General features: G+C 43.7%; 3 protein-coding genes across 3 annotated transcripts in view; all 3 read right to left on the reverse strand.

Moving 5' to 3' along the window:
• Positions 1–2,695: 2,695 nt before the first annotated feature.
• trpm6 (transient receptor potential cation channel, subfamily M, member 6) lies at positions 2,696–51,790 on the reverse strand. The gene is made up of 41 exons (XM_083783695.1): positions 51,631–51,790; positions 49,327–49,406; positions 48,968–49,006; positions 48,363–48,555; positions 47,349–47,562; positions 44,758–44,882; positions 43,859–44,030; positions 43,234–43,408; positions 42,583–42,706; positions 41,273–41,345; positions 40,776–40,876; positions 39,055–39,189; positions 36,798–36,845; positions 36,477–36,617; positions 34,866–34,982; positions 34,071–34,330; positions 33,145–33,373; positions 32,542–32,694; positions 31,685–31,831; positions 30,925–31,053; positions 28,356–28,607; positions 27,461–27,635; positions 26,486–26,606; positions 25,108–25,316; positions 24,517–24,646; positions 21,872–22,138; positions 21,496–21,640; positions 20,261–20,383; positions 18,768–18,892; positions 16,939–17,234; positions 13,243–13,331; positions 12,307–12,371; positions 11,941–11,966; positions 11,745–11,795; positions 11,252–11,317; positions 10,490–10,809; positions 9,459–9,541; positions 8,823–9,028; positions 7,671–7,722; positions 6,041–6,162; positions 2,696–4,028 (listed from the first exon to the last, which is right to left on the reverse strand). The coding sequence occupies exons 1-41, from the start codon at positions 51,631–51,633 to the stop codon at positions 3,919–3,921; spliced, it is 5,691 nt and encodes a 1,896-aa protein (XP_083639821.1). The 5' UTR covers positions 51,634–51,790; the 3' UTR covers positions 2,696–3,918.
• An 11,976-nt stretch (positions 51,791–63,766) lies between these two features.
• Positions 63,767–67,922, reverse strand: LOC310871992 (uncharacterized protein). The gene is made up of 2 exons (XM_083783641.1): positions 67,361–67,922; positions 63,767–63,994 (listed from the first exon to the last, which is right to left on the reverse strand). Exons 1-2 carry the CDS (start codon positions 67,796–67,798, stop codon positions 63,824–63,826), a joined length of 609 nt encoding a protein of 202 aa, XP_083639767.1. The 5' UTR covers positions 67,799–67,922; the 3' UTR covers positions 63,767–63,823.
• A 1,769-nt stretch (positions 67,923–69,691) lies between these two features.
• Positions 69,692–72,089, reverse strand: part of carnmt1 (carnosine N-methyltransferase 1) — an 8,095-nt gene continuing 5,697 nt past the window's right edge. The window contains exons 5-8 of the mRNA XM_083783996.1: positions 71,979–72,089; positions 71,012–71,125; positions 70,758–70,861; positions 69,692–70,489 (exon numbers count right to left, since the gene is read on the reverse strand). The exon at positions 71,979–72,089 is cut by the window's right edge and continues 68 nt beyond it. Of these exons, the coding sequence (XP_083640122.1) occupies positions 70,295–70,489; positions 70,758–70,861; positions 71,012–71,125; positions 71,979–72,089 (524 nt within the window). The 3' untranslated portion in view covers positions 69,692–70,294. The remainder of the gene's footprint in view (positions 70,490–70,757; positions 70,862–71,011; positions 71,126–71,978) is intronic.

Here is a 72,089-nt window from a genome sequence, read left to right on the forward strand (position 1 = left end):
TGTGTATATGTGTTCTGCATACTTGGCTGCTGGGTCGCAAGACAAATTTCAGTGTGAACTGACAATAAAGTACTATATAATATCACATCATATCATATGCACAAGCAGTGTTCGGCAACAAAATAACAAGGTTCCTATCCAGAGAGACAGAGAAAGAAAGAAAGAAAGAAAGAAAGAAAGAAAGAAAGAAAGAAAGAAAGAAAGAAAGAAAGAAAGAAAGAAAACATGTTTCATTGCCACGCTGCAGTCATTGTGTCCCAAAATGAATCACATTAGTATACACTCACACAGCATGCAACACAAGCAGCAGCAAAACAAAAACAGACAGACAAGGTTCGTACCTTGAGCCATCTTCCACTTGACTTCATCAGTAGTGTAGAAGTGGCGGCCAGCCCAGGTTTAAACTTTGGAAACCCAGAGTAGAAGATAGAGCTCCCCTCTCTCGGATGAACCCTCCAGTCCAGCGGCATCTCCAGTCATCTCCATCCAATACATCAGGATAGTTTCGCCAGTCCTTTCCTCTCCTGCTGGGAGCTACCGGTGCATGGCAACGGCAGTGACAAAAAAAAAAAAAAAGAATAACAACGAAGAAACGAAAAGAAAGAAAAGGCCATTACTGCATCAAAAGTAATCAACAAACTATACTATAAAAGCTGGTCAAACATTGGCCAAATTGTCAAATAATATAGGCCTAGAATTCAAAGGAAAAAAAATAGCGGCTCTGATCTACAAGCTCACGAGGCGGTGTGAGCTTGTAGATTTGCTATTTTCATAATATTTATCTATGGAATAGATGGAGTCAAACTAAGTGAAATGGCTCAAAACTCCAGGACCAAGTGCTTGTCAGAGTAAGGGGGTCCCCAGTTCAAATATGTTTTTTTTGGGGAGGTGCCTATATTTCATATGTTGGGGAGGGGGTCCCCATTTCAAACATGAATATAGTATTTCTGACATGTTATGTTTGTATTACTGTAGCCTAAGAACTAACAACTTACAAAAGTAAATGATAATGTGGCTGCCTAGCCCTAGACTGTACTTGTTATAGCCTATAGACACAATGAGGGCAAAATAAAGATACAATATATGATTGCAGGCACAATAGCCTGCCCCATGCAGTGCCCTAGCCCAACATAGTTTTATGTTGGGTCCCTGGTCACTACTATATTTTCGTATGGAAATTCCAGTACGCGGATGTAGAAATTCTCTCTAAAATAGGATCTGCGCCAAGTGAAGGCATTATTTTCCTTGAGTTATTCTGAATTCGGTAACTTTAAGTAGCTATACATCCCGCTGCGAATATCTCCTGTGGCGCGGAAGCCGTTAAGTATTTTTAATCTTTGTTTGACCGATTTGGTCGCTTTATTTCTTCTTGTTTGTTTACCGTTTATTGTACCGCCTCCCGGTGTGCGGTTGGCTTGTGAGGCTACGTCCCTGCCTCTGATCTGCTGTGTCATAGCTATAGCGCCACTAGCTAGCCAGATAGGCGGTACAATGAGGTGTCAATAAACAAGGAAGGAAGAGAAGAATCCAAGCTTCCAAATCGGGCAAACATAGAGCGCGGGGAGCCGCTAAACATGGAGTAAATGTTTTAAAATGGGTGCGTCCCAGGTGGCATGGTAGTAGTGCAACAGGACCCAATGCACTGGGTCGAACAAATGTCAGAAACTTCAGTAGCATTTGGGTTCTGCTTGGAGGGCTAGCAGTGCCCTATAATGATTTGTCTTTCAATGGACAAGTGACAAGGGTTGTAAATATCTTGATTCTTCCAGCTCAGAAACATTGCTAATTGCAAGTCCTTCTATTTGTCATAATGTGCAGACTCCTTAAAAAGTTATGCTTTATTTATCAAATAAAACAAATACATAGTATAACAGTAAACTTTATCTTCCCTCCTATACACACATTGCATTATTATCTGTCTGCATTTCCAAAAACCATTATAAAAGAGCTACACCTAGAAATATTAGGGCAAGTATGAGGTTGAATACTACAAGGATATCTGGTGCTGTGACACCCCAACAAAATAGTGTGTAGGGTAGGCTATTTATTTATTTACTCCCATGCACACAAGCAGCACCTTTAATCTGTATCAGTATTTGCAGTTATGTTAAAGTTATGTTACATATTATCTTTATTCTGTAGGCTACACACATACACACGCACTCTAAAGCAGCTAATTTGTAGCTCAGGTAGCTAACTCACCTTTGGAAGACTTAAAACGTCCAAACGTCTTGAAGATAATTAACGTATAATTAAACAAACTGTCACATATTTTGTGACTTAATTGGACTTGGCAGTTTTCAACACCGACAAGTTACAACTCCACTCAACTTCCATGAGGTTGAACATACTTTGTTGTATGTTGCAAGTTGTTTACTTCTCACTAATAAGGAAGGATGTGTCAAACCAGACTCCAGAGGAGACCGGAGGGTTTTAAAGAGCCCGCGTGACGCCTGCTGCTTTTAAGAAAGCTGTCTACTGCTGCATTCACAGTAGGGGGCAGTGTTTCACGATTTTACGACAGGAATAAGCCATGTCTATGAAAACAAGCCCAAAAGAAGCGACACAAGCACAAAATACTCAGTTATTTGAAAATAGTCGATCTACAATCTGCTATTTAAAAAAAAACTGCTTTCATTTTATTTTGTGTGGAATATTTGTGAAACATTTTAACAAGAGGGTCTGTGCACACAAACTATAGGGGATTGGGGGTCCATACACAAATATATTAATGCGGAGGTCCTTGACCTGAAAATGTTTGAGAAAGTACTGATGTAGCATATGTTGCAATTTAGGAAACAAGCTGCAATACCCACAACAACATGTACAAGCTACTGTACTTTGATTGATGGAAATATTTATTAACAGTTTGTAGAATTACAGTACATTTCAAGCACAAACTCAATACAAAGACGGTTAACTGTGAGTGGACGACCCAATTAAGCATTACACTTGTTTACAACAGGGTCAGGTACAGCATAACAAGCCAAAGTTGCTTAGAATAAGTAGACATGACAACACTGCTATGGGAGTATTTGACAATCAGGGCCGTAGCCAGACCCCATAAAATACAGGGTGTGTTTACACGCACCCTCAAAGCTGGACATATGCCCCTCAAAAACGAAAAATAAAATCAAGGAAAAGTAATTGCATGAACGCTCTAACCACTTTCACTATCAAACTATCACTATCAAATAAAAACATCACACTCATGTGAAGTGAGCAGTGCCTTTCATCACAATGATGACATCGGATGACGTCAACAACATAATGTCCAACCATATATACCAAACCAAACCGGAGGTCATTTTAACGGACGGGAGCAGGGCGGTAAACGGAACAGCAGCCAGAGCCGGCGACGGTAACGGCAGACGGCATCAATGTTAAAATATTTAATCTTTCACCGTTCCGTGCCGTCCGGCAGGTTTTGCCTGATTCCATGCGAGTGCAACATTAGGAGGGCAAAAATAGTGAAAACAGCCGATCTACAAGCTGTGAGCTTGCCTTGTAATTTTCAGCTATTTTCACTACTTTTAAGTGACACAGGACATTAATGGATGAAAAAAAGATAAACAAGTTGACATATAGATAATAGAGATATGGCACAAGGATTCTTTCTGTCTGAGTGCAATGATATGGGACTGTCTGTACAGTATTTATGAATTATTATTGCACTGAAATGTAAGTCGGAATGGGAACTCTCACGAGGCAATATGTATGCATGCTGGGGTGGGGTGGGGAATAAATAAAATACACAATAAACAGCAAAATAAATACACAGAATAAACACCAATACCAACCTCCAGTTAAAATAATGTTATGTTATATTTTGGGCCTGTAGGCAAAGTATTTTCAAACAATTTGCAAAAGAAACATTGCATAACATTTTTTTAAATCTTCAAATTTCCAAAATGGAGGTCAGTTATGTCTCGCGTCCATCGCCTCTTTCGTCCTTGTCTTCTCATCATGTTCGTCCTCCTCCTCCTCCTGGCTGTGTTGGCTCCTCCTCTCTGCTCCTCCTCTCAGCTCTGACCAGCAGAAACACAGTTTGTCAAACTAATAATGACGTATTGTTATTTATTTGTCTCTGATTTGTGTGCCCTTTCAACATTTTCAAAATAGTGACCCAGGGTGCCCAATGTTAATTTTGACATTTTATTTCTTTGTTATAAAAATCACAAAACAAATGTTTTTTCCTTTTTTTCCCCTTTAAAAAAAAAGACGTCCACAGACATCCTGGGCACCACATAGCGGTAATTCCCAGGACGTCTGTGGACGATTTTTGGGCAAACACTTGAAATGTGGCTTTATCTCCCCCTTGTTTTTTTTTCAAAAGTGTTAAAGCTTAAAAAGTAGTCGATCCACAAAGGTCATATGCTTGTGGATGTTTTGAGCATAGATATAAGAAAATATATAGCTGCAAGCAGCGATAAGTCGGGACCAAGCAAGAAGGCAATTAATTAATCGAAAAAGTAACCAAGAGAGTAACATCTAGGAAAACAATCGATATTTGCATCCCTAAAAACACAACAGTCATAATTACCACTAGAAAGAGACTACACAGTGACAGGGCTGGGAGTAATGAATAATTTGGTTTGATTATGTTGGGATGGGGGAGGGGGAGGGGGAGGGGGGGTGTTCTTGGAGAGGACACAAGAACAGGAAGACGCAAACACAAAAGCACCTTTGAAATATCCAAACGTGTTTGTGTGTGTGCGCGCACGTGCGTGAGAGTGTGCATGCGAGCGTGTGTTTGTTTGTTTTGCGTTGTCCCCCCCCCCCCCCCCCCCGCACACACACACACGCCCCTAACCCTCCAGACTCCAGCACGCCGTCTTCCGAGAGACGTTAATTAATAGCTAATCAAAGCTAATGTCTCGCCGGCAAAAAGAAAACACACACACAAAAAAAAAGAAACACAAACCCACAATATTAATACGTAATCAAAGGATGTGCAGCAGCACACGAACGAACGAACGAATGAACGCACCAGGCAGACCCTCCCCCCCTCCTCCCCCATGCCCCCCCGGGCGCGATTCAAAACACCGCTGTTGTCATAGAAATAAACGAAGCGCTGGCGGCTTAATTAGCACGCCGTTTGTGAGCCGTGTCTTCATTTGAAGTTGATGTGAGGATTCATGTGTGAGCCAACCATGTTCTCCTGAGTGATGACACCGAGGTGACACACTCACACCAGCGTGCGTGCGTGCGTGCGTGCGTGCGTGCGTGCGTGCGTGCGTGCGTGCGTGCGAGAGAGAGAGATAGAAAGTGCACATATACGAATATTCTGTGAATATATTCTTAGTGAATCTCAACTCATGCACACACAGATAGTATGTGTGTACACACACACACACACACAGTATGCATTCTGATCCGGTCAGAGCTTTACGTCATCAGGTGGCCGGAAGAAGCCGTGCACCTCTAAAAGATTCCCCTAGTTTTGGTTTAAATTTGTATAATCCTTTTGTTTCTCTTGGTATAATCATCTTTTGGTATGTTCATCTTTCATTCTAACTCGCAGCGTGACTAGCGCGACTAAAGTAAGTGATTCTCAAAAAGTCTGGTGACGCGATCTTACTACTTTGCTATAATTCCCCCCCCCCCACTGGTGGTGGCAGTGAAGGGTTAACAGCTACAGTTCAAGGAGGAGTTTCTCAGTGATGCAAATCTAGTGAAAGGAAAGTAAACAGTGTGACAGTATAGTTTGGTGGCAGCGCGCACACTCTCTAACTAAAACCTTCTTTCAGCACGTTTACTCACATGCTGAGAACTTATTTATCATCATCCATTAACAGAGAATAATAGTTTACATTCAAATGTGTCTGTGGACTGCATGACCTTGCCCTATTTTCATACTGAAAACAGCGCTTCTGTGCCTAAGATAAGATGTATATTTACGTCCTATGGTCTTCATAGTGGTTTATGACAGATCGCGGTCGTAACGCAACATACATTAGCATTGAGGGCCGGTGCGTGCGTGTGTGCGTACGTGCGTGCGTGCGTGCGTGCGTGCGTCGCGTGGCGTGCATGTTCTTACCCGTGAGGCCCAGTCTGTGGCAGCAGGAGTTGCAGGAGTGTTTGTTGAGGAATGCACTAATGGCTGTGTGTCCCAGGTTGTCAGGGCCGAACAGCATCTCTACACCGCCACTGCTACTGCTGCTAGTGATGATGGAGAGACACCACTGTGACATGTAACCACATTAACCCATTTTGGACTGAGGTCGATTAAAAAAAAGGCTTCTAAATCCTAAAAAGAAATCTGAAAAACCCATGTTTATGTCAGTGGTGCTCAACCTTTTGCATGTCAAGGAACCCCAGAATAATCTCTATTGGGCCACGGGCCCCCATCTCAAAATATGTAGTTCCAGGGACCCCCCAGAAGCAAATATTTTAGTTAAAAATGTTCGCTCTGAAATATATATTCAATGATTTGCGCCACATTTTAACGATTTTTCTAAAACGGCAGACCTACAGTACAAGCTACAGTACAAAATAGCAGATCTACAAGCTCGTAGATCTGCTATTTTTCAATAGCTAAATCATAACAATGTTTAAAACACCAAAAGGTGTTCACGCCCAAAATGGATTAAATCCTCTATGTAGTTCTCAAACGTCTTTGTGGAAAGCAACCACAAATTGAAATGTATTTGGCCGCGGACCCCTCATCATGTCCCCGGTACCACCAGAAGAGAATATTCTAAAATATTCAAGTTTTTTCAAATACTTTCAGAGCAGATGTACAAGCTCGTATGCTGTATCTGCATTGTTTAAATAGCCATGGTAACACATTTTTCTGGGGACCCCCTGGAACCCCTCCAAGGCCCCCTCGGGCAGAACCAATGCTTTGTACTTAGTAAACTGGACATGAGTTGGTTCAGTACTTGGACCGCTTTTTTCCCTCTACACCAAATGTCTTTTCCACTAGATCAAGCTTGTATAGGCTAGATACAGTAGCTCGCTTGTAGATGTAGGCCTACTGTATGCACAAATGTCACTCACTAGACTATGTTCTCTATGATTTTAGTTCATTTTAGTTGCTTTTATGTACGGGGGTTTGGAAGGTCCCTGATACAGTAGTAGGGGATGCAGTTTGCCTAAAAGCAGATATATTCATCGCCAAACCATAATAAATGCATTGCTTCATCATTATGTTTTGCAGATTTTGTATTCATTAAAACATATTTGAATCCATTTTGTTCTGACTGAACTAAAATGTTTTTTTGTTGTACAATTTTAGGTAACGTTATTATTTTGTAAGTTTTATTGAATGCAGCACTATGGAACTTTCCTGTTCTACCCCAGATTTGAACCCAGTTTCCTGCTTAAGTGCTGACATTATTACCATTGCCTGGCTGGGGATAAATTGAATCTTGACCATTGTGTCAGATCCTTTGTCTAGTCAGACGAGTGTGTGTCCAGTGGAAACCTCGTATGAATCTGATCTCAGGTCAGAATGGGCTAGGTGAGAACACAATCTAAATGACTCAATAGAAGAGCACAGAGACAAAATAACCGCCCCAATTGTATACGTTAAGATTGCATTATCATGCTCTAACATACAGATTGGACAAAATTACATTACCCACACAAAACCGTTACATAGTGAGGCTTAAACTATTATTCATAATAAACCCGTACAGTACAATAGGTCAGAGAGGGATTCAAACCTTTGGTCTTCTGCCCTGATGACGGACGGGTCAGTTAGCTCCGCCCCCACTCCTGTCAACAACATAATGAAATAATCATAATTGATCCCGTCGGTATATCACATGACTGTACATACAGTATGTTCCTGTCAGGTATGAATTAATGAATTAATTTATTTGGTGATAAAAAAAAGAAGTTCACATCAGGTCTTCCACAACATAGGCTACATCATCATATCCCCTGGCATATGTCTACCGCACGCACGCACGCACGCACTACAGTATATGTGAGAGGGAGGATGACTGATTTAAGCAGTCACACCTGGCCTGAGTCAAACTAGAACTGGACTCAGAGCTGGGTGTGGCTGCGCACCTGTTGTGCATGGACTTGATCAAGGCACAACAGGTTCAATCAGTCATCTCCACAAACACTCAGGAGAGAGCCTCTGTCCGGACAGTAGAGAGCCATCTGCTCTCCTGTGTAAAGTATTATTATTTTTTAACTATTTTTCATCCCACGATTTTGTAACCCATTTTTCACCCCTGTGTCAATCATCTAATGTGATTCTGGGCTCTACACACCCTCCACCAACCTAGTCCCCATATATGGGGGGGACATGGGGAGAGTAACGGACTTGAACTCATGCTTCCTTCATGCCTGAGTGTCCAAGTTGCTCCTTTACACCTGACAGGGGGGAGTTTCCCTGGTTGGACGTAGCGCGTGGAAGGAACACGTTATTCCAACCAGTTCCTTTCCCCTCCATCAGGCGCCCCGGCTGGCCAGGGGGAGGCAGTTTAGTGACCAGGATTACTGCATGTTTTTTGTGAGGGTACCTACCCTAGGGGACACGGGGAGAACATGCAAACTCCACACAGAAAGACCATTTCGCCAACCCCGCCTTCGGGTATGGGCACTGATGACGCGGAGGAGGAAACACACCGCCAGCATCCACAGCGTCCCGAGCGGGAATCAAACCCAGGACCTTCTAGCTGTGAGGCGACAGCACTACCAACTGTGCCACCGTGCCCCTTGTGTAAAGTATTATTGTGATGCTTTCAAATGGTTATGCCCTGGCTTAAGCGGAATAAAACAGCCTACTTGAGAACAACTGCCTGTGTCGTGTCCTTCCGTGCCCTGGGTTGTGACCCACTTGGTCACACATATACAAACACCTTGTATGTCCAGCACCAGTAGCTCTCTGCAGGAGTACTCATAGGTCCAGTGAGAGAAGGCCAGCAGCGTTTCCTCCAGTGAGCAGCAGGGGGCGATCTCCTCTCCCGTGTTGTTGTTGTACTTCCTGAAGTCCCCTTCCATGTCCCTCTCGATGGTCAGCCAGTGGCCGTCTGCGTGCCACAGGACCAGAGCGACGTCCAGGAACCTGGAGGACGCACGCACGCATGCACGCACACGCACATTGACATTTTAGGATGTCGATTTTATGAATGCCATTGCAGTTTTTAAACCCTGCCTAATCCTACAAGCCATAATTTGGGGTGCCACGTTGTGAGCTTGTAGATGGGCTGTTCGCACTAGTTTTGGTCCCGGGCAACGTCTAATATCTCTTTTGGGTCACAGGCTAACACGTTTGGGGAACCACTGGTATAGAGGGTGGCTAAACTGAATTGATGTTGATAAAAACGTACTTATTCTTGATGGCTATTTCTATGTATTTGATTTACAGTATATTGATGTATTACCATGTGTTGTTCTTGCATACTGTAAATCGCTCTGGATTAAGAGCATCTGCTAAATGCCTAAATTGTAATACACGTACACGCACGCACGCACGCACGCACGCACGCACCCACCTTGGGGCATGGTGTATGTCCTCAGGCTTGAGCTGGTTGAAGACCTGCATCATCCTCTGAGCAGCTCTCTGCTGCTGGATCTCCTTTAGAGACGACACATACAGTACAATGCATTAAGGTACACGACGTGCAACACAGTTCATTAAACTACACATACAGTACAACACAGTGCATTCATTAAATCCCTGCTACTCAGACCTTTTCAAGTGTGTATGACGTATAAGTGTAAATGTGTAATTGACTGAACACCCCCATCTGAAAATATTCTGTGCCAGCGGGACCTCAATACAACATGAACGTATAGCTGATCTACAGGCTCACAGTGCATTGTATTCAAAGGTTGTGAGCCTGTAGATCGGCTATCTTCAAATAGCTGATTATAGGGAGATTTGATGTACAAGGAAAAAGGAGCACATCAAGTACAGTGCCACTGTGTGTGTGTGTGTGTGTGTGTGTGTGTGTGTGTGTGTGTGTGTGTGTGTGTGTGTGTGTGTGTGTGTGTGTGTGTGTGTGTGTGTGTGTGTGTGTGTGTGTGTGTGTGTGTGTGTGTGTGTACATACTAAGTGTATAGGGTCTATTTTGTGAAGTATTTGAAATTAATTAGAATCGTTTTACACAAATAATCTCTTCTGGCGGTCCCAGGCACTAACATACTCTACTACAGAATGGTTAAAATAATGTTTTATTCAGATAAATATATCTCTCTCGAGATATTGATACAGATATGCACAGTATATAATCTGTATAGACAGAAAGATACAGTACAGTATATCATACAGTAGGCCTATGTGCATAGACACTTTATTTCATCTCTGTCGGGTGGAAATATCTCATGTCCAAAACGTTACGTTTTGAGCTTGCAGAGCTGCTACTTTTGATGCCTTTGTGTGACGCTGTAGTATGATCAAGTAGAGGCGCCAATTTACGAAAAAACTAACGATTATTCCTGCAAGGCGTGTATGTTTGTTTGTGTGTGTGTGTGTGTGTGTGTGTGTGTGTGTGTGTGTGTGTGTGTGTGTGCGTGTTTTCACCCTCAGGCAGAGCTGCAGGGCCGCGCTGCCGTGGAAGTGCCTCTGCCAGGCGCGGACCACCTCCGGCCGGAAGGCCTTGGCCACGTAGACCAGGCCCGGCCGCAGCACCTCTCCCTCGGCCCAGGTGCACAGCACCCGGCTGCCTCGTCGCAGGCCCCCGTCCATGGAGCCCTCCTCCTCGCCGGGGAGGGGCCGCAGCAGGGCCGACAGGCCCCGCGGCGACCACCACGACGCCGACGCCGTGGGCCCGCCGCCGGCGCCGGGGTCACAGGGGACCGCTGCCTCTTCCAGGGTGTACACGCTCACCTCCTCCCCTCCTCCTGCCGAGACATACATTAAATGTATATAGGGCATATCAGTGGCAGCCATTTTGTGGTGCCACGGATAGAAAACACATTCGTTTTTCCCAATTGAGGTTTCTGAAAATATGTATAACAACAGTTGTTTTCAGCCTGGAACCAAGCCATCCAGGCTTGTGTATATGATTGTAATCCCTATGGGAAAAATGAATGGGCGTTCTATCTGTGACGCCACAAAGTGGTGGCCACCACCGCTATGTTATTTAATTGGCATGTTAGACAGACATCTTGTTTAGAAACCAACAGCAAATGCCTGGGTAGATACCAAGGCTAAGACGGATGGAAGGTGCCATATGGGGGTCATTGTGTATACATGGTATGTATCCTAGTTTCTTTGAGGCACATTTTGTACTCTCTGCACTCTCTACGCATGTGATCATCAAGACCAACAGGAGGAGCTCACCCAGCAATGACACGGGGGTGAAGGGGATGGTATGAGCCAGCCTCATCAGATTGTTTCTCTCCATGGCTGTCACGCGCACGCACACGCACACGCACACGCACACACGCACACACACACACACACACAGAGAAATAAATACACAATGGATTAAAATACATTTGTCATGCTCTAGTATAGGGCTGCAACTATCGCATATTTTCGTAGAGATTACTCTTTGTACCTCGGTCTATTTTTTTTAAATAAAGAGGAAAAGATTACGTGAAAAAATATGGGTTTGTCGACTAAATCTGTCGACTAAATCTGTCTGATTAACCACGCTTTTATACTTTGTTGTACGATCATGTTGTGCAAAATTAGCACTCAACGCTCAGTCAGCAGGACATCGTGGCACTGCGCTGTGAAATGGGAGTAAGACAGTGTGGTTACAAAGTACTTCACAGCAATATTATATAATGCAACGCTAAAGACAGAAAACGGGTAACCAGGTAAATACCTGAATAGTGAGGGTACAGATCATCTGTGGAGGCGAACGAGGAGCTCTTGGCTAAAACAGAGGCGACGAGAGGAGATTCACATTATGTACCCGATAACCCCATGATGAACCAATCAACTGGATTTAAAAAAAAATTGCATCATATATTTAGAAGGGTAATGTTTGAGCTGTTTTGACATAGCCTACTGTACAGTACCTTCTGGGACCATGCCACTCTGCAATCTGCAAGAACGCAAGGAAGAGGTTTTGTCATTTATATGGTCAGTAGAACTTCAATAGAAGTAGAACTTCAATTCCCAGAATTCAGTTTCGGGGGGAAAAAAATACAAAAAGTACAGCTTCCGTGGATTTACCGTTACACAGTATGACTTTATTTACATTAAAACTCAACATTTAATTGTGTTTTAAGAAAGATAATTTAAGTCTTCTTCAAGACATAAATCTGTGCTGTAGTCTGTGACAGAGAGATGGAAATACACTTAGACAGTCAGAGAGACAAACATACAAGGACCTATGGCTGAAAGACAGACAGACAGACAGACAGACAGACAGACAGACTTACGAGGACCTACGACTGGGCGACCTGGCCCAACTGCTCCATGCTGATTGGCTGGGGCTCCAGGAGTCCTGTACGCCCAGGAGGTGGAAGAAAATGAGGGAAAATAAAATGTATAAAACCTTTAATGATATAACGTCGGGCAGAAACATCTTATCTCCATGTTTTAACGTTTCAACGCTAATGTCCTACTTGATCTATATACTACAGTGTCACACAAATCAAAAGTATAGCAGATCTGCAAGCTGGAAGCGTGGCGCGAAGCAACACAATTCGAGCTTGTAGATCTGCTACCTTTGAACAGTTTCAGAGGTTTCTGCCCGACAGATAAGTGTTGAAGATGCAGCGTATCACTGAAGCTTCACAGAATCATTCATAATCAGTAACATGAGATTCAGCTCCGTATATTGGAGCAATCATATTTAACCACTTCATTTCCCCTCAGAAATGGGAAGTTCAGGGTGAGAAGTTCAGTTACACGAGAGAGACTCGGAGTAGAACCGCTGCTCCTTCGCCTGGAAAGGAGCCAGCTTAGGTGGTTCGGGCATCTAGTTAGGATGCCTCTCGGCCTATAGGGAGGTCCTCGACGCATGTCGAGGACGCACGTCCCACTGGGAGGAGACCCCCCGGGGGCAGACCAAGGCGCAGTTGGAGGAAATACATTGACCAACTGGCCTTGGAACGTCTCGGGATCCCCCCAGGAGGAAGTCACCAATGTTGCTAGAGAGGGGAGTCTGGTGCACTCTGGTGGAGCTGTTGCCCCCGGCGACCCGACTACAGATAAGCGGTTGAAGATGGATGGATGGATTTTCCCTCAGAGCTCTAGATCCCTCCTGTTTTTACTCTACGTGAAAATATCTTCACCGAAAGTAGCCGATCTACACGTGTGTAGATCGACTATTTTCACCAAATGTCCGCCCCCTAGAATAGTGTGTCTCTCACCACATCGAGGTCCTGCTCCTGGATCTTCACTGTTTTCTTGTATAGGTTGCTCCGCCTGCCGCCCAGGAAGTCAGACGACTTGGACCATTCTATACAGAACAATAACAAAATGTACACGTCACATTACGTTCTGCACAAACGACACCATGTGGAGCGTTTACAAACTGTATAACGTACAATTCATTCTACGAGCTGTTACACGTCACATTACATTCATTCTACTGTACAAACTGCCACATAGTCACATAATCATTCAGGTACAGGGAAGTTCAGAGGAAAGACGATCCCTGCCTCCGCACCCATCTCCTAGCTGGTGTGCATATGTCTTTGTGGTTTTATATACTAGACGGTGCCTGGCTGTATAGAGCGTCGCAGTCCCTCCCCCTTTCAGAACAACGAGTGGCCCAGGAAATCAATCCCAATGCATTTTTCACATAGGCATTTCTTATTTTTTTTATTTAAAGACCTTTTAAGCGTCGTACGAAGCCAACTCTTGTCGTGACAAATCATGACAACAAACACAATTTTCCGGGCCAAACAAAGAATTAGAAATTAGAAAGGAAAAAACGGCAGTTTACAACCCTTTTTTTCTTTGTAATTATTTGTTTGGTCCAATATATTGTGTGTGTTGTCATGATTTGTCACGACAAGAGTTGGCTTCGTACAACGCTTAAAAGGTCTTAAAAATAAATAATAAAAAAAATGCATTGGGATTGGGAATGCACTTCCCATTGCAGTCAGAACTGCAGCATCACTCCCAATCTTCCGCCGTAGCCTGAAAACCCACCTTTTCAGACTCCATCATGGCCCATAGCACTTACCCTACCCCCTTAGATAGCATTTATGTTGCCTTAGATAGCATTTGATACAGACTTATAGCATGTTATGTAGACAGCACTATAATTGTATTGTATTTAGTCATAGCACGCCATAGTACATATGTATAGCATAGTAGTAAATATGTATAGTTTATATGTATATATAGTATTATATGTATAGTGTATGTATAGTTTCATTATATGTATGTATAGTTTCATTATATAGATATTCCACTGTTACTTTCTTAGCTTACGCATGTTTCATGATAAATGCTTTTATGTGATGTATTCCCATGCTTTTGTTCTTGCTTAAATGTAAGTCGCTCTGGATTAAGAGCGTCTGCTAAATGCCTAAATTGTAAATTGTAAATTGTAAATTGGATTCATTTCCTGGGCCACTCATTGTTCTGAAAGGGGGAGGGACTGCGACGCTCTATAGAGAACCAAGTCGGTAAGGTAACGATGGAAGTTGGAGATCCATGCCCATGCCCGTTGTACCTGTGTCGTCAGAGTAGTCTACCTGTTCCACCCATCTGTCTGTGTCCCTTTTATGCCCATATATGAAGATTTCTGTCTCTGTGTCCCTTTATGCCTTTATATGGAGTTCTGTGTCAGGCATGCCAAAATATGAATTGTTGTGACGTCTGCAAAGGCCACTAGGGGTGATCATGTCGTATGTACGTATGTACGTACACACTGACACTTGGTGCATTTATAGATATAGAAAAATCATCATACATCATCTCATTCCAGCCAATCTCAATGTGCGTCCTCACTTTTGTCTTCAATATTTGTGTTTACGTAATGTTTGTGTTTACACAAACACTCAAAAATGGCCATTCATTTTCAAATGGCATTTAATGTTTGTGAAAAGCTTTGTGTTTACACACACCCATAGGGTCTGTTTTGCAGATGCATACTGTACATACATAAGCAACGTTGCCGTCAGGCAGAAAGAAACCTCTTATATCCATATTCTAACTTTTTGTGTATTTCCTGAATTAAAGGGATAGGTTCATCCAAAACATTTCCTAACAATTGCTCACCCCGTGAAGACTTGTTTCGTCATAATCCGACCTAAACCGATACAGTGTCGTGCTGTACAGGCGTATTTTGACACTACTTTTCACTCTATGGGAGGAAACTGATTATGAGATAAAAAAATCACACCTGTGTGAACCGAGTAGTGCAACTCCCCCCTCTCCCCTCCTCTCTCTCTCTCTCTCTCTCTCTCTCTCTCATTAGCAGGCAACAGTCTCTCTCTCTCTCTGTTTCTGCATGGCACAACAGCGCCCCTACTGGTACTCATTAACGTCACATACATACATAGGTTCACCACACGGACATTGCTGTTCTTTGGAGTGGTTGCACCATCGAGCTCCTACAATACTTTTCAAAGTGAAATACAACACTGGAAAGTGTTTAACATTGGTGGAAATGATCACAGAAAAACGATACGCACCACACTGCTGTATGAGGGACATCCTCTGCACGGATCTTTTAATAGTCTGAGGAGAACGTTTAGTGATCGTTTCTTACATCATGTACTTTTTGTTTTAGGAAGTTCTTTATCTCCGTTGGCATACACGGTATTTCAATGAGGAAGCTGCGATGGTGGCTGTCAGTTCTTCTTTATGTTTCTGGTTTGTCTCTATGTTAGTCTATAGAAACAGTATATTATTGTACATTCTATATGATGGAGACTCATGGAGATTCATTTTACCTTTGGACATCAATATAGTTACGTTGTTCTTGTTCGTTTAGCCTCTGTGGAATGGATTCATCTATAGGTCACAGAAGTATTGTTTCTATTGAAAATCCCCTAGGGAATTCTGTCGGGTGGTGATATTGAGTAATTTCGATAATGTCTGTGTTTGGAATTTACTCTTACTCTTTGGATAAATTATAGAAGAATCTATAGGATCCTATAGTTTGTAGCCTACTGGTTAAACTGATGATAGTTCCTTGGTTTATTGGGACACCAATGCAACTCCTTCAAACTGCCATTGGGGATAATGGTTGCATGCAACTACTCACAACCGTATAGGTTGCAAGGAGTTGCATGGTGAATAATTTGTGTGGTTTGGGCCTAAGTCTGCCGAATGCCTAAATTGTAAATTGTTATAGGAAAACTCATTTTTGAGCTTGTAGACCGGCTACTTTCGGGGAAGAGATGTGGTGTAGAGGGGGAAAAAGAACGGACTAAGTACAGACCACTAAGGGACTCTGGTCAGAAAGTATACTGTAGTGTAGGCCGTAGGGTTAAGAAACTTTTTAGTTGAGCACAGCATTCCCCAGCATTCCCCTTAGTTCCTTAGTAAAAACCACACAGGGGTAAAACTAAACAATGTAGCCTAGCCTATCTATGTATTTTATTTTATATCTCTTGTTGAACCGTACACCTGCTAGCAGGTGTTCGGTTCAACAAGAGATATAAATGACAGAATCTTTTGCTGTGTTTGTTTTCTGTATTTGTCTTTTGGGGATATTTGCATGTTCTTGTTTTCACAGATTGTTCCATGTGATTTACTTCATCTTGTAGGCTTGCATAAATAAAATATAAATGGTGCATTTATATAGCGCTTTTACCCAAGGCGCTTTACATAGATTGTGCACTACATTCACACATTCACACACACATTCATACACCGATGTCGGCGGAAACCATGCAAGGCTGCACCAACCAGCACAACAAGAGCAATTATGGGTTCAGTGTCTTGCTCAAGGACAAGGACACTTCGTCACTAACTCTGGGGGAGTCTGGGTTCGAACTGGCAACCTTGCATCCAGCCACTCTACCCCTGAGCCGCCGCCGCATAATGTTTTTTATGCTCAAATATTGAAAAGCAATAAAACGTTAAAAAAGATATATATATACCTCTGCTCCGGCTGTGTCGCAGTGACGTGTCATCCGTCAGGCCCCGCCTACTGGGAAAACTCTCAACTCTGGGAAACGATAACCTCACAGGGCTCAAGGGGGCGCCAGAGAAGGCCATGTTCTCCATGCTGGACGACAGAGACCTGCAGTGGCTGTGTCGGAGGTCCCTCGACAGCCACGCCCACCGTGGCGATTTCCTGCTCCGTCCCCATTGGCTGGAGTGTGTTCGCAGAGATTCCGGTTGGCTGTTGTTGTCCAGAGAGAAGGCGGGGTTGACCACACCCTCAGAGGTGGACCTGAGGGTGTCATAATTATTACTTTATCGCCCCAAAGCAAATAATTTGAGATAATCCCAGGTAGAGACAGGCCTACCTGGGGACAGACAGTAGAGACAGAGAGACAGGCCAGCCTGGGGACAGACAGTAGAGACAGAGAGACAGGCCAGCCTGGGGACAAACAGTAGAGACAGAGAGACAGGCCTACCTGGGGACAGACAGTAGAGACAGTAGAGACAGGCCTACCTGGGGACAGACAGTAGAGACAGTAGAGACAGGCCTACCTGGGGACAGACAGTAGAGACAGTAGAGATGCCTACCTGGGGAGAGACAGTAGAGACAGGCCTACCTGGGGACAGACAGTAGAGACAGTAGAGATGCCTACCTGGGGAGAGACAGTAGAGACAGGCCTACCTGGGGACAGACAGTAGAGACAGTAGACATGCCTACCTGGGGAGAGACAGTAGAGACAGGCCTACCTGGGGACAGACAGTAGAGACAGTAGAGATAGGCCTACCTGGGGACAGACAGTAGAGACAGTAGACATGCCTACCTGGGGAGAGACAGTAGAGACAGGCCTACCTGGGGACAGACAGTAGAGACAGTAGAGACAGGCCTACCTGGGGACAGACAGTAGAGACAGTAGAGATAGGCCTACCTGGGGACAGACAGTAGAGACAGTAGAGACAGGCCTACCTGGGGACAGACAGTAGAGACAGGCCTACCTGGGGACAGACAGTAGAGACAGTAGAGACAGGCCTACCTGGGGACAGACAGTAGAGACAGGCATACCTGGGGACAGACAGTAGAGACAGTAGAGACAGGCCTACCTGGGGACAGACAGTAGAGACAGTAGAGATAGGCCTACCTGGGGACAGACAGTAGAGACAGTAGAGACAGGCCTACCTGGGGACAGACAGTAGAGACAGGCCTACCTGGGGACAGACAGTAGAGACAGTAGAGACAGGCCTACCTGGGGACAGACAGTAGAGACAGGCCTACCTGGGGACAGACAGTAGAGACAGGCCTACCTGGGGAGAGACAGTAGAGACAGTAGAGACAGGCCTACCTGGGGACAGACAGTAGAGACAGTAGAGACAGGCCTACCTGGGGACAGACAGTAGAGACAGGCCTACCTGGGGACAGACAGTAGAGACAGGCCTACCTGGGGAGAGACAGTAGAGACAGTAGAGACAGGCCTACCTGGGGACAGACAGTAGAGACAGTAGAGACAGGCCTACCTGGGGACAGACAGTAGAGACAGTAGAGACAGGCCTACCTGGGGACAGACAGTAGAGACAGTAGAGACAGGCCTACCTGGGGACAGACAGTAGAGACAGGCCTACCTGGGGACAGACAGTAGAGACAGGCCTACCTGGGGACAGACAGTAGAGACAGTAGACATGCCTACCTGGGGACAGACAGTAGAGACAGTAGAGACAGGCCTACCTGGGGACAGACAGTAGAGACAGAGAGACATTTCCTACCTGGGGACAGACAGTAGAGACAATAGAGACAGGCCTACCTGGGGACAGACAGTAGAGACAGGCCTACCTGGGGACAGACAGTAGGACCAGACGACTGGAGCTTCTGGACACGTCTAGATCCAACAACTCTTGGATCGTCTCTTCATCACCATCCTCGTCATCCTCCTCTTCATCCTCCTCTTCCATAGATGTCTGGAGCAAGGATATTATTTTAGTTAATTGATAATAATGAAATAATGGTAAAAATGGCATAATGGTATATTGTGCATTTATATATCGCCTTTATCCAAGGCGCTTTACATAGATGCAGTGCATTACATTCACCCATTCACACACCCATTAATGTACACATTCACACACCGATGCCGGAGGAAACCATGCAAGGCACCAACCTGCTCATCGGGAGCAATCAGGGGTTCAGTGTCTTGCTCAAGGACACTTCGACACTAACTCTGGGGGAGCCCGGGTTCGAACTGGGAAACTTGCGGTTCCATTCCGGCACTCTACCCCTGAGCTACCGCCATAATGACAACTAAGAAAAGAAAATTGAGGCTTTACAAAATACGACCACTAACTGAAACTGTTTCATTTGCTAAACTACATCTAAAATAATAGAAGAATAAAGTCTGGTCTTCGTCAATGTATTCCTCACATACCGTAAGCCTCGTAGGCTATATTGGTATATCTTCTCTGTGCCAGTTCTGACTCTGAATACCTTTTATTAAACGGTATGTTTTACTACTGTATGTTTCAATACAAAAACTAGAACATAACCCAATAAATATGTAAGCCTTAAAAAAAAAAAAACTAGCAACATTAAAGGTATTATGACATTATTTATAACATAATTTTAATAACATTAAAAGTCTTGGCCATGGTCCTTCAAACGTGTCTAAAAAGTTTGAACACTCAACTCCACTCCAGTATTTCTTGCCAGGAGTTTTTGTGTATGTCTAATCTGCATCCTGAGAAGGCATGGAAAAACACATTCTTTTAGCCTGTAGATGTCGGTAATTCCCCCTTTCCTGTCAACGCAAGATGCGCTTATTTGACAACTTGGTAGGAAAGTCACCGTCAAAAATAAAAGAGTCATCTAGGCCAGTTGGTATCCAGTGTAAGGACTTGTGTTGATTGACACAGCCAACAACAGAGCAGATTGATTTTTCTCTAGAAGCCATTATTAGTAAGTATTACAAAGAAACAAAGTCGCGGTCACAATGAGGAAGCGGAGAGGAGAGGGGCGGAGAAGAGAGGGTAGGCATGGAGCAGAGGGGAGGGGGCGGAGGTTTAGCAGGGATCTACGTATATGCCTGCCGTCCAACCAGATGAGACATTTTTGCATAATTATTCACAAAAGTCCAGACAGCAGAGAATACACTGAATGTTCAAACTTCGTTTTTTTTTTGTGAAATTGATGTCAAGAAAAGCCAAAAAAGCCAAAAAATCTACAAAAATTTGTTTTAAATGTCACAATCCCTTTAAGAACAAATCAAACAAACAAAACAAAAGCATTACTAATTATTATACAAAAAGAAAAAGAAAAAAATCAAACTATACTACCTTGGTATGGTGGCTGAGAGGGGAACCAGGAGGTGAAAGAACACAGGACTCCCAGCCTGGGCTGGGCAGCTGCTCGCTCACAACACAGCCCTCACAACAGACCTCACTGGATGGCTGCTCCTCCTCAGGGGATGACAATGGATGGAATGGAAGACTGATATGAATGCCTGCCACCCATCATGTGAACCACGGCTAACATTTCCCTGTGTTTGTAGTTTGGTGAACTAAATGCCAAGCACACGTTTCCAGTGCATAGCCTACTGCAGGCCTTGTGGACTAGATTTATAAGACGTTTTGAAGCTTTTGCTCCTGAAATGATTGATTATTTACATGGGAAATGCCGTCATACAACATGCAAGCCAATGGGCGAGAAGCAATGTTTGTCCCACCCTGGACAGCGTCTGGCAGAGTAGAGTAGGCTTAGCGAAAGTTCTATTAACGAAGAAGTAATTGTACAACAAATTGAGAGGGATTCACAAGACACTAAAGACAGTATAACAAATTAGGGAATCGATAACACCAAATACTTAATGCCCATTATGGGGTTAAAATGGCTTTCCAATAGAAGTAGTTATTCTTTTTTAAACTAGCAACCCTGAGGTCCATGGCAGGCTGTTCCAGCGTCCAGGGGCCTTGATCGCAAAGGCCCAGGTGGTGTAAAGTAACTACCGTAATTTCCGTACTATAATATGCCGCTACTTTTTTCCCATGCTTTGAACCCTGCGGCCTATACAACGGTGCGGCTAATGTATGGATTTTTACAGCTAACGGCCACTAGGGGACCTTTTAAATCTATCTTTATGGCCTCTATGCGGCTTATAGTCCAGTGCGGCTTGTATATGTTGTTTTTTCCCTAAATTTAGCTGGTGCGGCTTATATTCAGGTGCGCTTTATAGTCCGGAAATTACGGTAGGTACTGTGTACAACTGTACAACTCAAGTACAATTTTGAGGTATTTGTACTTTACTTGAGTATTTCAAGTAAAGTACACTACATCTCGGATCCAAATATTGTACTTTTCCTTCACTACAGTGATTTGAAAACTTTAGTTACTATAGTTGGTTACTTTGTAGATTTTGATTATTATCACGAAAATATACATAAATCACTTCATTTGATCTATTACGTCGTGTTTATACCTTGCTTACCGTAAATCGCTTTTGCTAAATGGCTATACATTGTTGGGCAGTTGTACAACGGAAACAAGTGTGAGACATGTTTGAGTCAGACTATACCTCCTCTCCTGGGGGTCCCGGGCCTCCCGTCGCACCTCTGGCCGCAGCTCGCCACTCCACTCTTCCCGCCACGGGAGTGTGCGTCCTCATCAACGACGGCGGGGTACTCGTGCACGTCATGGCCGAGGCCGCCGCTGGCCGCCCGCTGCTCAGAGCACAGTTATCATAGTTGACCAATTCTGGACGGGAACCCCTTTTGGTGCATTAACTAAGCGTTATGTTATACTTTAAGCTATTGGAAAATACGAGCTATTTTTGCTAAATCGTAAGAATGCGGCACAAACCCGACTACCCCAAATTACAAACTAGAAGAACTAAACTAGAAACCCCCCCCCACCCCAAAAAAGGCAAACAAAAAACGCTAAACCATGCTCACCCGGCATCGGAGCTGGCAGTGTGTGCAGGGTGCAGGGCCCAGCTGTGTGGCAGGTAGTGGTGGGAGGCAGCGGCGGAGCCACAGCGGGCCAGGCGGGCCTCCTCGTGGTGCAGGTTGTCGGAGGCGGACAGCAGGGACAGCGTGTCCACGGCCAGCACGGACAGGTCCTGCAGCCCGCCCAGCTGGCCGTCCAACAGGGACAGACTGTCCTGGATGAAGTGGACCTTCTCGGACACCTCGCTGGCCATGGCAGCCATCTCCTCCGCCCTGGTGGTGGGAGGGGGGCACACACGTTCACGTCGTTATCTAAACAAATCCTTTTAGTCCAGCGGGAAGCGCTGAAACAACAGGTCTGGGAATGTCCATATGGATTATTTTTTTAACGTTTTCGGGCCGGATAGGGCGTAAAATGTGTGCTAATTAGTAAGGCCAAGCGGGGCCTCGGGCCAGCCCAGTTAGGGCCCAGTTAGGGCCGGGACTTGTTCTGGGCCTGTTGAGACTACGAAGCCTAAAAGGCATGCAGAAATACAAATTGTAGACTTAGCTTTCAAACAGTGGAAAGATAAAGGTCTTGTCAAATTCTCAGATCTCTATGAGAGAAATGTATTCAGTAGTTTTGAGAATCATCCTCCCTATGGACAAAAATAGGAATAGGTGGGAGACCGAGTTGGGTGAAACATTTCTTGATGAGTGGTGGGATGTGGCTATTGATCGAGTCAACACATCAACATTGTGTGCTAGACTAGGCCTTATTCAATTCAAAGTCTTTCATAGACTTCATTACTGCAAATCTAAACTTGCTACAATCCTGGAATTGATGATAAATGTGATAGATGTGCTCTCTCACCAGCTAATCACAAACACATGTTCTGGTCTTGCCCCAAGTTGGTACATTATTGGACTAAAATATTTGAGATCTTGTCTGATATATTTGAAGTTCGTTTGGAGCCGTCACCCCAGATCGCTATTTTTGGGGTACCATCAGATTTTGAACTTCTAACCCAGAAACAGTCTAATATGGTAGCATTTGCCTCACTGATAGCAAGACGTAGAATATTGTTGGGGTGGAAATCCCCAACTCCCCCCTTCTATAGCTATGTGGCTTAAGGATATTATGGGATTTTTAAAATTGGAAAAAATAAAGTTTACAATTAGAGGTTCAACAGAAAGGTTATTTTCTAGCTGGCAACCATTCATTACCTACTTTGAGAATCTGAGGGTACTTCAACCATTCATTACCTACTTTGAGAATCTGAGGGTACTTCAACCATTCATTACCTACTTTGAGAATCTGAGGGTACTTCAACCATTCATTACCTACTTTGAGAATCTGAGGGTACTTCAACCATTCATTACCTACTTTGAGAATCTGAGGGTACTTCAACCATTCATTACCTACTTTGAGAATCTGAGGGTACTTCCGACAGACTAATTGAACCAATACTATGTGTGTTTTTTGCTCCCTCATAACAATAGAACTGTGTATAGAGGGTGCTGTATGACAACGTTCCCATTCAACACTATTTTCCAACATAACTTGTAACTCTTTTGAACACGAATAACCCAACTCATAATTGTATTTATTTTGTTTTATTTTATTTTATTTTGTTTTATTTTTTGTTATTTATATTGTTTTTGCTATCTGTGCTTAAATTATAATTTTGTTTCCTACTGTTCATATTATATGTCAAATATACATGGTTATTTTTTTATGTCTGTACTCAATTGTTATTTTTTATATTGTTTAATGATGACGATAACTGTGGGGGGAGGGATGGGGTGAGGGAGAAAAAAAATTGTATGTTCAAACTGTACTACATTGTTGAAACCTACTACCAATAAACATATATTAAAAAAATATATATATATACAAATTGTAATGTTCCAATCTTCAACGCAAAAAGCAATTAAATAGCGAATCACACCCTTGAGTACTCTGACCTGCACGCTGACTTTGTAGTCATGCAGTCATGCCCAAATATGGGCATATTGCTCGAAAATGGCGGAACGACAGAGGCAATGGGTCAACAAGGGTCCATTTTCCTTAGAATTTGCCTCTGGGGGCACAGCCCCTTCCACTTGTAGAGACCGGATGTGGGCCGGTCACTCTTGTACTTGCATCGCAATGCGACACATTATGAGTTTGTAGATCTGCTATTTTCAAAAGATTGTTATAGATTTGACCCCTTGGTCAGCCGGGAGGGGAAAGGAACTGGTTGGAATAATGTGTTCCTTCCATGCGTTACGTCCAACCAGGGAAACTCCCCTCTGTCAGGTGTAAAGGAGCAACTTGGACACTCAGGCATGAAGGAAGCATGAGTTCAAGTCCGTTGCTCTTCCCATGTCCCCCATATATGGGGACTAGGTTGGCGGAGGGTGTGTAGAGAAAAAAGGAAAAAAAAATACATTTGAAAACTTGAAATGAGAAATATTCTGCATAATTCTTACTTTTTTGTGCACTTGAAGTACATTTTGATGCCAAAACGTTTTTTACTCAAGTAAAGTTAGAATTCCGGACATTTACTTGTAACAGAGTATTTCTATATTGCAGTAATGATTCTTTGACTTAAGCAAAACATGTGCATACATTTTCCACCGCCGCTGCCCGTTAAACTGTGATGTGACAACAGAGATGATTGTGTAACCTTTCAGCCGTGGCTTTGATCCTGTTGACGTGGCCGTGACGCAGGTGCTGTTTGTGGTGGATGTACGTCTCGATGCAGCGCTCCTCAAACTCATGCAGGCGCTTACGATCGTCAGGGCCAAGAATCAGCTCTGTGAAAGTTCGGCAGTAAAAACACAGTCTACTCACTCTACTGACTCTAAGGGGTCGATTTGGACCCCTGGTGGTCCCCAGACCCAACGTTGAGAACCAGCGTTGTAGTGTTTATTACAGTGATTAATAAACTACCGTGTTATTGAGTTTATTGTGTACCTGTATTGTGCCGAACATAAGCCGACCCCCATTTTTCAAGACTCATTTGTGGAAAAAGAACATTGAATGTCAAATAGTCTAGTCCCCGATTATAATACGACCCAGTTTTTTTAGGATATTTCCTTTTGAGAAAGAAAACTTATATAAAACTTATATCTTATATTCAGACCAATAGGGTATATGAACTACAGTGTTATTGAGTTCATTATGTTTATGAACTACAGTGTTATTGAGCTCATTATGTTTATCTATTACAGTGTTATAGAATGTATTAAGTAATAATAGTATGTATTTAACTCACTCAGCCCAGTGGCTCTCTCCTCCGTGGTCTCCTCCTGCTCGGACTCTCCCCTCAGTCTCCTGTAGATGGCGCTCACAGCCAGGCCGACATGGCTGAGGATGATGAAGGGAGGGGGCAGCCAGGGCCTCTCCTGATAGGTCATGATGTAGCGGTAGCGGTTGTATCTCCACAGCTCATTGGCCATGGAGGCCATGTCAAAGTAGATGTTGCTGTGGGGGGGGGGGGGGGGGGGGGGGAGGGGGGGATTATGTTTTGTAATAATAATCTAAATCTGCAAAGCAACTTGTCAATAATCAATTATTTGATTATTATTATTGGCTTAATCAAATCCAGGCGTCTCTTCCTGGTTTTTAAACAGCTGGTGGATGGAAGTGACGCTACAGTGCGCAACTTCAACTTGAAGTTGCGTGCACGGTGAAGCCGTTCAAGTTGAAGCCGTGCACGAGCGTCATTTCCATCAACGAGCTGTTTAAAAACCCGGAGACGCCTCCGGGTCTAGGCGTTTTCTGACGCGAAGGTGTGCCTGGCTGCAGCCAGCCAGACCAGAGTCAGTTCATTTGGCAGCCCAGACTCTCTTCAGTTGACAAAATGACTAGGTATACTCAGAAGGATTCTTCTGTTTGGTAGTTTGGCACCACCATGTGGTGACTAGTGGTCACATCAAGTGTGTTGTTATAATATTGATTTAAATACCAGACCTTCAGTCCAGTTAGCAAAGAGCTCATTTGAGCCCACTTCTTTCTCGTTGGTGAATAGAAACAGTATTTGTAATTATACAGTCATCACACAGAACAGAAAATATAGAAAATAATTTAATTGAAATTTGAAAGCTGCCATGAATGTGTTTAGTTCCGTGGTTCTCAACCACTGGTCCGGGGACCACCCTGAAGGGATTGCATGTGGTCCCCAGCTAAATGGTGGAAAGTTGGTAACCAAATGGATCTTGACTCACTCAAGAGTTAAATTACTGTTAAACATCTGCATTACTTAATTTGCAAGACGTCTGTCTGCACAAATTAGAGAATGTAGAAGAATTGTTATTTTGATCAACGTTGGCCCGTCATCTCTCCTATAATGGTACAGTACCATATCAATACTGCGTGGAATTGTGGACAAAATCGTATCATCTTAACAGCAGCAAAAAAGTATTGGGCTTGAGAGGCTAAATCTCATCAACTGGTGGCTCAAATGCCGAATAAATAATGGGCCTTGATGTGAAAAAGGGTCGACATAAGTTTAACCCATTTTGGCGCGGGAACCCCTTTTGGGGTTAGCATTATGTTATGCTTTAGCTATTGAAAAATAGCAGATCTACAAGCTCATACGAGCTTGTAGTTCTGCTAACCACTGATTTAGTCGAACAGTTCCCCGTTCCTACTTGAAGAAAGCAATGAGGATGTTGACCATGATGATGTACTGGAAGAACAGGTAGACGGCCTGCAGGAACGGAGTCAGGAAGGCTCCTGGTGGACAGGGCTGCTCAGACTCAGCAGCACATACTGTTCACGCACGCACGCACGCACGCACGCACGCACGCACGCACGCACGCACGCACGCAGGCAGACACAGACGCAGACAGACAGACAGACAGACAGACAGACAGACAGACAGACAGACAGACAGACAGACAGACAGACAGACAGACAGACAGACAGACAGACAGACAGACAGACATTAAAGCCTATACATTGTGGCTATATACATTAGTATATATATAGCAACTTACGTTTTTCAGAAAACTCTTAGTACTTAGAAAAGTGGTTATAACAGTGGATTTGAACAGTGGTTCTCAAAAACAACAGACGCACAAGCTCTATATAAAATACATGCTATTCCATTGAGGGTCCTTGGCACAAAACAAAGTTTGAGAACTATACTGATTTAGAAGGCGTTTGTGAAGATTGGCCTCAGGTCTTAATGGGTTTAAAATAAATTGCTCTCAGCTTTGCATGAACCAAATCTAATATATAAATGAAGGCTTGAATCTTTCAGTTGAACCACAGTATAACTGCACTATACTTCACCATCGATCTCCCCAGTTGAACCACAGTATAACTGCACTATACTTCACCATCGATCTCTCCAGTTGAACCACAGTATAACTGCACTATACTTCACCATCGATCTCCCCAGTTGAACCACAGTATAACTGCACTATACTTCACCATCGATATCTCCAGTTGAACCACAGTATAACTGCACTATACTTCACCATCGATCTCTCCAGTTGAACCACAGTATAACTGCACTATACTTCACCATCGATCTCTTCAGTTGAACCACAGTATAACTGCACTATACTTCACCATCGATCTCTCCAGTTGAACCACAGTATAACTGCACAATACTTCACCATCGATCTCTCCAGCGTAAACCTCTCCGAAGATCATCCAGTAGGGCTGGAAGAGCACGTCCCTGGCCAGAGCCCAGGACGGCTCCTCATCCGGGGACAGGATGGCCTTCCTGGACACCCCGAAGGTCAGCAGAACGATGGCCATCATCACCACGATGAAGAACATGTTCCTGGTCTGGACGCACGCACGCACACGCACACACACACACAAGCAGAAGACACAGTCATAGAGCGTGGCCGATGTCAGATTTTGGGGGTTCACTTCACTTAATGCGGCCCCACATGGTAATTACTATGAGAATACTGATTGATTTCAGCTGTTACAATTCCAAAAACGCTTTAATTACTTCATGACTAGTATTAAATGACTAGTACTTAATGACTAGTATTTAAAAAATATTTCCAATGTAGTTATGTTAACAGTTCATAAAGTTAACTACCGGTATAACTATAACTAAATGCATTTGAAATTCAATATAAAGGTTACTTTCTTTTTAATATAGCAAAGAATAGCTGATCTACAAGCTCAAAATGAGCTTTTGAGCTTGTAGATCGGCTATTTTTTTGCTAATGTGGCCCCTCTGGATATATACTGGCCCTCGCCATCGTCAAAGTTGCCCAGCCCTGTTCTAGACTCTACAGGTCTACACAGGTAATAGTCAATTTCGAAAAAACTCATCTGCTGCATAACTGCAGACACAGATGTCCTCAAATAAGTCAAATAATGACCGATACTGTATGTCGGCCGAAACTTCATGGAGGTGTCTGGCTCTACAGGAGCAGAAACAAAATTATGCTTCGAAGGACCACCTGTAGGACCAGTATAAAAGCACCCCACCGTGTGCAGAATGTATACTGTATATATATATATATATATATATATATATATACCCACCATCTTGGTGATCATGGTGAGGTAGGGCCCGGCGTGCTGGTTGACCGCCAGCAGGTCCAGGACCCTGACGAACCAGAAGACGACGTCCAGGCAGTAGACGACGTGGCCGGCGCGGCGGTACGGCGGCTCGCGCCAGCGCAGCGCCAGCCCGGCCAGGAAGAGCACGATGGCCAGGAAGTCCGACACGTTCCAGTACTCCGAGAACCACACCTTCAGCTTGTGACTCAGCTTCCTGGGCTCCGACATCAGCACCTGCAGCATGGCGACAGCGGCGGGGGGGGGAGGGGGAGTTCACTTAAGTAAGTATCAATAATGCTAAATAGAAACGCTCTAAAAGTCCAAAATTTTAAAAAAGTACAAAAGTATTGGCATCAAAATGTACTTCAAATAGTACTCGATATGCCACCATTTCACGTTTATTTTTTTTAAATAGGCGATTAGGTGATTATGTAATAATTGTGACAGGCCTACTAACCACATGTGTGAATAGGCTACTGTGCAACCTATTTCACTTTAAAAGAAAGTAATTTTTTATATAACTTTACACAACCATTTCACATAAATATGTTGTGCCACTCTATATACTATTTCAGTTGTTAGTGTCTGCCGCAGACACAATTGTATTAAGCTACTAGCAGGCCAGCAAGAAAAACAAGCTATGAACAGATGCTATAATGACGACGTCACAAACCAGAGGTATTGCCAAAAGGCGAAGTTACACCGTATGACTTTAATGTTGAGAGCTTTCTCACGGTCAGGGAAAAAAATAGCTAATGCCTGCCTGGCAAACTGTCATCAGTAATGCACCCCATGCATCCCTATTCCAGGGCAAACGTTAGCAGATCTACAAGCTCACAATGAGAGATATTTGGTGTAGAGGGAGAAAAGTAGGGGGCCGCCTATAGACCCCAAGGGGACCCCGATCAACTACTGGGTAAAACAACATTTTATCGAAAACATTACGGCTGTGGGCTTCACTTTTGTAGTGTCATATTATAGTGCATGATTTGTAATTGAACACTACTTTCTTTATTTTTCTTCCCCTTTAGCACATTGATGTGTTATGGTTATTGCCTCTGCGAGTATGAACGGTGAGAACTGTATCATTCATGAATACTGAGAAAAGGGAAGACAAGGAGATCATTCACTAATGATTTAATACTGACATTAAACACATATTTGTTTTGAGATAACAATGGACACGCAGTCATCTCTGCTATGTTGATCAGTCTACTGTGTGTGTGAATGTGCCGTCTACAATCAGCTACCTACCATGTGGTGTCTATTGCACTAACCTTATTGGCTTAGGGCTGCCACGATTGACATTTTACTTGACGGTTAATTGTCACACAAATAACTGTGATTAACACAATTTTTACATATGACGCCTCAGGCCGTCATAAGGATTCAAACCGAGAGGTGCTATGGACGTCTGTGGACGTCATAGCACACCCTCAAAGATACGGGGCGAGATAAGAATATTCCGAATTTTTCCTATATATTTTTTGGTCAGTTCGCTTTTCGCTTGCCGTATGCTAACGCTCTGGGCAATTATTAGCTTGCCGTTGACTCACATGTTAGCGCGGCGGAAAGAATGACTCGTATCTCCTAATCCAGGGCGCTCTCCGTGGTGATGAATGGATCGATATGCTGGCGCTTCATTTCTGCTCCTCATCCGTCTCTCCCGCAAAATATGAACGCTTTTTGGATCATATATCGTATAAATTAAAATGATCGGGATGTAAGGTCAACTTTGTAAAGTCAACTTTTTTAGGAAAGTGTTTCCGGTTCATGGCTTTCAGAGTAAAAGCGATCAGACAACTCCGGCTCCAGGAGCTCCTATTTTGAAGCACTTCCGGCACTAAAAGTGTTTTAACGATTTAACGATTTAACGTTTGGCTTTTAGTCTTTGAAGTTGCACAGGGCTGACAGGGCAGATTTGACAACCTAGTAAACATCCAAAGAAATGACTTATATCTATCTATATTTTATCTATCTATAAATGCACCAAGTCTCTGTGCATACGTAATGTACGTACGTCTGTAATCCACGTAACTCGAGAACCGTTCGCCCCACCGACTTCAAATTCGACATACACGTTCCACACCCCGACAGGTAGTGCAGTGCCCGGTGTCGAGTCCGTCGGATACACCTTTGCCCGGAATCAGCACAAAAGCCTCTGCCTGGGCTCTGAACCTGATCACCCCTGTATCTCCATAATATGGAGCTGGCCTGTTCTGACATCACAAGGGACGCAGACATAATAACTGGGTGGAGCCTGCATTTCCAACTTGCATCGTTCCAAGTAGGCCAGTGCCCAACGCTAGTGTACAATAAATAGCAGATGTCGTTGTGAGCTTGTAGATCGACTATTTCCACAAATTTTGAAAATGTTTGAAAATACGTTTTCTTTCAACATGCGGAAACGATGACGACGATTGTGAGAAAGTAATTGTAATGCAAATAATTGGCAATTGTGTATACTTCATCACACGAGCCTGTCAAAGACTGAGAACTGCTTTCAGTTGAATAACCCTTGAGGTGTTTCATGGGCACGTCCTATATATACCTCTCTGGTCTTCTCCATGGCGGTAGACAGGATGTAGGTGATAACCAACCACTCCTGAACGCTGGGCTGGTTCTCCATCTTCACCAGCACAGTGTAACTGAACAGCATCAGAAAGGCTAGATATGACATCTACGGAAGAGAGAGAGAGAGATGGGGGGGGGGGGGGTGTTAGAGAGAGAATGAGACAGAGACGGAGTGAAACTGCATCTGTCAAAATCTACATCTCTGAAGACACAGACAGAAAATGTTAACATTTAAATACAACCCACTGAGCAATATAGACGGCTGTTAAACGTCTGTCTAGGACAGGTTAACTGGGTTTTTTTTAGCTCAGTAGCTTAGTTTAACCTAGACCGGACTGAAAAACTTTCGGTTTTAGACATTTAGACGTATTTTTGACTTCTAATAGCCCGAAAGAAATCAGTGGGAATTTGGAAAATATATCAGTGTCACAGGCTGAGACTGACTGTGTGCATTATGTGTACTATGTGTACTGTATATCGTTGCTGTCTTATCTCCATATTTTAACTTTTTTTGTAAAAATTAGCGCCCTACTTGGTCATACTGCAGCGTCACACACAAGCATCACAATTCTAAAAGCATGCTTTAGATTCAAATCCCTGAACATGTTTCTCTTCCCTCTCTCTCTTCTTTCCCTTCCTGAAAACAACAAGAATGATGGAGCTTGCACAAAAAACATTTCTTTACCCCTGTAAACCTGTGATGTGACAATGCACGTCGCTGGTGTGCTCCTGCTTACCGTGTGGAACCAGAACTTGACCACAGGGGCGGTGTAGAACTCGTACACTGTCCTGATGATTGACACACACTGTTTGGTCAGAGAGGTGGCCGTCTCGGAAAACAAGATCCGGCCCCTGTCGGAGAACGACAGACCTCGCTCTGTATCCTGAGGAGAGGAGAGGAGAGGAGAGGAGAGGAGAGGAGAGGAGAGGAGAGGAGAGGAGAGGAGAGGAGAGGAGAGGAGAGGAGAGGAGAGGAGAGGAGAGGAGAGGAGAGGAGAGGAGAGGAGAGGAGAGGAGAGGAGAGGAGAGGAGAGGAGAGGAGAGGAGAGGAGAGGAGAGGTCATTAGGGTTTCATTGGGGTAGAAGTGGCTCAGGAGGTAGAGGGGCCTCTTAGGAGTCGGAAGGTTCCCGGTTTGATTCCTGGCTCCCTCTGGGTTAGTGCCGAAGTGTCCTTGAGCAAGACCCTGGACCCCTAACTGCAATGAGCAGGTTGTTGGTGCCTTGCATGTTTCCTCTGCTGTCGGCGTGTGAATGTGTGTGAATGTACATTTATGAACTGCTTTGGATAAAGGCGCTATAATGGATAAATAGATAGATAAATAGATTCATTTAGGCCTGAGGCCGATTCTAAAAAGGACCTAAGTTTTCTGAAAACGTCAATTATTTATATAGCAGCGTCAAAGTTTTACATTTTTTTTAATACTGTACACACTGTACAGAACCCCAAAATGGGTTCCCGGCCTGAGGGGGTAAAACACCAAAAGGGGTTCCCGTCCAGAATGGGTTAAAAATCCCAAAGACTTGGCATAATCTTCAAAAGCCATGCATGGCAATTTGCAAACACAATAACAAAAGGCTGTGCAGGGGATGCTACCTTAAAGTGCTCCGTTTCCTCATGGGTTTCTAAGGGTTTCCCGGGGTCCCGTGTCCGGGGGTGGTCACGGGACTGTGGCACGTGACACATCTCGGCCTGGCTCTTAAACTCCAGAAACAAGATGGCAGGAGGCATCAGGAGGCTGAGGATGATCTGGAAGGAAGGGATGTATACTCGAGTAAAAGTACAAAAGTATTGGTATCAAAATGTACTTAAAGTACCAAGAGTAGAAAGTACTCATTATGTATTTCACAAGTTTTCAAATGTGTTAAATGTCAAAAAAAAAAAAAAAAAATTAGCCGATCTGCCAATCTGCTGTAGATTTTCAAAAGATTATTATACATTTGAAACTTGAAACGGGACATGCTGCACAATGAGTACTTTCTATGGTACTCATTGTGGGTACTTTGGGTACTTTAAGTACATTTTGACAGCAACACTTTTGCACTTTTACACAAGTACAATTTGTACAACTCCGGACTTTCACGTGTAACAGAGCCTGTCTACATTGCAGTATTGTTATAAGAAATGCTATACTTTCTTCCCACCACTGATGGCATCATATATGTGTACGTGTGTACATGTATGTGTACTGTGCTGTACCTTCAGGAAGGAGTTCTTCCTCATGTTGAGCGAGCCGGTCCACAGGTCCGTCAGCAGTGTCTGGGTGCAGGAGTGTGAGACGAAGGGCCGGTGTCCGGAGGACACGGCCATCTGCAGACACGTGAAGTGGCTCCACGCCTTCATCTCCGACGTTAGCAGCTTCATGGACATCTGCTCGCTGTGGCGGAACGCTCCGTCCAACACGTCCACCGCCAGCTGTCCAAACTCTCTGCCGGGGGGCACACGTGCGCACACACGTGCGCGCGCACACACACACACACACACACACACACATACACACACACACACACACACACACACACACACACACACACACACACACACACACACACACACACACACACACACTTTGTATTACTGTACTTGTAAGGGCCTCAGGATTCATAATCATGAGTATGAATGGAATACCCAGGACCTGAATGGAAACAAGACCCCATGAAGGACCTTTTTCAGTGATATCCTTTTGGACTAAGTGTTTGACTCATTACATTTCTGCCAATAAAGTAATCAATCAATCAATCAATCAATCGATCAGTCAATCAAACCTTGAGATTTCAGGACAATAACTGAAAGATATAACAGCCGAAGAATAGCTGATCTACAAGCAGTAGATCGAGCAGTAATTTCCGGTGGGTGACGTCGCCACACAACTAATTGTAAAATAGGGTAAACTCTCCCCCAAACCCCTAAACCTATAACCTCAATGTCTCATCCTATCCCGAACCTCTAATCATCTTTTGATAACCATGAAGAAACACCCCTTTCTCTCATCAGGATCAGGGATACGGGCACACAATTCAATTCAATGGGCTTTATTGGCATGACATTGCCAAGGCACAAAGCACAATACAACAATGCAATGTTGCATTGTTGTATTGTGTACACACGTACACACGCGCACTCACAGTGAGTAGGTTTTGAAGAGTTGGGCGGTGCTGTCGTCCATGCTGCTCTGCAGGGCCTCCTTGGCCATGGAGCGGTACAGCTTACAGGCCACCGTGGCGCGCGCCAGCGCCTCCTCGCCGTGCTGCCACAGGAAGAGCGCCATCTGCTGGCGCCGCAGCAGCACGGCCCACACGAACAGGTCGTTGAAGTTCAGGTGGACGTGCAGCGATGCGTCGCTGAGGTCCGGCGTGAAGGCGGCTTCCTTGGCGCTCCCATGCTCCTGACACGGGAGCAGCAGGAAGGGACATGGAGGAGGAGGAGGAGGAGGAGGAGGAGGAGGAGGAGGAGGAGGAGGAGAGGACAGGGGAGCAGCAGGAAGGGACATGGAGGAGTAGGAGGAGAGGACAGGGGAGCAGCAGGAAGAGACATGATGGAGGAGGAGGAGGAGAGGACAGGGGAGCAGCAGGAAGAGACATGATGGAGGAGGAGGAGGAGGAGGAGGAGGAGGAGGAGAGGACAGGGGAGCAGCAGGAAGGGACATGGAGGAGGAGGAGGAGGAGAGGACAGGGGAGCAGCAGGAAGGGACATGGAGGAGGAGGAGGAGAGGACAGGGGAGCAGCAGGAAAGGACATGGAAGAGGAGGAGGAGAGGACAGGGGAGCAGCAGGAAGGGACATGGAGGAGGAGGAGAGGACAGTGGGAGCAGCAAAATCCAAAATAAGGGGACCCATACTGTAATAATGTGTCCGCGACCCACAAATGGGTCACAGACAGGGTTGGGGAAACAGAGGTTTAATGATGTCAGCCTGGCTATACCTTACGTCCGTAGGGCTGAGCGGTCCTGAAGAAATGCAGCCGCTGTGGACTGCTGCTTCTCATCGGATCCGACGATGACATCATCCCCCGCCTCACAGCCCCCGCTGTGTCCCGGCGCTGAAACAAACCAGCAGACAACATCCAACTCATCAAACTGCCTAATTGTTATCATTAACTAAGGGCAGATTCACACTGAGTCTGAGTCTCCCCCACCCGAGTACACATCAAATGTAGTGTGACTATCTGGCCTGGATCTATCTGGAGTAAAAGGAGATAAGATAGTGCTGTTATGTCTTATAACAAAATGTGTTTTATACACTTTATTTACAGAAGACAAGATACTGTATAATGTAGAGTAACGCAACACATTAAAAGACAATAAAGCAATCAAGTTCATTCAGTAGCTCAAGAGGTAAAGCGAATGTTGTATGTCCGCAAACAGCCTGCCGTTCCAACAATCTTAATATAACTAAATTCTAGCTAAATTCTATCATTTTGTTTGGCATATTCTGTTATACATGCTCCGGTATGTGGATAATGTTTATGTGATTATAACTATGGCAACGTTTCACTGTTGAAAGTGTTGACTTTTCTGTATGATAGAGAAAGACAGAGAGACAGAGAGAGAGAGAGAGAGAGAGAGAGCGAGAGAGAGAGAGAGACTCAGCGACCACCGCCTGCATGGCAATAGAAACAGGCAGACACAGACAGAACTGGCTGCCTAGAGAAGACAGACTGTGTTCACTCTGCTCTCAAGGGTTGGTGGAGACGGAGCTACACTTTCACAGAAAAATATAAAGAATTTGAATCCACCATTAATAACGCATCACTTCAATATGTTCTGGGAGAACAATCCAAATGCACAGTTTTGGCAGCAAAACACGTTAATTGTCATCAACTGAGGGACAGCCAGTGGACAGAAGAGACAGGTATATCTGTCTGAACAGGGTCAATAAGTTGCTGTTATGTTTCAGTTTGTTAATTTATTTTCATTGTTACTGTATTGCTTGTTGTTCATTATTGTTGGGATGTTTGTTGTTGTCTCTGTGTGCGCAGAGAGTTGTCTCTGTGTGCGCAATGTTGACTTTTGTTTTGTTGTATGTATGCTCTTGCAATGTAGAACATATTTATCATGCCAATCATGCCTTTTGAAATTGAAATGAGAGAGAGAGAGAGAGAGAGAGAGAGAGAGAGAGAGAGAGAGATAACACGAGTTGCAGAAAGGTCCATACATAAGTTTGCTGGAGCTATAGCTCCAATCAGGTCAATAATTTGATATTGAATGTTGCCTAAGAGTTACAGTGTCGCATGGACAATGATCCCCAGCACCAGGGGTCATTGGAACAACGACCCGTCGAAGTGTCCTTGAGCAAGACACTGAGCGTGAAGGTGGTTATATGAGGCTGCTCACCTTGTTCTGAGCGTGAAGGTGGTTATATGAGGCTGCTCACCTTGTTCTGAGCGTGAAGGTGGTTATATGAGGCTGCTCACCTTGTTCTGAGCGTGAAGGTGGTTATATGAGGCTGCTCACCTTGTTCTGAGCGTGAAGGTGGTTATATGAGGCTGCTCACCTTGTTCTGAGCGTGAAGGTGGTTATATGAGGCTGCTTACCTTGTTCTGAGCGTGAAGGCGGTTGTAGGTGGCTCTGAAGTGTTTGCGGGTGTAGATGCTGCGGTACGCTCCTCCTATCAGGTACTCAATCACCAGACCTACGTCAATGAGAGACAGACGGTAGCCTCTGGGCAGAGAGGCCTACACACACACACACACACACACACACACACACACACACACAAAAGATTAAAAAGAATTGCAGACAACCTTCAAGCTCACAACAACACATCACACTGTGAGCTTGTAGATCTGTCTGCTCTTTCATGTCAGCATGGATGCTGTGAAAAAGCTCTGTTGGATTTCACTGTGGCTGCTCACCTGTTTGGCATCTTCCACAAGGTGATGCAGGAAACTGTCTGGTGGGCCCTGTAGGGGGGGGTGTTTCACCATTAATACCAGTGATAATCATCATCATCATCATCATCATGCATCATCAACATCATTACAAACACACAAAGCTGGGCATAGGAGGGGCTAGGGGACTTTATGACGTTGGTAGACTGGAGATGACATATTTACAATATCAACGCTGTAGTCCTGTAACCAGAGTCCAGACTCCATTCGCATGAATGGAAATGCGATTTCAAGGGGAGTGGTTACCAAGGCCACGGAATTCTTTGATGTGGTCGAAAAAAGTCAGAAAAGGTGGATCGAGCAAATCATAAAATGTAGGTAAATTCATTGAGAGATCTATAGGACAGAGGTCTTTGGACGAATGACTGTGAGCTTCTGTTCCTGAGGGATTCTCATTTCTCACGGCCCTCTACCATAATTATTGCCAACTTGCGTGAAGAACGACAGCACATGACTGCTAAAACTGCTAAAACCTCGGAATTCTTATACGTAAACAATACCGGGGCGACTGTGGCTCAAGAGGTAGAGCAGGTCGTCCAATGATCCATGGGTCGGCGGAATCCCGGCTCCTCCCGTCTACATGTCGAAGTGTCCTTGGGCAAGACACTGAACCCCAAATTGCTCACGATGTGCTGGTTGGTACCTTGCATGGCTTCCGCCGCAATCGGTGTATGAATGTGTGTGTGAATGGGTGAATGTAATGCACAATCTATGTAAAGCGCCTTGGATAAAGGCGCTATATAAATGCACCATTTACCATTTACCATTTACCGAAATGGGCTGAAGTGGGTAATGTATGTTTTATAATAATCAAAAACCTACAAAGTAACTACTAATTAACGTTTTCAAATAAATGTAGTGGAGTAAAAGTACAATATTTTAAACTGAGATGTAGTTGGGAAGAAGTAAAATGATTGAAAACAGTTTTTTGAAAGTAAAGTACAACTACCTCAAAACGGTACTCAAGTACATTACTTAGGTAAAAGTACTTCCACCACAGGCCATATGAATAAACCTACAAACAACCAGCACGGCATCTTTGAAGGGAATAAACAATCTGCAGAATACCAAAAGAGGAATCCCATCTGGATGATCTTCTTATACGGGAACTTGTTATCCCAGAGTGATTAAATATTAAACATGCTTTTATATCCATAAGATGAAGGCAGTGTATGAGTGGACCCATTATGACAACAAACTGTGTAATCTCCAATGCATGGTCAAAACAAACGAACCAACCACGAATAATATTCACCAAGAAATAATTGTTTGTTTGGTTTTCTTTTTTTTGGGGGGGGGGGGGGGGGGGGGGGTTTGTCTTTTGGTGCATAACACTTAAAAAGCGCATTGTTTGTTATTCCAATCAAAGGCGCTGTGCTTACACAGTCGCCCACTGGGTCCCAAAACAAAGATGTTCCTATGTTTACGTTCCAAAGACAAGGCCTTGTGGGAAAAGAGGCGAAAGGGACAGAGTGAGCACTGTGGGATGAAAATAGCGATGCAAATGTTTCGCATTATAACATCAGGTTGTTCTTCTTGCAGGCTGACCCCATGGTTCCCCCTCTGGACCGAGCAGTGATTGAGATTCTCTACTTTTCAGGCTCACAGTGACATTTGGTTACGTGACACATTACATCATACTTGCTTAATGTTTTATGTAGAGCACTTTAGTTAGCGTATACTGTAGGAGATCTGCTCGGAAACAACATCTCAGACAGACGGACGGACGGGACACCCGGGGGTCTGGTGGACGACTAATCAGGTCTGGAACACCACTGGTGCTCAGACTAAAAAGGAGCTTTATTAAACATTTACAGTATGTTTAATAATGCCTCAGTTTCATTCCTTTTGCAATAATGTCTCTCTCTCTATACTTCAATTTTCAGGCATTTGATATTATTCATTCCTGACTTTGTAAAGCACTCTGTAGAAATTGCTTTGAAAACCACGATTTGAACATTATTAGCATTAGTATTCGTAGGAATAACAATCAGACCTATTTGATCCCGCAGAGGGAATTCAGTTTTCAGCTTCACTCAGCTGAGGGTTTGCCTCAGTGGTCCGACTTGAGTCAGGGGGGTTTAGAGGGAGCAAGTCAAGGACACCTCGACACATTGCCAGGGCCGAGGATTGTTTCCTCAACTAGTAGTAAATACTGTAGTAGTAGTATATTTTGAATGAAGAAACATGTAATAATACAAAATGTGCTGTAAATAATAACCGTGTTATAGAGCTCCTCCAGGCGGGCCACAGTGAGGAATCTGCTCATGGTCATGCTGTTCTCTATCAGCAGCTTGACAAACGCCACACGGTCCATCACCAGAGCATCCAGCATGGCCTGCTCCAACCAGCCCACCTGCACAGCACAGCACAGCACAGCACAGCACAGCACAGCACAGCACAGCACAGCACAGCACAGCACAGCACAGCACAGCACAGCACAGCACAGCACAGCACAAGACAAGACAAGACAAGACGAGACGAGACGAGTTCAAATTTGATGAAATGAAGCGATACATCTTACAGTAATGTGATGTAGCATGATTGTACGTAACATAACATGACAAAAACTGCACAATATATCAAAAAGAAATGTATATGGTCACCGACGCAAAATCAACACGCACAATGTACGTATTGCAAAAGACTGCTTGATGTATTTCAACAATGTAGGTGTAAACTAAGGATGTTATTGTTTAGTTTAGATTTCATACAACCAGCTAAGTGGCCTTGTGGTTAGTTAGAGTGTCCACGCTGAGACTGGTGACTCGGGTTAAGCGGCCGGGTCATACCAAGGACTCTGAAAGATGGGACCCAATGCCTCTCTGCTTGGCACTTATCAAGGGTTGATTGGGGTAAGTCACTGCGACATACTAGCGTCATGTCCAGGGCGACAGCAGCTGTGGCCACTAGCCAGGTGCAACGTTTTCAGTAAAATCATGTTGTTGTCATGGAAATATAATCCATTTCTTCACAGCTCTTCATTGTCTGAGTTCTATTCTCAACAGCAAACCTAATAAAGACATTAAAACTGCACTGCATTCGTTCAATATTTGTTTACTTATCGCGAGTCATATCACCATTGCAATATTTCACAATGTTATCACATGATTTTGTTTTCCTAATATTGTGCAGCCCTATGAAATGAAATAGGTAAGTGAGCTCTGCCGATCAATGAGGCCCACAGGGCAGTAACCTACTCCTGTTTCTGTTTCTAAAGAATTCCCCGTTCATTTTCCTCATAGACTTTTCAGAAAGTATTTATTTAAAGACGTTTACGCCGCGGACAAAGCCAACTCTTGTCGTGACAAATCATGACAATAAACACAATGTTTTGGGCCAAACAAAGAATTAGAAAGTAGGAAAAACTTTTTTTTTGTAATTATTTGTTTGGTCCAAAATATTGTGTTCGTTGTCATGATTTGTCACGACTTGAGTTGGCTTCGCACGACGCTTAAAAGGTCTTTAAATAAATACTTTATGAAATGTCTATGGGAAAAATGCATTGGGATTCATTTCCTGGGCCTGGCGTCGTCATGAAAGGGGGCGGGACTGCGACGCTTTATAGGCTATCTCCCCACCATGATGTAAAAGTACACCCCCTGGACATGACGTTAGTACAGTATGTCGCATGGATCCAATCCAACACTTGATGCTGAGTGCCAACTGGGACCCAGTCTTTGGTACAGTATGACCCTGCCAGGGATTTGAAGTCCCAATCTCAGGACGGACACTATAACCACAAGGCTGCTGAGCTGGCCTGGCCAACATAATACTAGAAATATTGTGTAACTTAAATAAAATGTATCCACGGCTTGACCTGAAGTGAAGCAAGTGAGGAATGGTGTTGTTAACCCATTAAGACCTGGAACGCATCTGTGTCGCTTTAGCGTTTAACATTTTGTAGAGTCTGGTCTCAGGTCTTAATGTTGTTATTGTTACCTGCCAGTGCTGTCCGTACACCAGGACATGTTTCTTAGCGATGTCAGCTCTGTCCCAGGCTAGCACCATGCTGAGCTGTTCTGCAGGGCTGGCTTTGGTACCTACAGTAGCATTTACACACACCACCCAGTCATTTACACATATCAACAATCATATCACATTACAAACAGAAACAAAACTGTATTTTTTGTCAGGTGAAAACTGAATTAGTCAAATTGAATGACGACTTTGGCTCCTAGTCGGGACCTAGTCCTGATTGCCTGCCACACACGCTGCTGTCATGTATTGGTTACTCAGGTCAAATGACCAGGAAAAAGGTAACAGGAAATAGGTAACAGAAGTCTTTAGAGACACCCAACCCAATGTTATGTAACGTAATGTTATGATTGAGACTGGCCGGTTGAGAGGAGCGTTCGCTACTAAATAAAGAAACCAGCGCTTCTTTCACCTGACAAATATCACCATGTGATCATTTCTTGTTTTATATTTTACTGTACCTTTTAGTGTAGTGGTCAAGATGGCAGAATCTGGCGTCTGCTGGTCCTCTGACTCAGAGTCAAAGATGGTGATCTATTGTAAAGATTTTACATTTAAACAACAGCAAATTAACAATAAATAACGAGAAACCACTTAAAGCCCTCTATACGTTTACTTAATTAAACCAATACTTAGTTGACCAAGTACTGGTCCTGTACTTGATCCATTCATTGTTTTCCCCTCTACACCAAATCCCTTCACTGAAAATAGCAAATCTACAAGCTCACAGTTGTGAGCTTGTAGATCTGTAATGTTCTGCGAATTCATGAATTCACTTGAACCATTATTTATGCTGGAAAAGCACAGCTACGAACTAAAAGACATTGCATGGATGCACCTTTGACGTATAGTGATGTACCCCAAGGTCCTCAGGGTTTCGGGTCTGACAACATCATACCCCTCACTCGGGTGACCCATCCGGGGACCCGATTTACATTATAGTCCCAGTAGCTAGACTATAGCTACCCTCGATCAGTCCCATTAGGGAAAAACCAGGGACACACAATCCGGAACTGCTCTCACCAGGTGCAGCCAGGACCTGTGCGTCGCACCAGATTCCCAGCACCATTCACACTTCATTCGGGAGTGGTGGATTCTGCAGGCTCCACCGGCAGGGAAACGGTGGTGCCACAGGCTCCACTATAGCGGCTTGAATGGCCCTCCTAAAGGCCTCACGTGGGTTTTTTGGGCTTCCTCCTCACGGTGGACACAGGCTGGGGTGCTAACCCACGCTGCTCACCCGGATGCCGTCTACATTACGGCTGTCAACCATCTCCCGGGTGGTCACCAGACTATACCCGGTTGTCACATAGTCTATTCCTATGAGTCACTATAAATATAATAACTAATATTATGTACTGCTAGTGTGTAGCAGTGTTGCTTTTGTCAACTAAAACTATTATGAAAAATATTCGTCAACCTCCTTTTTTCACAGACGAAAATGAAATAAAAACTAAGCCAATGATTAAAACTATATTGACAATTTCATCGACAAATGAAAGGGAGGGGCTAGTGGAGAGGATATCCAGTAGAAGTCTATTTATGTGTGGTCGGGGGCTGCACTCAAGCTCACAACTAGATCGGCTATTTTGAGCATGCAATCAAGTGTAAAATCAGGCATTACGACGCAATGAGGCCTAGCTGGCAAAACACAGGTTTTAGTCGACTAAGAGCTAGACTAACACTAAAACATTTCAGATGACTAAAATATGACTGAAACTAAATTTAACTAAATTGAATGCGTGCGTGCGTACGTGGAGGTGTTACTCACAGAGTGCCTGTGCTCCATGCAGTCCAGCAGCAGCCTGTACAGGCCACAGGCCTCTGTCCTGTCCACCCCAAACACCTTCCCAATCCTCAGCAAGAAGATCTCTTGGATGTCAGCGTCCAACTGCCTGAGTGAGGACACACAGTGTGCTCTATCGCCGTCTATTTCTGTGTAATATTATGTACATATTTGGGGGTTTTCTAGTAGTAGTGTGTACGGAATTGCCAATCTGTGTTATTTCACCGTGTGGCTGAGACCGTGGTTGAATATAGCAACATAGGTTCATCAGAAAACTATGTTGTATGCTGTGATTTAGAACAGGTTCTCAACCTGGGGGGTCACGACCCCTCGGAGGGTCCCCAAATTATTTAAAAAATGTTTTGCTTTGTTTTTGCAACTGAATGGCTGGAAAATAGAAATTTAGAGTTTACGTATATAGTACACATAGTTAATGATTATATCTTTCTTTATTATTAAGGTTACTGTAGTGGTCACATTGTATTGGTGGTGGGGAGGGGGGTGGGGGTTTGCGAGACATGAAAAGCAAAGTATTTTCGGGGGACCCCCGGCCAAAAACGATGAGAACCCCTGATTTGTAGAATGGGCCTCAGGTGTTGGGTGAAATGGACCATGTGTTGTACAGCATACACCAACCTCTCCGCGTCGGTCTGTTTGTGCAAGAAGGCCAACAGGTCAGCGGCTCTGCCCGAGCCCTCAAACACAAGCACGGGCACGGGGGGCACACTGCTGACGTAGTCCAACACCACAGACAGCGTGGCAGGACCTCCCTCCACCACCACACACACCACCGCTACACCCTGGTTCAATCCTGCAAGCAGGGGTGGAAACATATAATAATAGTCCAGTCCAGAATTAAAAATGTACTTCAGGAAAAGTACAAAAGTATTGGCATTGAAATGTACTTAAAAAACGCCAAAAGTAAAAGTACACATTGTGCAGAATGTCCCACTTCAAGTTTTCAAATGTTGAATTGAAAATGGCAGATCTACAAGCTCACAGTGGGGTCGCACCGCGACGCATGGTGAGCTTGTAGATCTGTTATTTTCAAATGGCCAAAATGTAATGATAATAATATAATATAATATAATAAAAATCTACAAAGTAACTAGTAACAAATGTTGCTCTCTTCTTTAGACCTGCAAACCTGTTATGTGAACTTGATTCTGACACAGCAAGACGCGTGCACACACACACACACACACACACACACACACACACACACACACACACACACACACACACACACACACACACTCACGTGGGTGTATCCTCTGCATCTGGATGTGTTTCTCCAGCCTCCTCCTCAGACCCTCCTGGCAGCCATGTTTTCCCACAGTGCCATCGTCCACCAACAGGAAGTGGGAGTGGAAACCGTTCAGACACGCCCTCTTACTCAACGGGTTCCCCAGTGGCTGGTACGGCCTGAACACCTGCACCAATCACAACGCACGCAACGCAACAGAGACCTGAACACCTGCACCAATCACAACGCACGCAACGCAACAGAGACCTGAACACCTGCACCAATCACAGCGCACGCAACACAACAGAGACCTGAACACCTGCACCAATCACAGCGCACGCAACGCAACAGAGACCTGAACACCTGCACCAATCACAGCGCACACAACGCAACAGAGACCTGAACACCTGCACCAATCACAACGCACGCAACGCAACAGAGACCTGAACACCTGCACCAATATGTTGCTTTGGAGAGGCACACACACACACACACACACACACACACACACACACACACACACAGTCTGGAGCTCTCTGCTGGAACTGTTGCCCCCGCGACCCGACTGCGGATAAGCGGTTGAAGATAAACGTGATGGATGGATGGATGGATGGATGGATGGACACCCATAATAAACAATTTGTCGACATTTGTCAACATTATTCAAAAATCACCCTTGCGAGAAGTGAGGGCCACTCTTATCATCACACTTCACATTCCGTGCTCAGCCAATCAAATCATCACATTCCGTGGTACAAACTAGCTGGCGGCCCTCAGAAATAGCCGAAATGAATGTTTCCGGCTATCCGAAAAAATGAAACAGGGCTTAAGTGGTACTTTAAACTGTTCCTCATGACAGGCCACACATTGAGAAGCAGCGGTCTATTAATAATAAGCATGTTATAATAACTCACGTCTCTGCCAATCAGATCCATGTTGTTGTCGATGACTCCCCAGGGCATGACCCCCACCGCGTTCCTCTTCCTCAGGTCATGGGTGCCGTACGCCTTTACCGCCTCGCCTACATACCTGGACACTCCTACAGCATGGATACAATGTTTATACACTGTAACATATACCTGGACACTCCTACAGCATGGATACAATGTTTATACACTGTAACATATACCTGGACACTCCTACAGCATGGATACAATGTTTATACACTGTAACATATACCTGGACACTCCTACAGCATGGATACAATGTTTACACTGTAACATATACCTGGACACTCCTACAGCATGGATACAATGTTTATACACTGTAACATATACCTGGACACTCCTACAGCATGGATACAATGTTTATACACTGTAACATAAACCTGGACACTCCTACAGCATGGATACAATGATTACACTGCAACATATACCTGGACAATCCTACAGCATGGATACAATGTTTATACACTGTAACATATACCTGGACACTCCTACAGCATGGATACAATGTTTATACACTGTAACATATACCTGGACACTCCTACAGCATGGATACAATGTTTATACACTGTAACATATACCTGGACACTCCTACAGCATGGATACAATGTTTACACTGTAACATATACCTGGACACTCCTACAGCATGGATACAATGTTTATACACTGTAACATATACCTGGACACTCCTACAGCATGGATACAATGTTTATACACTGTAACATACCTGTACACTCATACAGCATGGATACAATGTTTATACACTGTAACATACCTGTACACTCCTACAGCATGGATACAATGTTTACACTGTAACATACCAGGACACTCCTACAGCAAGGATACAATGTTTATACACTGTAACATATACCTGGACACTCCTACAGCATGGATACAATGTTTACACTGTAACATACCTGGACACTCCTACAGCATGGATACAATGTTTACACTGAAACATACCTGGACACTCCTACAGCATGGATACAATGTTTACACTGTAACATACCTGGACACTCCTACAGCATGGATACAATGTTTATACACTGTAACATACCTGGACACTCCTACAGCATGGATACAATGTTTATACACTGTAACATACCTGTACACTCCTACAGCATGGATACAATGTTTATACACTGTAACACACCTGGACACTCCTACAGAATGGATACAATGTTTATACACTGTAACATATACCTGGACACTCCTACAGAATGGATACAATGTTTACACTGCAACATACCTGGACACTCCTACAGCATGGATACAATGTTTATACACTGTAACACACCTGGACACTCCTACAGCATGGATACAATGTTTACACTGTAACATACCTGGACACTCCTACAGCATGGATACAATGTTTATACACTGTAACATACACCTGGACACTCCTACCGCATGGATACAATGTTTACACACTGTAACACACCTGGACACTCCTACAGAATGGATACAATGTTTACACTGTAACATACCTGTACACTCCTACAGCATGGATACAATGTTTATACACTGTAACACACCTGGACACTCCTACAGCATGGATACAATGTTTACACTGTAACATATACCTGGACACTCCTACAGCATGGATACAATGTTTATACACTGTAACATACCTGTACACTCCTGCAGCATGGATACAATGTTTACACTGTAACATACCGGGACACCCCTACAACATGGATACAATGTTTACACTGTAAACAGTACAGAGCATATGTAGTAAGTATATTTACTCAAGTGCTGTACTTGGTTACTTTTTTTTCTTTTTTTTTACTGGAATATGTCCAATTTTCAATACTTTTAATTCGCTCCATATACATCTCAGAGGCAAATATTGTACTTTTTACTCGACTACAATTATTTGTATACTTTAGGGTTCCCCTAGCCTGAGCTAACGTGTTAGGTTTCTGGTCTAGAGGGGCGGGTCGCGGCTCAGATTTGCGCACGCCCTGATTGGATCTCATCGATCTGTCCGTCACCCCTGGCCCCTCCTCTCCCCCCTAGTGCAGCGCTACGTCACATCATTTGGAGCGACGCCCACCCGGAAGGGTTGACTCCCACTTTTAGACCAGAGCGGCCAATGCGTTCCTCCAGGCTTTCAATTTTTGCACCAACAAAAATTAAAGCCTGGTACCGATGCTAGGGTTCCCCAATAGGCGGCCTGCGGACCATTTGCAGCCCACAAGGATCATCTATACGGCCATCAAGAGTTAAATATCTATAAGGGTCCATTTGGTTAACAACTCTCCATCATAACTCTCCATAATAATAAAAAGAATAAAACAAAAAATATGGCCCTTGGGGAAACTTAATTAAGGGACCCTGATTTAGATAGTACTTTGTAGATTGTTGTTATTATTACAAAACAAATATTGAGCCACGTTCATGTTTCCAACACATCTATTCCCAAGAATTGATGAATTAAAAACATAAAAATGCAATTCATTATTGAGTTTGTGCTTGAAATGTACTGTAATTCTGCAAACTGTTAATAAATATTTCAATCAATCAATCAAAATCGCTGGTCTTTTCCCCCCCCGTACCGGTATTGAGGCCGTCGGTGAGGATCCAGGCCCCCGTGCTCTGGGCAGCGGTGACCAGGCCCTTGCTGAAGGCCTGCTGGACCTTGGGGGACAGGGGGAAGTTCTCAGAGCCTCCCTGGACAGTGATGAGCAGCTTGGGTCTTTCCATCTGCCATTCCCTCAGCATCAGCTGCAGCACGGCCTCTGGCTTAGAGTCCACGGCCACGCGGACGTACTGCACAGGACATACCAGTGGCAAAAAGCAACTAAGCACTGCGTACCATTTTTAAGTATTTGTACTTCCAATTCCCAATACTTTCTGCTCCACTACATCTTGGAGCCAAATATTGTACTTTTGCTCCGCTTTAGTCCGCTACTTACTAGGCTACATTTATTTGACAGCTTGTTACCAATGTTGGAAAGTAACTTATAACTTTTTCCAGTAACTAGTAATATAACTAATTACTTTACATTTTGAGTAATAAATATTACTAACATGTTACTATTTTTGGATATACGTGGGTCGAGAAACAAAAAGGAAAGTAATAAGTAGTTCCTTTTGGCAGGGAGTAATATGTAAAGTAATTAAAAAAAATCCAAGTAATAGTGTTTTTGAGTAACCTTTCCAACACAGTTAATTTGTTTTTTAATTTGATTATTATTACAAAACATGCATTAACCACTTCAACCCATTTTGGCAATTTGAAAATCCCCGACCTACAAGCTCAGAATGTAGACCTGCTAGATCTTGTAGATCTGCTATTTTCAAAAGATATTTACACATTTGAAACCTGTGAAATGGGACATTACTGCATAATGAGTATTTTCTACTGTTGATATTTTAAGAACATTATGCCGATACTTTCACTCAAGTATACATGTTGAATTGTATTTCTACATTGCAGTATTGATACTTTTTGTAAAGAAAACTTTTTCTAGAGGAGAGCAGGTCATTACTCAGGGTAGTACAGAGTCAGACCAGTGGTTCCCAAACCTTTTCATGTCAAGGGCCCCCAAATTTACACTGGTACAGACCTTAGCCCGGCTGGCGCGCGTGGCAATGTCCTGGAAGTCGATGGTCCCGTAGGCGTTGGTGGGACTGGCCTGCGTGTGGAGCTCCACGGACCAGTCGTCGTCTGGACAGCCCGGCCCAGGGCCCGGGGGCGGCGCTGGAGGAGGGGCCGAGGCCTGCGACGAGTGCTCGCCTACCAGACGACCACAGTGGCATCTAGAACACACGGATGGAGGCAGAGGATCGTTCTTTTTTTTTGTTTAATCGTGAAAATGTGGCGCAAATCTTTGAATATATATATATTCGTTCAGAGCAGGAACGTTTTTAAAATCTTTGCTTCTGGGGGGGTCCCTGGAACAACATATTTTCAGATGGGGGGGTCGGTGGCCAATTACATATATTTGGGCAGAAGTTCTCAAACCTTTTCGTGGACACCCACATTGATGTATTTGGCCACAGTTGATATGTATTTGGCCCCATGTAAAAAGGATTTCTTGCTAGGGACCCCAGAGGGGAAGAAAATCTAAATTATTCAATGATTCAACATTTTCACACACGTCTCTCTCTCTCTCTCTCTCTCTCTCTCTCTCTCTCTCTCTCTCTGTGGAATATATCGTACGATTCGTACCTTATCAAATTTTGGCACACTTGGCATGCTGGCAAGCATCTGTAAAAAACAAAAACAGGAAATGTCACATTAGAAAAGAAAGTGGAATGGAAGTAGGCAGACCGAATACTACATTACAGTATAGGGATTTTAAGCCATGTTAGCCTATCATACAATTTAAGCATTTAGCAGACGCACTTAATCCAGAGCGATTTACAGTAAGCAATAGTGCTATGTCAGATAATGTCACACTATAGAGTGCTATGTCTACATAAAATGCAATAGGCTAGGGAGGTATTTTCTTGACAACTTAAGCCCTGTATACCTGTTTTATAATTTGTTTGGGACACAAATCCTTTACAAATGGATGTTATAGTTACCTGTGAAGGTCCCTGGAGGACGGTATAAACTTCAAACACTCCCTCTTGAAGAACGTCTCTTCAATCCAAGACTTCCTGGACTGCAAAAGGAGTAAAAAGGGTGTTTAGTCTAGATGCCACACTTGTGTAGGCTACACAGTGCATGTACACAATCCACAGTGTGTGCACACAATCCACTCGTCTCCAGTCTCATTTTAGGATTACAATTCAAGGCATTTAGTGGACACTCTTAATGTCAAAGTGTGAGATCGAAATCAGGAGAGTAAGCTTCAACCAAGGCAAAGAAACACACAAGAGTGCAGTGCAGACGGAACAACTTAGAGCCTCAAAGACACTATAGGACGACAAGTAAACAAATGAACCTACAGAATAGTCTCTAAACAACCTGCTATATGAATCACAGTCTTAACATTTGCAGCAGAGGAGACACACACACACACACACACACACACACACACACACACACACACACACACACAAACACAAACACACACAGAGAGAGAGAGAGCGAGCAGAGTGCATCAGTCCCCAATCTCCACTCAATCCACCAGCCTGCTTAACGAGATGTTATCAGACACCTTTTCCGTGATGCTCATGCTGTGGCAGAGGTTTCGGTGAGCTGCTTTGCTCTAAGAACTAAAGACTCATTTGATTCGTGTGAACCACCTCCTCCTCCAGTGGGCTGCTGTGTCCCCGAAACCACTACACTACAGGGGGAAAAACACCCACCGGATGTTTGACATAATAGTCTCTCAGCCTGAGCCTTTTTTGAACCACTTAAAACTACAGTAGCATCCTTATACTGGGGGCAGGGTGGGGGGGGGGGTCGGCTATGTTCAGCAAATAGTTTTGATGTAGAGGGGAAAAGAGCAGGCCAAGTACAGAGACTATAACCCTGTTGCGTTTACTGGAGTACACAGGACGCATCCACTTGAACCCTGGCATCCCTATTGGGGGGGGGGGGGGGGGGGGGGGGGGGGGATTCACCCAAGTTGCGACACATTGTGATCTTATAGACCAGCTGTGTGTGGAAAAAAGAGACAACCGTCTTCATGTTCACTCCATACAGGATTTACCCACATAGCATCCGTATTCCGTATTATCGGCGGGGACATTTGCCACATTGTGACTTTGTAGAATATGCTCATGTACCGTTCCGCACGGCCAGACAACAACAATGGTCCTGGGTAGGAAACAAACACACATCCGTTTCCTGACATTTGTACACATGGGTCAAGGCTGCATGGTGGAGCTACTCCCCTGCCTGCCTGCGTACGCACACGCACGCGCACACAGGTTTACAACAGGCTAGAGTTTGTATGGACAATGGATGGATGTCTGCTGTTTGTTGTCATGCCCTATGTGACAAATGAAGTGGCGGATGGATACTAGGCGTCTGTCTGTCTGTCTGTCTGTCTGCCTGCCGGCCTGCCTGCCTGCCTGCCTGCCTGCCTGCCTGCCTGCCTGTCTGTCTGTCTGTCAGACAGTGTTACAGTGTTACAGACGCGTTACCTCGTCCAGTTCTGATAAGAATGGAATGTTGAATTTGTAAGATTTCGCCAGGACATTTTCTCTCAAAATTCTCTCACTCGTCTTGTGGGTCTTGTGGTTGTTTCTAGAAACATTCTGAGGTTTCTAGTTTCTGAGAACACCATGGGGGCTAGCCTATGTTGCTTTATTACCTACTTTTTTAAGGGGCACATAGCATGGCTTGTATAGGCTATTAGTCTCTTTTCCGGAGGTGGTGGTCGGTGCATAACACAACACAACAACTTGTAAATTGCCATATTCCAAAATGGGACACGTGTCACGTCTGGCGTGTCTAAGTGGGACCACAGGCTCAAACACATTGGACCTCAATGCAATGCAACAAAACTTCCGCCAGTGTCCAGGCAACTGGACAGACAGACGTAAACGTTTCCTCACCTATAAACTTACCGGTTATACAGAACATGTGATAGAATAAAACATATTTTTAAAAAAATATCCTCAACTATATAAACCTATTAGCACATTGGCATTGCCACTATATAAACAGACATTAATTAGCAGGTAAACACAAGTTTAATAAATGGCAAATTGGAAACAATTAAGGTTCCTTTCTGTTTAGTGTGGCAGAGGCTTTCCAGTATAAGCCAAAAACCTGTTGAGTGGAATATAACACAACCGTAAGAAGTATCACACTTGTTTACCATACCATTTTCATGTCAAAATAGCTCCCTGTATCAAAGAAGTCAAGTTCATAATAAGTTTGACTGCACTTGAATCAGTTTAAAACATCCTATAAAGTAAATCCACACTCACCATGGCTGCAGTAACACATTCTCATCAGACCTGTGTGAAGGGAGAAGGCGAATTCTTCCTCTTCATTATCAGCCCCTGGTCCAAAGGTCTGCTGGAGTCTTGTTCACGTTGCCTTGAACGGTTCGTGACCTCCTCCTTCAAAGACCCTTTGTGCAACAATTTATACTCTTGGTAAAGAAATGACAACCAAGATAAATGACAAGTAGATTGCAGGTGGAGAGGCATAGCAGGACCGGGTGGCTGCTGGGTAGGCAGACAGGAAGGCAGGCAGGCAGGCAGGCAGGCAGGCAGGCAGGCAGAAATCCAGTGTGCGACTCTGTGATAACAAAGACATATCTCCCCATATTATAGTTTAATTTGATAGAGCAAAGCTTGTGAAAAATCACTTATTAGGTAATTAGGTTTCAAGAAAGCAGCCAGGAACCAAATTCAAATGTCTGGGAACCGGCCCGGTTATGCAAATGAAAACATGGAATCGATTACATCCTAATCATTTCATGGTCCAGTATTTTCCTATTCACTAGCCTCGGTACCCAGGCTTTCATTTTCGTCTGCGTAAAAAATGAGGGGGAACGCATTAGCCCCAAATTTGTGCATTTGTGTGTAAACATATCATGAGCCGGACTGGATTTGGCTCAGTTGGACTGCTATCCCCCCCATCTACCTGTACACCAAACCCCATGCTCACAGCATGTGCAGATCTGACATTTTCACTTATAAATAGCGCTTCCCCCAGAATATGTATGTATGCCAAAAAAGTTTCAGTATTGGGCTTTGCTCTCTCAGTTTGTACTAGTACCAATACTTCACTTAGCAATAATCTAAACTGTGAAAGCATTGGCTCAAGGCTCCAAAGTAGACAGGTCCACAAATACAGTTTCGGTATTTAGTTTACCTCCAAAACTCAATTAATCTTACACAATTATACTCTTAATTATAAAGCAATTTACAAGCACTCAACTATATGTTTCCCAGGTGCCAATTAATTCACAAGCAATAAAGACAAAACATAATAGCTTGCCACCTGCTTGCAACAGCCAAGGAACCCAAAGCAAGACTAGACAGAACCAATGGAACATGAGGTCGGGGTCAACTGGTTTACCCTGATGAAGGGGTGTAACGGTACAGTTTAACAGAGATACATGGTTGACGATACGATACATCAACGATATTGGTTCATTTACTTCAGTATGGCGATTCGATACGAATCAATGTTTTAAAATCGATACAGTATTATAGTGCAAGTTTTTTTAAGGGAAAATGTATGAATATGGATATAAATAAGTAAACACAGTAATTCAAATACATAGACATTATATTTGAACACATATGTACACAGAGAATACGCACATTTATCGATAGACCAAGTGAAGCGATATTGAATGGAAAAATGAAAAAAGTAGACTACTTACTAAGTAGCATACTTACTAAGTAGTACTTAGTATTGACAATTGATTATTTGCATTGCAAAATTATGCAATATACATTGATTATTGAAATTTTAATATATTTTTTGATGCAGTTACTATATCAGATTCACACAACTAGTATATTTAGTAAGACCTGATGGAGGCCAGCACAACTCTATATATGGCAAGGGAACTCCTGTCCCTCACAGCACGGAACCACGTCACAGAATACCTCGTTGAGTCGGAGACGGTTTAGTCCCTCTAACAGCTTGTTAGGATGCTTCTCTATCTTCCTCGTTTCCTCCAGAAGGCAGGAGGACGAAGCAGCATCGCCCGAGTCCTTCTATAGCCATGCTGTGTCCCTTCTAGAGCACATGGTCACTTATAATATAGTAACCAGTAACCACCATTTGCACTTTAGCTTTATAGAATATTCAAAGAGAGGAATGGCAGACAGTGTGACAGCATCACTGGTTCATGCAGTTAGGATAAACCAGAGCCATCTAATAGAAGAGTTAAGGCTCATACATAGTCTGGATTTCCGGTGGTGGGGTGACCACCAAACTACAACATGACGTCACGAGCCGCGGTGAAGAGCAAACCACCGCCAACGCTCCAGCCCTTCTCTCTGTTTTTACTCACCACCACTCAACGTTATTTCAGCATTATTATTGCAGGTGGTCACCTCACCACCGAAAATCCAGACTATGAATAGGCCTTTACTGGCTGTGGTGCATTAGTGGACTTTTACCTCTTCTTAAGTTCCTGTGCTTGTAATGTAATTGTTCCCATAAGTCCTATTATAGAAGGCCAATACATATTTTAAAGGGACACTTCGCCCTTTTTGCAAAATAAATATATGTTAATGACATTTAGAAGATTTAGAACACTTTCCTGGGGTCTTTATGTGTGTAATATGTGGTTTTAGATATTTTAGATTCTAGCAGTAAGTCCAGTGTCTCTGATGTCATGGACACTGGGCTAACTTACTTCCTGGACTACTTCAAGGACTGTCTAAAGAGGACGGGACGCGAAGACCGTAAGGGTGCCGCCATGTTGCTCACATGGTGCTCCATGGAAGGAAAAACATGCGCAATGGGCTATATGCAGCCAACACTTCCGCGTTCAGCTTCCTTGGTCTGCAACTGCGCATGTTTCTTTCCTTCCATGGAGCACCATGTGAGCAACATGGCGGCACCCTTACGGTCTTCGCTTCTTGTCCTCTTTAGACAGTCCTTGGACTACTTGTTGTCTCAGTAAGACAGCCCTCCCCCTATCCACAAGGAGAAGCAGTGCACCAAAGCATTATGGGAAGGAAGCGAGCCCAGTGTCGATGACATCAGAGACACTGGGCTCACTGCTGAAATATTATCTAAAACCACATATTACACACATAAAGTGTGAAAGTATTCTAAATCTTCTAAACGTCATTAACATTTAACATATATTTGTTTGCAAAAAGGGTGAAGTGACCCTTTAAGTACAACCACCAGGCAACCAGCAATGCATCAATATAACATGGCCACGGAGACGGAGACAGGTTTTCAGAAGTGATTTATAAGATGACACTGACTTTGCTAGTCTTAGCTCTCAGTCTTCCGATCTTCCAGATCCTATAGGTGCCCATGAGCTGCATAACTAAATGCTAACTAAACTACTAAACTAAACTAAATTTAAATTAATATGCATAATTAAACTTGGCTTTTAAAAACCTGTGGTTGTTATTCTTCAATATAACTTAAATACATAAAATTGATGTTGGAGAGAGGGAGTTCAGAATTATTTGATAGGCCTATACGTAAAAAGTACATAAAATAACAAAGCAAGAAAAAAGCCACCTCTCATAATGGGTGAAAAGCGACAGAAGTATGATGATGTATTTGAAGACAATAAGATTTAAAAATGTCTTATTTTTTGCGGTGGTTTCTACATAATGTTGCTATTGTGATATTTTTTCATTTTGTTTGTTAATGTTTGAAACTGGTGTTTGAAGTGCTCTTATTTTACCTGCTACATTTGTATCTACTTGCTATTTCTGTGACAAGTTATTATCACAATTGGACTGAAATAAAATTGTTCTGGGGTGGGGGAGTCTGGGGAGAGTTGGCAAAGTTCTAGGCAGCTTCCCTCTAAAAGTCACATTCAAAATGCATGCCATTTCACCCTCTCTGAAATTGCATGGGACACGAGAGCAAAAAAGATGGTAGACCTATGTCTTGTTGAAATCATGCAGGGCACATTCAGTGACTCAAATCCCATTGTTTTAATCTAAGCATATTTCTGCAAATTAATTATAAAACATCACACTTGTGTGTAGTGAGTGGTGCCTTTTATCATGATTATGATGTATGATGGTGAGAACGTCATCATACATCAAAGCCAATCGAATCATCACATTTCGTGCTCCAAACACATTTCGTGCTTCAACGGACACAAAATGCTCAAAAGTGTGGAACAAAAATCACAGAGTTGTTCCTGTATTTAATTCAGTTTGACCAGAATCCAAAAGCAGGGATGAAACATATCCCCACCAGAGGGGGCATGGAGCACATTATCAAATGTATCATCATTAAAGGGGTGCTTTCCATTGTTTTGTGTGGCTCATTTGCAATTGCTTGGTGTATTGTTCACCCTGTATATTAGGGTACTGCAATCCACTCCATACAATTTGTGGGGGGGAAATCTACAAGCTCACAACGCCTGCATATAGACAGCCTTTCCACTGTTATCCAAGTTATCAATTATGTTTGTGTGACCACGTGACGCCACAGACTACATGTTTCACTGAAAATTCTAAATAATAATCCAAGCAGGAATTAATGGTGTTCCATTGAATTAAATTCAGTCCATTTCCTAAGTAAAACACAGGATGATGGTGTGTACTGTGTAGCCATACGGTCAGGTTTTTCTCCCTTTCTTCTCTTTCACATAGTGCAAAATACTTGTTTCAAGCTAGACTTAGACTTAGACTAGAACTGTGATGAAGTTCTGTTAAATACTGATCCTATTTAACTGCCCAGCAAGCACGGTCAGGATCTGCTACGAATTAAGTCAAACCAAGACTTGTCAGGCCCACAATATCACCTGATTTCAACATAAATTCTTCCCACTAAGACGGACATCCTGGATGAATCAGAGATAGTCCAATCGAGGACAGAGTCATGTCATAACTTAACTAGTCAGATCTGGCCCAGATTAAGCTATATTATTTCAACTGGTGAAGACGTCCTGGAATTGACATAAAGATCATCCCCGTATGGGGTTGGCAGTGATCTGGCCAAGTCCTGAACGTCACCGGAGGACATCATCATGACGTAATTTGGCTTGCTGGACATGAATCCTAATTCACATGCCCAGTCTTCCTAGTAGTGTCCAGTTATCCAAAGTGCCCACTCATCCAGGTGCCCACATTTCCCTAGTGCCCAGAACGTTTTGGTGCCCACCTTTCTTGTTACCCTCCACTGTGCACACAAATCCATTTCCATTTCTTGCGTCATCTTTCCCAGACGACCACTGGCTAGGTCTCAGTAAGGTATTCTCGCTGACCAAGAGAAAACAGTGGACGTTGAGAGTGGACCTTTGGGACCATGAAGACGGCATAGCTTTTGCAGAGTACAGTGACTTTAGACTGGGCAACGAGACGGAGAACTTCAAGCTAAACGTTGGACAATACAGTGGAAATGCAGGAATGGATTTCCTTGTACATTCCCACATCAGTTCTCTTTTCGTCCTCCTTCATGTTTCTCTGAAGATGCAGACACTTGTACAGGTGCATTAATCAAGTTATTTATTCATTGCAAAGATTAACCCAGTGGCGTATGCAGGAATTATTATTACCTTGGCCTGGGCATATCTGCCTGGGCACACCTGCCTGGGATTTTTTTATTCATTAAATTAATAGTATTTTTTTTATTAATTAATATGCATTTTTGCCTTAAGTTTCCTACAAATGTCAGGTGTCAGAACTGCATTTAAATAAACTATTTACTGGACAATACAACCAACCAACCAGACAACCAATACAACGGCACAACACACCAACCAATACAACTGGACCACCAACCAAATAATACATACAACTGGACACCAACCAACCAACCAACCAAGAGGCTTTGATTTGATTGTGAATAAATTAATTACAACCAATGTGGAACCAATGTGTTGCACAGTTGCACTCATTAAACACTAGTTATTGTCTCCACCAGGCCGAAGGCATGGGGGGAGAGTATGTTTTGCACTCCGTCCGTCCGTCCGTGTGTCCGTCCGTGTGTGTGTCCGTGTGTGTGTCCGTGAGCAGCTAATCTCCGGCACCGTTAACCCGGTCGATGCCAAATTTTGCACACACACTCCCTGGATGCCAACGATGAACCTCTGCCCCAAAATTTCCAGAACGGCCTGTTATAGCACCACCAGGAGGCCGCTTTGTGCAAAACAAGTTTTTGCACAGTACACCTACAGATTTTGTCCAAACAATACGTCAGATTTCTCAGACTCCATCCTGATTGGTTAAGATTGGCTTCCAAAGTTCACAGGAGTGCTCAGTTTCAAACAAAATGCTGCAAATCATGAACACATCGCGTGATTTCCGTGAAATTGTGCACGCACATTCCCACTAGGCCGAGGAAGAAATGCCACATGAACAATTTCAACTCAGCCTCAAGGTGGCGCTATAACTGGCCGAAAAGTGTTTTTACCTCTAATTTACTTTTGTTGCCCTTTTATCCAACCACCAGATGAAGGCAAGCTGCAATGTCCTACATTCCTATCCTGGTGGAGACCTGTGCCCAGAAGGGCACTTTTTCTAGTTTCAGCTGCTTTTACCTTATCTGTGTTGGAATCTTGTTTTGGTTCCATACTAGCCCTCCAAGCAGGACCCAATGCTACTGAAGTTTCTGACTTTTTGACGACACAGAGCATTGCGTCCTGTTGCAGCAGTACCATGCCACCTGGTACGCAGACTACATAAAACATAAACACCGTGTTTATGGCCTGTCTGCGCTCTTTGACGATTTTTTTTTCGTGTGAGTGTTTCTGAATATGTGAAGTATAAGTACCCATACATGCCGCTGCGAATATCTCCTGTGGCGCGGAAGCCGTTAAGTATTTGTTTGACCGATTTGGTCGCTTTGATTCTTCTCTTCCTTCCTTGTTTATTGACACCTCATTGTACCGCCTATCTGGCTAGCTAGTGGCGCTATAGCTATGACAGAGCAGATCAGAGGCAGGGACGTAGCCGCACAAGCCAACCGCACACCGGGAGGTGGTACAATAAACGGTAAACAAACAAGAAGAAATAAAGCGACCAAATCGGTCAAACATGGATTAAAAATACTTAACGGCTTCCGCGCCACAGGAGATATTCGCAGCAGTATGTATAGGTACTTAAAGTTCCCGAATTCAGAATAAAGCAAACAAAAAAAGGACGTCAAACGCTGCAGATTCTAGAGAGCATGTTTACTTCCGCGTTCCGGAATTCCCATACGAAAATATAGTCATGGACCAGGGACCCTACATAAAACTCATCAAAATGTCAGAAAAGCTTTATGTAGGGTTCCGAGAGGGGCTAGTTCCATACGATGCTCAAACACACAAGGCAGCCTTCTTTTGAGCAGCAGCACGTTGTTTGTTGAGTTTTGCACTGGCTTCACTGAGTTCACTCACAGATAAATACTTTCCCAGTCCTTGTTGTAAAAGTCCTTTTAATTGCTGTGGTCTTAGTTTCTCCTCCATGTTTCTCTACAATTTTCGCTAACGCTAACTTGTGCTGTGTTTATTGGTGGGCGTTCACTAAACTAGCGTGCCCGGCTGTTTGATTGACAGCCAAATGAGCCAATACTATCTGCCCACACACACGGCCCGCATCGCGATCGAGTGTGCTCCGGTGCGGTATTCCGAACGTGCCCACAGTAACCGTCTTGACAGTCTCCGTTCCGCTGCTCACACAGCCAGTTGATAAAACACCCACTATTTTTTGGCTGGGCCGAGTTCAGAAATACCAGGTGTGCATAGTGCATACGCCCTACATAGAATAGCTGAAATTGACGAACTACAAATTCACAGATTGTTAGGTTATACTGTAGATAAAGGACCCGCTCCGTACTCTGCCCGTGCGACCCGCATGCTGATCAAGCAGGGCCAAAATAGCCATTGGGTCGGTGAGGCCGGGGCACAGGGGACCTTGGCTTGATGATCAAGCAGGGCCAAATTAGCCATTGGGCCGGTGGGGCCGGAAACTGGGCCGCACAATACTGGGTTTGAGGTCCTGACAAGGCTGTTGATAAATTGTTAAATAGCAGACCTACAAGCTTGTAGCGCGCCACCGAGTGGCGCGCTACGAGCTTGTAGGTCTGCTATTTGTTTTTTAATCGAAGAACCACTGACATAGAAACATAGCTTTAGATTGTGGGGGCCTAAATAATATAGTAGAAGCGCTTTTTATCAAGAATTGATCAATGTCACCATGGTCCACACACTACAAATTAAGAAAAAAAAGAAATATATATATATATATATATATATATTTTTTTTTATTTATTTTTTTTTTTTTTTTAAGAGCACATTGCCAAAAGAGCAGGGGGTGCTCTAGCACCCCCTAGTGTCTATCTGTGCACGCCACTGGCGCTCTTATCATCATACATCACATTCTGTGCTCAGCCAATCAACTCATGTCCGTGGTACACACAAACACAGACACACAAAGCTGGGAATAGGAGGGCCCTCAAAAATGAAAACAGACGAATATTCTGCACGCACGCACGCTATGGAGGCCCCAAGAAATGATCAGCCCAGGGGCTCTCGTGGGGGTTAATCAGTCCCTGTGATCAAGTCTGTCTGAGGCTTCGTACGCACATATCAGACGAACATGCTCAAACAAACACGGACAGCACAGAGCATGTTCGTCTGATATGTGTGTACGAAGCCTCAGAAGAAGCATGCCAGGAAGAAGTTTCAAGTGTCCACCATTTGTTGCATTGTGTTTTGGAGACATTCAGAATATACTGTAAGCTCTGTAGTTAGAACACAAGATCTTATTCAGTTAATCTCTACAAATCAGAATGGCAGCACCCCGCTTAGTTTCAACCTCCCATTTATTTATCTTTTATAGTTATCCCATCTTTGTTTTTACATGGTAGCGTCTGCCTTTATAGCCAAATGTCAAATAATTGACAGAATTCCTAATAACTTTTGTGGTCCTGCAAAATGTGTAACCTTCTATGCCCTGGTGTGAGGTGGTGAATTGCAGAGAGTGATATGTGACAGGTGTGTGAGCTGAGTGGAGGAGATGCGAGTGAGTGAGTGAGTGAGTGAGTGAGTGAGTGAGTGAAAGTGCAGGTGGTGACCAGGAGGTGATTAGTCCCAGGCTGGTGGTGAACATGCAGGAGGAGATTGGTCCCATGCAGGCTGGTGTTAAATGCCATCAGCACTTCTCAACACCAGCACCAGAGGGCTTCACTGAATCTGCACTCCCAGGCTGGGAGTCCCAGCAACATGCATTACACATTTTTGTTCTCAATCATATTTGGTGTTCAAAGGGCAAGGTCAAAAGTCAACCATGCCCCTCTAGTTTGGCCTCTAGTTTATTTAGATCTATCCGCTAACCTTTTGAGCTGATAGCACCGCTCCAAAGGGGACCCTTTTTGAGTGGTGCTAACCGCTCCAATGTGTGGCTTTGTGTGTGTGTATGTCTTCCATACACCCCCCAGCCCCCCCCCCCCCCCCCATCACCATAAAGTCGAGTATGTTCTGAGGGGCGTGGCTACCTTTACAGTATATAATCGGGATCCACCCCCCGCTCGAGTCAAAATAAAAACCAACGAAGAAGAAGGGGGGGAAGTCCCGCCTCGTTGTCTGGGCCAGCCAATGGACAGCTGGGCCCAAATGGATCTAGAAAGATGGCGATTTACAATTCAAGGACTGACAGGCTTCATCTTACGTCCATATCAGACCCGGAGAACACTTTGCCCATATATCTTTTACAGTCTATGGTATCAACTGTCATCATAAATCATCATCTTAATAAAAAGGCACCGCTCACTTCACTTCACACAAGTGTGATTTTATTATAGCAATAACACAAGCAATTTTATGGACAAACCACTCCAAACCAATCCTTGATATTCAGTGTGTGTATATATTATTTTTTATTGGTCAGATCACATAGAAATAATGATAACAAACTAGAAAATACTGTTCCAGAATTATCAGTGTGGACTCGAGTAGCGATGTATGATGATCATTCTGCATGTATATCTGTCAGGTGGAAGAAAAAAAGTTAAAATATGGAGATGCGGTGGTGCTTCTACGGGCCTTCTACGGGCTGTCGGCATGGAACAAGCTCCCACTGTACCTTCGTCAGGCAGCCTCTGTAGACATTTTTAAAGCTCAGCTCAAGACCCACTTCTACAACATTGCTTTTAATTGATCTTTTATTTTTTCGTTATTCATGTCCTCACTGTATTGCATTACTGCTTGTTTTTTTAATGTCGTTGCCTTGCTTTTCTTTTATTCTCCATTGTTCTTGAGCTGCATTTCATGTCATGAAAGGTGCTATACAAATAAAGTTTTATTATTATTATTTATTATTATTACTAGTTAGTTTAGAACATTATTTAAATATATATATATAAACAAAATAAGGGCACCACAATTAGGATTTCAAAGAGTCAATGAATATGCCCTGCATGATTTCAACAAGAAATACTATATTTAAGTCCCATGGTGAGAGTTCTGCTCTGGTTTTGGTGAAATATTAAGTAGTTCCGGTCACTTTGTGGGGGGCACAGGGGGCCACGCATTAAAAGTAAATTAATCCACAAAACTAACGTCATTTGTATTGTTGACCTATTTCTAAAATATTAGTGTACTTTCGTTCATTTTTGACCCCTCTATCAAACAGAATTGTTTTTTCAACCTTTTTGTGTCCATATCACCACGGCCAAAATAATTGTTCCATGTGACAGATGGGTCTGAACCTGGCCGCATACCTTCTTGCATGTATCACACACCAGAAATAGCAGCTCTACAAGTTCACAATGCTTTGAATCTGGGACACCGTTGTACTAACTACAGTATATCATTGTGCTAAGTATACGTCAGGCTTAAATACGCTGTCAAACCACTCTTCAACAACTATCTGCAATAACTATCCCGTATAAAGAACAAATCAGGTTGGGCACACAACAGTTTAGTCCAAAACTCAACACTAGGATGAATTTAAAAAAAGAACTCTTTATTAAAAGAAAAAACAAAATATGTATAACGAACAAGCAACCTGCACTGCTTTTCAACAACTGGCTAATATAAAGTATAGTTTTATAATGGCATATAACACTAACAGCACAGCAGTTGTACTGGTCTCACCACCCGACCAGTATTGGACAAACGTCCTGACTTCTACTGTGTTAACTAGTACTGGCGTCTGGCGTTATTGAAACGAGTGTTGAAATACTGGGTAACCTCTCGTCTAGTGAGACCAGTGCATGAGTGTTTATAAAGTGTCATCCAACATCTGCAACGAGCATGAATGTCGCAGTAAACACAAATGGTCTGGTAAAACTAAACATCACATCAACAAAACAAACAAGCAACCTACAGCAGACAAGCAGGGATTGAGTTACTTTCACGGTTAAGAAAAAAAAAAAAAAAGGATCACTAAAAGAAGCCAGCGAAAGTCGTAGTTCAAGAATACTGTGCTCAAAATTGAATAAATACATACTACTCTGAGCTTTTCTGACTATTTGCATTGTATATATTGTTTATCTGCATGTATCTGGAAACTTCATATTATGTCCAAAACTGTTAACTGATCCCTTGCTGTATGGATTCAAACTCAAAAATATCAAAAGTAGCAGATCTACAAACTCGAAAGGTGTCGCGTGCATGCCACGTTTCAAGTTTGCAGATCTGCTACTTTTGTGCGAGGCTATGGTATGATCAAGTATGGCTTTAATTTACCAAAAAGAAAACAAAGAAAAAAAACACAAATTGTTCACATACAGTGATGAGATTTCTAGCAGGAAGACAACTGGAATGTTTCAAACGAGGACAACTGGAATGTTTTATGTTCATTGGTCATTAGTCATTATTGGCAACATCAATATAAAAATAAATCATATAGGCTAAGTTACTGTTATCTCTAGTGTGTCTAATAGGTTTTGTATGTAGTGGTTGTAATGACCATGCATTTGGTGTGATTCCCCTTATAACAATATAAACTGTGGATGATGAAAGCCGATTAAAATTAACTTTAAATGCGAATTCAGACCCAAACGTTATGATGAACTCATGTTAGCATTGCTGTCTGAATTCGTTGTCAGTCACCTTTCCTTCAGTTCCAGATCAACGTTCCAACACCAGCATTATGACTTTTTAACCCATTAAAACCAGTCATTTCAGATTTTAGCTATAGCAACATAGGTTTTTCAGAAAACTCTTTAGAACAGTGGTTCTCAAAAAATAGCAGACGTACAAGTTCACATTGTCACTTAATGCCATGCTGTGAACATATACATCTGTTAGTTTATCTTAGAATTATTTTTACAGTAAGTGTTCTTGCTTAATGTAAGTCGCTCTGGATTAAGAGCGTCTGCTAAATGCCTAAATTGTAAATTGTAAAATATTAGATTTTCGAATATTCTCTTCTGGGGGTCTCCTTGGCACAAAAAACATTTACAGATGGGGTCTGCGGTCAAATTGGCACAAAAAGGTTTGAGAACGACTGATTAATTAATGCGTCTCTATTGGAAGCATCCGAAGCAACCCGTTGGTACATCCTTTTGTCTGCTTCAGGTTTCCATGGCATCAGGAGTAGGGCCGTTTTTGTCCTCTGGCTTCGCTCTTGGTTCCGATTGGCTGTTCATATCGTCAAACAGGCATTGGTCAATTTCAGGCAAGGGCACCCTCCAGTACTGGAAGGAGTTGAAAGTGCAAAGGTCACGGGTGCAGTCGGCATCACCCTAGAAGAAAGAAAAAGAAACGAGAGAGAGAGAGATGATTTTGAAGTCAGCGTTGAGTAACACAATTTGGAGGATGCCCCTTTTCAAAGCACCTTGTAATATCATGTAGCATACACAGTACATTTTAGAACCAAACTGCCATCCTATACCTTTCCAACTATATATGATGAATTGAAAAAGGTAGGGCAAGTGGTTTTCTTTGGTTAAAATAAGTGTTAAATAGCTCTATATTCTGATACAACACACATTGCTGAGGAGTGTTTGTTCAGTAACAGTCTCCATGCTCTCCAGCTCTTTATGAACTGAATTTTGGAGCTAGGGTCTATTTATGACGCTTGCCCATTTTTCCTCCCGAACTTTTCCCCTGTGAGGGTTGGGAGGGGCTGGGAAGGAGCGGGCAGGCGCAGTCAGCGCACACAGAAGTCAATGCAGACATGAATGCAGATGGCTGTGTGTAGTTGAAGCACAATGGACGTGTGCTTATGAGAAACAACTAAAAACAAAAAAAGAAAGGAAAACAGAAGTGCAACACGAGGATAAGATAGAAACATTCAATGTCCAGTTTGCTAATTTACTACTACTACTACTAGTAGTAGTAGTAGTACTTGGTGGTGGTGTTGGTGTTGAAACTACGAATTTATCTGACCATTATAAAGTTTCATGACAGCCTAAGTACAAATATAAATTTAATTTATGAAAAGTCTACAGTGAATTTGGTTCACGGAAGTTGTTGTAGGCGATGTGGGGATTATCTGACGCGATCCATCTGACACATCTTTTGCTTCGAAAATGAAAAGATTTGTTATGAGTTACCAAGAACAAATCGATAACTAATGATGTGAGCATTATGAATGATGACATTCTGTAAAAAATACTGATGCCCTGAATATACAGAATGGCCTATAACACGATACATAATTTGATTGCCCGTTAAGAGTTTCTTCCCCAGCTTTTTCCCCACTGCCATGGAGAAAAGACAAGCAGTGTCGGCAGGCCAATCAATGCAAATTTCTGCCTTTGTCTTCATGGGGTCTTCTGGGCCATCACCTGTACTCGCCAGGCTGTCAGGCAAAAACTCTTGTTGGGTCTGCTGCCACTTGTAATCACAATGTTGAAATGAATCAATAATTTGTGCAGGATGTCATGTTCACTTTTATCTGTAGGCTAATTGTATCCCAAATGGGACTTATCGAGGGTAGCTACTAGGACGTAAGTTGGGACTTGATCACTCCCGGCTGGGTCACCTGAGTGAGGGGTATGATGTTGCGAGACCCGAAACCTCGATGACCTTGGGATACATCACTGAGGATACGTCCCAGGTGCATCCATTTATGTGTGTATTTTGTTATAGTTCTTCTATTTATAGTGACTCATAGGAATAGACTAAGTGACAACCAGGAATAGTCTGGTGACCACCGGAGAGACGGGTGGCAGCCGGAAATTAGACAGCACCCGGGAGCAGTATGGGTTAGCGCCCCAGGCTGTGTCTTCCGTGAGGAAGAAGCCCAACAAACCCACGGTGAGGCCTTTAGGAGGGCCATGCAAGCCTCAAGCAGAGTCTGCGGCACCACCAAGGGCAAGGTGGAGCCTGCGGAACCGTTGCGGCTTGAGAATGCACCATTCCTGAATAAAGTGCCTGGTGCTGGGAGTCTGGTGCAACGCACAGGGCCTGACCTGGTGAGAGCAGAAGTGGACCTGGTGAGACGTAGGAGGGGCCCGGACAGGTGTCAACCCACAGAGCCTAGTCCTTCCATGTGCCAGAATGGTACCTCCCAGTCCCGGCAGAGTAGTTCAGGAGGAACGGATTGTGTGGCCCTGGTTTTTCCCTAATGGGACTTATCGAGGGTAGCTACTGGGACGTAAGTTGGGACTTGATCACTCCCGGCTGGGTCACCTGAGTGAGGGGTATGATGTTGCGAGACCCGAAACCCTGATGACCTTGGGATACATCACTGAGGATACGTCCCAGGTGCATCCATTTATGTGTGTATTTTGTTATTATTATATCCAATCAACAGGATAGAGAACTCAGACAGGACACAGAATACAGATTCAACAAGTGAAATTGGAAGTGATGACACAAAGAAATGAGCAGACAAAATTTTGAACTGCAACACTACAAATGATGGCTGGCATGATGTCACCCACTTGAAAATGATCTGTTTTTGAGTGGTGCAACCACTCCCATCCAGCAATGTCCGTGCGTACCTATGTGGCCATGAGCACGAGTATATGACTATTAGTACCAGTAGGGGCGCTGTTTGCCAGAAACAGAGAGAGAGATAGTATTAGTGCTGCCTGTTAATAAGAGAGAGAGAGAGAAAGAGAGGAGAGGAGGGGGAGAGAGGGGAGTTGCACCACTCAGTTCACACGGGTGTGATTTTTATAAAAGAGCTGGAGTGGAACGAGTAGACCCCTGTTAATGAACAAACACAGAGTCTGTAGCAATGATTTACTATCAGAATAAAGTGCTTTAATCTTTTAACAAAAAAATGTTTTAACCAAAATAAATGTCTCTTACCCTAGCTTTTAGTTCACTAAAAGCCTTTGTAATTCAAAGTAGGTTTCAACAGGTAGGAATAATATTGCTGTAGAACCACTATAATCGCAATTTATCTGACGGGTAACCAGTGACATCTAGTGGACAAGTAGCCTCGGAAAGACGGAAACCCAAACATTTAAATAATAGCATCTGGCGGTATAGCCCTGGTCCAAGGCTTACAGCGAGCCTCTCTCTGACGCCTTGTGGAAGTACCTTCCACAGCCCTCTGGTCATATTACCACTCCCGTGCGCTGTTTTTCTAATACCAGCAAATAAACAAAACGACGAAACCACTCACCGAAACAAAGCCTGCTAGACCTTGGTAAAAGTCTATTCTCGAACCTGGGAAGCGTCTCAGGTCCCCAGTTTCTCTCTAAAATGCACTTTGTGCCATTTTAATAACGCAATGTACCCTGAATTTAACTGGCAACGCTATCCTACACTCACGAACCGCCAGTAATGTGATCTTGGCGGTTCGCGAGTGTAGGATAGCGTTACCGTCCTTAAATTCAGGGTACATTGCGTTATTAAAATGGCACAAAGTGCATTTTAGAGAGAAACTGGGGACCTGAGACGCTTCCCAGGTTCGAGAATAGACTTTTACCAAGGTCTAGCAGGCTTTGTTTCGGTGAGTGGTTTCGTCGTTTTGTTTATTTGCTGGTATTAGAAAAACAGCGCACGGGAGTGGAAATATGACCAGAGGGCTGTGGAAGGTACTTCCACAAGGCGTCAGAGAGAGGCTCGCTGTAAGCCTTGGACCAGGGCTACTGGCGGTAGTGGAGAAACAAATCCAATATAACATTTTATGATTATCGTTAACTTACCACGCCATCATTCCTTGATTTAGTGGTCCGTGGTGAAACGTCTCCATCATCATCATCTGGCCGGAGACGTTTATTATGATGATCAGACGTGGTGGTGGAGGAGTGGAGGACACCACAGAAGAAACTTGCACAAGTCTGTTGCTGCTGCAACGCCGAACAGTTGTCTGCACGTGAAGGAGTCTTCCTGCGTTGTCGAGCGGGTCCTTCATGCTGTTCTGGAGTATTATCACCATCATCATCATTATCGTTAAGTCTCTTCCTGCAGCGGCTGCCCAGCACCGCGAGCAGCAGAGATGGCGGATCGAGCATGCTGGCCATGCCGTCCAACTGCGCGTCGACCCCGCAGAAAGAAGCAGAAGACCCGCAACAGCTCTTCTTCTTGAAGTTGTTGGTACTGGTAGTACCTGCTGCGTCCTCCTCGGCGCGTCTTTTTGTCATGAATGCAACGTATGTCGTGACCCTCCGTACGACTTTATTAGATTATCAAACCAACAGTTTATGTTCGCAAGCAGCCTCACTTGTTCTAAACACCGCTAACCTCGCCTCACCAGGCTTTCCACCAAAACACCGCACACACAGATAAGAGAAATGTCCGACTGGCCAATCAGAGCAGAGTACCGCTGTACGTCTCCGCCCCCTCGTGAAAGTGGTCCGTTATCGATGTACTGAAGAACACCCGGTTTAGAGCGGATGCGGAAACAGTTTGTATTGCGTACGTTTCATAGTTTAAAAATGAACGGATACAGTAGGCGGACTCTAGACCGGATCTGAGGGCTGAGCAGACTTTCCATACCACCTCAGCCAAGCTATTTCCCTCCCCCTTTCAGAACAACGAGTGGCCCAGGAAATGAATAGCAATGCATTTTTCCCATAGGCATTTCTTCTTTCTAATGATTTGATCGGCCCAAAATATTGTGTTCATTGTCATGATTTGTCACGATCCGAGTTGACTTTGTCCGCGGCGTAACCGTCTTTAAATAAATACTTTAAAGAAATGCCTATGGGAAAAATGCATGGGGTTTATTTCCTGGGCCACTCGTTGTTCTGAAAGGGGGAGGGACTGTGACGCTCTATTTCACGTATAAATAAATGTAACTAGAGAATGTACAAGAATGGCTATTTTGATGATCTGAGCTTCAAGTTCACTGTGATCACTATACATACAGTACATGACAGTCAATAAATCATTAGCAATACAAGATAGATGGGCTCCCACCTCCCAGAGATGAAAATCTTATCAAATGGGGATCCATGGCCATCTAATTCTAATGCATATCAAATTGGATGTCCTTGAATAGAAAAATTGAGAATTACAGGAATAGTGTGCATTTACAATTTAGGCATTTAGCAGACGCTCTTAATCCAGAGCGATTTACAATAAGCAAAATAGACAAAAAGCATGGCAATACATCACATACATAAAAAGTAGTTATGAAACATGTGTAAGCTAAGGGCTTAGAAGTGGAATATCTGTATAATGAAACTACAAATATAAACTATACATACTATACTATATAGGCTACTATAAAGTGCTATGACTACAAGTCTGTATAAAATGCTATCTAAGTCTACATAAAGTTCTATCTAAGGGGCTAGGGTAAGTGCTACAGGGCATGATGGAGTCTGAAGAGGTGGGTTTTCAGACTACGGCGGAAGATTTGGAGTGAGGTTGCAGTTCTGATTGTAATGGGAAGTTAGTTTTGGAGCCAGAAGGGAGAAGAGTTTGGGATGTGTAGAGCGTTGTCCCGGAATTTTTAGTGAAGGTACTTCCAGCTTCCCCATGTTGGCTGATCTGAGTGCACGGGTGGGTTTGTAGGGTTCGATCATACATATGGGGGGAGCCATACAATGCATGTGAATGATGTGATGCGTCTTAATGAAAACAATGTAATGTTTGTTGCAAGTTTCTTAACTCACTAGCTGCTAATAAAGATTCCCATTTCCCACTGTCTACACTCTACACTTTGAACTGAAGAAGAGGCGAACGAATTGCACATCACAAAAAAGGTCTTGTGACCGATATGTTTGTCCTATGACTTTGCACTTGAGCACTTTAGGGTTGAGCAATCCTTGTGGTGTGCGAGTCCTTCGCCTCTTCAGTTCTTCTTAGTTTTTGAGACCACCACTCACAATTAACCTTGTGAGAAATTAAGAAAGGCACATTCATTGTTTTAATAGCAAATATAGTGTGTGGGAGTCGGTTCTGCATGTGTTCAGACCTGCTCTGTGTGTAGCAGTGTGGCGTTACATTACGTATCCGTCTATAGGTACGTGAACATAATTTCTTTAAGCAGCTGCTTATGAAGACGTCTATGGATGAAAAGTTAAAAATACATTTTAAAAGATTTTATTGTGAAGTGAGCAGGTGTCTGAACATACAATAAGTTTAAAACAACTTCCGCCTATTATTCATACTTCTAACTCTTTAGACACCATTGAAGTACTTTCAGTCTTGTTCAGATCCACAACAGTCTAGGTGAACTGTGGATAGATTTCCAATGCGCCATTAAAAAAATACAACACCTAACTGATGCAGTAGTACTCCTACCCCCACAGTTGTATGTCTACTGTGCGCATGTCTGTGCGCATGTCTACTAGTGTTCTCCTCACGCAGTGAAAGGTAATGCATATGAGGTCCAAGGAGTCTGCAAGCATAGAACACATTCACCAGGGCACACGCCATTAAAACCAAATGGTAAGCAAATGCAACCGACCAGATTTGAGCCCTCGATTCAATCAATGGCTACACTTGCACTCGGCAGGTTTCACAAGGAATATTATCGGACAATGTTGTCAAAGAGAGACACGTTAGATAAAAATAAAAATGACAGAAAGGGGGAAAAAAACAGAGTTCATTGTCTTTTTGTTTCTTTCTCTTCAGTGAATCGGTTAAAATCGATCATCACTCCTCGCTTCACGTCATTGAAATGTGTGTCACGTCAGGTCGTTGGTCCCCTCTCGCCGCGGCGACTTGGCAGGCGGCGGCGAGATCCGCAATGGCATGTCTGGGTGACGGTTGGCGTAGCGCTTTGAGGGTTTCCGTGCCACGAAGAAGACGCAGTCGTAGACATATTTCAACATGGAGCGGTCGTTCTCGGTGTACGTGGTCAGCACTGACTCTCTCTCCACCTGAGGAAAAACGAAACATATGACGTTCATACAAAAGGATATTAGTTTGATCTGAAAAGCCCTGCCTTCCATTACCGCCCCCAAAACCGGGAGGCATAATCTGCAGTCACTAACTCGCACCATCACATCTCATCTCTCTCTAGAAGTGATTATATTCCAAACGAGATGCTTGATTAAAGACAGACATTGAAGACAGAACATTGCCGTTTTGATCAAAACCATGGAGAGCGCCATAGATTTAGGAGCACTGAAGATGAGTTCTATTTACCTCCAGCTGGAAGCCAAATTTAATGATGGCCGACCTGATGTCTTCATAGCTCAGTTCAACTGAGAACTCGTTGGCCATGTTCTCGAAGTGGTACAGAAGTGGACCTGGTGAAACAGCATCAGTTTGTTTGTGACATTTTAACAGTGTTTACGACAGAACATTATGTTGGTCAGAGAGTGGGGACCACTGTGTCCGTATGTTTTCTCATGCCAATAAAGCCCTTTGAATTGAATTGAATTGTGTCCATGACTCACCCAGGTTGATCCAGACCCCTCCGGGTTTGAGAATCTTCCAGATAGTCTCTACATAGTCCAAGACATTGTGAGCCGTGTCAATGAAGAAACAGGTGGCTACGCAGTCCCAGGACTCTGCGAAAGAGTGATAGTAAAATATATGAAAAGGAGGGGGGAAAAAAAGAGAAGCTCATTATACCAGCATAGGGATAGTATCAATTCCAATTGTTCGGGAATAACATTTGGTATATTAGGAGTTACCACAGTTACAAAGCTTAGAAGGACTTTAACTTTAACTTGCGGCACAAAGTTTACAGATTCAAGCACAGTTGTTCCATATATTAATTGTTTTCAAATATTCAAATATGCGTTGTATGGTCCTTCCAGCAATATTTAAAAAAGATGCATCATTATCAGTCCTCATGAGAGGATTATTAACACTGACCTTGCTCTGTGTACACCTCCTGGAAGTCCCATTGACCTGAGACCGTTTCTACAAATGTCTTCTAAATACTAAATAACAGTTTCCTGAAAAACGCATGTTTCTATATCAGTGGTTCTCAAACCTTTTCATGCGAAGCACCGCCAAAATTATATGTATTTGGCCGCCGACCCCCATCTCAAAATATTTTGTTCCAGGGACCCCCAGAAGCAAACATTTTCACAATAAAAAAATAGCAGATCTACAAGCTCGTAGCGTGGCACAAAGTGACGCACTATATGAGCTTGTATATCTGCCCTTTATGAATAGCAAAAAGTATAAAATAATGCTTTTTAGCTCAAATCTAAAATGACAGATGCTTTCCTGGTTTTCTTAATGGGTTCTTAACACCATAGATTATTAAAAGGATAGAGACTGATCTGGCACAGGGTTTCCTCGTCATGAATCCACGGGTCCGCTACCGTCCGCCTGCAGTCCTTCCTCTTACCACTAGGGCCCAGTGCTTCAACGTTGGAGTGCCTCACTGGCCCCTTGGTTAACACTGACCTGGCTCCGTGTACACCTCTGTGAAGTCCCCGGCCACCATGGAGAAGTCAGCGTCAGGCGGCAGACCCTGAGGGTTCACGTCTGGGAAGCGGATGGATCGTGTCTGGTCTG

Source organism: Protomyctophum parallelum, assembly GCF_964188405.1.
Source record: "Protomyctophum parallelum genome assembly, chromosome: 15".
NCBI classification, from domain to species: Eukaryota; Metazoa; Chordata; class Actinopteri; order Myctophiformes; family Myctophidae; genus Protomyctophum; species Protomyctophum parallelum.

What these genes read in the sequence shown, in the direction of transcription:
- trpm6 (XM_083783695.1), bottom strand. An exon ending in GCCTTCACGCTCAGAACAAG is followed by an intron (nt 34,983 to 36,476) that starts GTAAGCAGCCTC and finishes GGTTTGTTTCAG; the next exon opens with CGCCGGGACACAGCGGGGGC. An exon ending in TCAAGTTCTGGTTCCACACG is followed by an intron (nt 31,054 to 31,684) that starts GTAAGCAGGAGC and finishes TCTCTTCCGTAG; the next exon opens with ATGTCATATCTAGCCTTTCT.
- LOC310871992 (XM_083783641.1), bottom strand. Translation starts at nt 67,798, where the DNA reads ATGACAAAAAGACGCGCCGAGGAGGACGCAGCAGGTACTACCAGTACC. An exon ending in AATCAAGGAATGATGGCGTG is followed by an intron (nt 63,995 to 67,360) that starts GTAAGTTAACGA and finishes TCTTTCTTCTAG; the next exon opens with GGTGATGCCGACTGCACCCG.